General features: G+C 45.8%; 2 protein-coding genes across 2 annotated transcripts; both read left to right on the plus strand.

The window, feature by feature from the left end:
• The first annotated feature begins 2,661 nt into the window (after window positions 1–2,661).
• KNSTRN (kinetochore localized astrin (SPAG5) binding protein) lies at window positions 2,662–11,536 on the plus strand. Its single transcript, XM_034770047.1, has 8 exons — window positions 2,662–3,165; window positions 5,097–5,229; window positions 5,412–5,474; window positions 5,793–5,892; window positions 8,431–8,545; window positions 8,946–9,004; window positions 9,121–9,192; window positions 10,974–11,536. The coding sequence occupies exons 1-8, from the start codon at window positions 3,090–3,092 to the stop codon at window positions 11,103–11,105; spliced, it is 750 nt and encodes a 249-aa protein (XP_034625938.1). The 5' UTR covers window positions 2,662–3,089; the 3' UTR covers window positions 11,106–11,536.
• A 418-nt stretch (window positions 11,537–11,954) lies between these two features.
• Window positions 11,955–34,490, plus strand: IVD (isovaleryl-CoA dehydrogenase). Its single transcript, XM_034769035.1, has 12 exons — window positions 11,955–12,118; window positions 13,772–13,861; window positions 15,243–15,294; window positions 18,362–18,531; window positions 21,508–21,601; window positions 22,340–22,476; window positions 23,610–23,706; window positions 26,739–26,832; window positions 29,103–29,184; window positions 30,107–30,211; window positions 31,342–31,414; window positions 31,662–34,490. Exons 1-12 carry the CDS (start codon window positions 11,984–11,986, stop codon window positions 31,793–31,795), a joined length of 1,263 nt encoding a protein of 420 aa, XP_034624926.1. The 5' UTR covers window positions 11,955–11,983; the 3' UTR covers window positions 31,796–34,490.
• Window positions 34,491–71,141: the final 36,651 nt, after the last annotated feature.

The raw sequence follows: 71,141 nt of genomic DNA on the forward strand, positions 1-71,141 counted from the left end.
GGTGAGAAAATCAATACCTCTGTGTTTTATCTCAGGCACTGATCCTGCAAAGACTTACTGGTACATACTTGCTTAATTTTAAAAATGTAACTCATTCTAATGGTATGCCAGAGTATGTGATATCCTTGAATAGAAAAGCTTATCTATCAGATTTGGTAAAAGAAGGAAGACACAAACAAGATAAATATTTAGAAGTATGGAAATACCTTGGATTATATATTCAGAAAAATAAAAAACAGCAGCAAAAGCTAAAACTATCTACCAACCCTTCTTCAAATATTGAGGACAAGCTCTGAGTTACAAAAGGCTTGTAGGTCTCTTAAAAGGCAAATAAGCTAAAGGATGTTTGGGGGAAAAAAGATTGGCTTACTTGTTAAAAGAGAGAGAGAGAGAGAGAGAATATGAAATTTGTCTGAAAAATCTGATCAAGTTCTCATTTTTAAGTAGGGAGTTTTCAAAAATATAGTTATATGTCTGTGACCTCTAAGCACACTTTTTTAGGGGCAACCAACAGCCACAGTGCAATTTTGGGTGTGTTAAGAGTTTCCATTACAAACCATATTTTTTAGGATTTTAGAGTCCATAAAATGTGCTTCCGTCTTAATTGGTCAAATTCATGCCTGTATATTCATACCCATGACTAGTATACCATTATTTCCCACTATTTGGGGACTGTGTGTATCACTGTATCTGTTGAAATAATTTTAAAATAAATCATTAAAAAACAGATGGCTACTGTTGTCACATATTGTAAACACTTGCAGCACTGTTTCCCCCACATCAGCCCCTGTGACTAAAGCTGATCAGAAAATTTCATCAGAAGTTTTTTGCTGGGAAAAGCTGTTTTTGACGAAGCTTCTCCCCCCCCAAAAAAAATTTTATCATTTTTTTATGAAATTTCCCATAAAAATACTCAATATGAAAATTTTCATTTTGGAAAAAAATCTAAATTTTGTTTCAAATTTTATTTTCATTTGTATATTATTTGCATGTTATTTCCTAATATGTCAGCAGTAGTAGTTCACAATATATTTGTATATATACCATATATATAGTAGTGCATATACATATTGTATTATGCCATGTCAGCTGTAGTGCATAATAATTGAAATATTCTCTTATTTGTGAAATCATTAAGTTTAGTACTGATCAAAGTGTTTCCTGCTTGTGTTAGAGTGATAAGGCAGGTGAGGTAATATCTTTTATTGCAGTGATTCTCAACCTTTCCAGATCATTGTACCCTTTTCAGGAGTGTGAGTTGTCTTGTGTATCCAAAGTTTCACCAAACTTAAAAACTGTTTGCTTACAAAAATCAGGCATAAAAAGACAAAAGTGTCACCTCATACTATTACTGAAAAATTGCTTACTTTCTCATTATCATATAAATCAATTGGAATATAAATATTATACTTATATTTCAGTGTATACATTATAGAGCAGTATAAACAAGTCATTGTCTGTTTGCTAGTGATTTTTATGTAGCCTGTTGTAAAACTAGGCAAAGCTCTAGATGAATTGATGTGTGCCCTGGAAGACCTCTACACACCCCCAAGGGTACAGGTACCCCTGATTGAGAACACTGTTTTATTGGACCAACTTCTGTTGTGAAAAAGTCAAGCTTTTGAGATACACAGAGCTCTTCTTCAGGTCCTGCCTGTGGTGTAAGGAAAGGTTGACATTCAAGTTATGCACTAGTTACTATGCACACCTCAACCTCTTAACACATAATAAAATAATGTATAAATAATACAAAATAGTATACAATTGAAAACATTACAGATGAAATGTGAAACTAAAACACAACAAAGGGAACATTTTCAGAATATCCGTTGTGAAGGAAATTGTAAAAATAGCCGGTTTTCTTTCCATTTGGAATGAAAACAAATTTCAAAATGCCCATTTTCCTGTGAAATGGAAACCCCAAGTTCTCAACAGCTCTGCTCCTGCCTCCCTGCAGCTACCCTGCCTAGCGGGTGTCAGTGCTACGTCAGTGGGCGCCCTATGCATCCGAAGAAGTGGGCTGTAGCCCACGAAAGCTTATGCTCTAATAAATTTGTTAGTCTCTAAGGTGCCACAAGTACTCCTGTTCTTTCTACCAGGAATATTCCTCCCCACACCCCCTACAAGTTACTAATTGCACTTTCCCACAAACCAAAAACGGGGGGGGGGGGCCTTGTCCTGCTCTGAACAATTGCTTAGTCTGCCTATGCCTACCTCCGCCGCTGGGGCAAGACAGCCCCACGCAGCCCCAGCCCCACAGCACTGCTGGCTACTGCAAGTCTGGGCGGGTCCGCAGCGGGGCGAGGGGCCGGGCAGGGCTGAATGGGGGTGGCCACCCTGCTGCTCCCTTGGCTCCCTCGCAGCCGCCGGGCAGCACGGAGCAGGAAAGCCGCCTCCCCCCGAGCCATAACGCAGCCTCGCGGCGCCCTGGCCGCAGCGCAATCCCCTGCAGGGTAGACGGCTCCGCCCGAGGGAGAGCGGCCGCCCCCCCACCCCAAGGGGGCACGTGCCTGGTGACACGTTCCCTACGTCTCCGACTTGCCCGCCCCAGCTCAGGGCAAAATTCGTGGGGGGTGTCTCTTTCCCTACTGCGCATGTGCGCACATGTGGCGGTACCTGCGCACTATGGAGACGCCACCAGCTGGCTTTGCGCCTGCGTGCCTCTTCGCCCCGCCCTTCCCATTTTCAAACGGCAGCGGGAACGGCCCCCACCCAGAGAGGTGCCTGTCGCTGTTATCTCTCGCTGTCCCGCGAGCCGGCACCCGGTCCGGGGCCCCTTCGTTCCCGCTCTGTGCAGCGCGCGGGACGGGTCAGGCCCGGCTCTCGGGTGGGGGTGGGGAGGCGCTTTCCTAGAGCCCGACACGCCCGGGTTTCGGTTGCAAAGCCAAACGGTGGGCGCGGCCGTGCTGTTCCCGCGGGCCTGGCCGAGCCCTGCGGAACGTCCCCTGGGGCTTCCAAACGCTCGCTGGGCTGCTCGGGGACACATCTCCCGTCCTCACCCCCGGAAAAGTCTCCTGGGAGTTGATCAGCGCGTCCTTCCCGTGTCCCCCTTGGCGCGTCCAGGCTCGCGCTGCGGAGACCCGCCGGCCATGGAGAACGAAAATTCCAGGATCCCGGTCTACAGCTTCCATCACCCCACAGCGCTCTCCCGTAGCGTCCCCCCAGGTCAGTGACACAGCGGGGGTGTCTCAGCGGTGCTGCTGCTCGTCCTCCGCCTCCCTTCTTTCCTCAGAGCAAGGATGGGAGAACGGAGCCTTTTGAGCTGCAGCGAAGTATTGTTGCCTACTTCTAAATACATGTGGTCTCTTATATTGTGAAACATTAATATGTTAAATTTGCAAATGCCTCTCTTGGAATTGACACCTCCTCATCTATTATTGGGAGTGGACTACATCCACCCCCTGATTGAATTGGCCCTGTCAACACTGGTTCTCCACTTGCGCAGGTACTCCCTTCTCTACATATGTCATTAATATGTTACTTTTTCAAGACCCCTCTTTTCATTGGATGAGCACCTGTTTGTGTCTCAAAACCAGTTGGTTTTTTGTAAAACATAGGGTGGGAGAGGGTGTGCTAGAAGAGTCCATTTTTATTTTATTATTTATTATCATTATTATTGCAAAGTAGGTTGGTGGGAAAGAATACAACCCCTTCCATTTTTAGGAGTAAAATGGCCCCAGGGCATTTGACTTTCAGAAGGCTGATGAGAGATGGCATTGAGGGGCTTTTGGATTCAGAGGGTGACATAGGTCTTAACTTTCTAGAGCACTAACTTTGTTCTCTAAAGAATCAGAGAGAAATGTTTGTCAGTATCTTTTAGTAAAACCATGAGTATCCTGGGTGTTTTTAATTTGCAGAATGGTTTTAATCTTACTAATAACTATTCTAGTTCACCCAATATTAAACCCTGTAATTATGCTGCATCCTTAACTGTAACAGTGATAAATAGAAAACTCTTAGCATGCAATCCTCATGTGTTCATAATCTCTTGAAACTTGTATTTTGGGCAGAAACTCTCCATGCTTGGCCTCCTAGGTTTGTCTTCATTCCCTGTGTTTTTAACGTGTTTGTGGGATAACAAATGTGTGTTAACTATCTCTGTAAAAACATAGTGGAGCCAAGGCATGTTAGTTTTGCTACTGGATTAACTAGGTGAGATCAGTCCCAGGAGAGCATATAGTGCTGACCGCACAGCTCCGCTTTGAATTTTACAGCAAGATAGCTATCACACATTTGTTATCTCATTCTTTTTTCAAAATCAGTTTGCATCATTGCTGAGCTTTTCCAAAAATTCTCCTACTATTGGTCTAGTGCTGGTGCAACTCACCAGTGCTAGCAATACTGGTAGGGCCAGCATAAGCCAGGTAAAGTCATCTTAACCACAGTTTTGCCTAACTTTGCTCAGAGGAAGTCAAAACAATACGATGGCCAAAACCCATGTGTGGCTGCTCTACATTAATGCTCCTATTGCTAGCCTGTAGCTGAACTTCCAAAACTGCTTGGTGTGAACAAGGCTCTACATAATTAGTGGAAATATCAGATGTTAGAGTGTCCAAATCATCATGACATACAGTCTGACTGTATATTCAGAGAGCAAGCTTTCTCATGACCTTGTGTGACATTCATCTTAATGTTAGAAGTCTGGAGTTGCTTAAGCAACATCAAATTAGATCTTCTAACTCTAAAAGTGTTAAATAGATCTGTTCTTCATTTGACACTGAACAACTTTCACTATCAAAGCAGTATTCATGTACCCGCCTGATGCTGAAATGACTGTCTGTGTCATTAAACCTGGCTGTCAAGCTATCCCATCCAGTGCTGGAATGGTAAACTACATTCTAAAATTGCTTACCGTAGCCCATCCAGGGCTTAAGTAACACATTTTTCATTCTGAGCCTGTATTTTGTTCAGAATTTGGAGGGATGGGGTGTGGCATGCTACTTAGTCGTCATTACTTCACATCTTGTTAGAGTGAGATGTTAACATACAAGTGATTCCTCCAAAGTTCAAGATTTCTTTGCTAATGTGGAAGTTGGAGGACTGTTTTCTCTTGTTAGTTCCTCACAGTGTTCGGTGACGCTTGTATCTTGTTCCAGACATACAGACGCCATTTCCATCGAAGAAACAACGTATCAACAAAACAGTTGAGCCAGAATTCAGCAAAGATCCCAATTTCACTTTTAGCTCAAATGTTCCAGAGGATGGTGTCTTCAAAGCCAAAAACCAAGGGTAAATGAAAAATACATGCACTGACAAACTTCAGGTTTTTAGTAATTTTAAAATGTCTAAAAGGTACTCCAGTCAGTAGCAAAAAATATGCATAGAAAATCAGGCTTTTGTTAAAGTGATAGTTGGTTTGATGGTTTGGCAAAATGCTACATGCTTTGATAGTAATACTTCTCCCTTTTTAGTCTCTGTAGGTCTACCAAGAAAGTGGAACCTCTTTCTAAAAAGACAGCAACAACTGCACGAGGGTAAGTTGGTGCAAAAAAAAAACCCATCTCAAATAGTACTATTAGCTGTCCTGATGAGGCCCAGCCTTGTATGGCAATGAACAGTATGGCCCTATGTGCTGATGGCCAACAATAAACTCAGGCTACATGGAGCCCAAAACAATCTAGTAGTTAGTTCAGTGCGCACTCCATCTTTCAAGAGAGGAAGCTACACTACTGCAGGTGCACAACATTGTCTGAAACTTCCCTGGCTGAAGCATGTCTTAACCATATGCTTAGCTGAATACTAACCATAAACTGGCATCTGTTAAATCCTCGGTGATGTGTGACTCTTGACAGACCCCTGAGCCGATACAGATTGGAGACAGAGCTAAAGACGAAGAACCAGTTGTTGGAAATAGCCAAACAGCAACTGCACTCAAAGCTGGCAGGAGCACAGGTAAAAAGCAATACTTGGCTGATCATCTTGTTAAAAGATTATCTGGTAATACTTTTATGAGCTGTGTGCGGAATAATGCTATGGCTAATGGAGTCCAAATAAGATCTCTTCTGTTCCCATAAAAACAACGAGGAGTTCTGTTCCCGTATACCACACTCCCAATTTACTTGTTTAAAGCTGTGACTGAAGCCTGCTATTAGGTCTAGGATGTGGAATAGAAGGCAATGAGTTTGTCAAGATTCAGGGCTAGCTGCACCTCTTGATCTTTCTAGCTTTTAGGCCTTGACCCTTCACATCTCAGGCAAAATCATGTGATTCTTCCACTCTTAGACCAGGCTGTAGGCTACACTACCAAGTGGGACTATTCAGTAGATCCAACTGGATTAGGGTACCTGCAGTTCTTCCCTTCAGGAGCTGTGACCAGTGGTGAACACAGTGACACAAAACAGGCTTCTTTTAAGGTGTTCTTAAATCTGAACAGTGGGAACACAGCATAAGAATACTCCTGGGGCATTCTGTGCCAAGAAATTAAAAATTCTGTGCACACTATTTTAAAATTTTGCAAATTTTATTTGTCAAAATAACACTACATAATCACACGAGTTTCAATTACTTTGGAAATTTATTTCAAAATATCTGTCAGCAAGTATGTCTGTAACAATACCGCATGCATGTGTGCGCGCGCGGGCACACACAGAGTCCCCCAGGAGTAGAGTTAAAGAAACCCCTATGACAACCCAGTGTACTGTTTCTCTGCCCCCTTCCTCTCCCAGAGCCAGCTGGGGGGCCAGACACCCACAACCCCTCCCCACCAGAGCCCAGCTGTGTTTGACTTCTCCCCCCTGCCAATACACCCAAACTCCCTCCCCCCAGAGCCCAGTTGCAGGGCCCACCTGTCCCAGATACCTGCACCACCACCCCTCTCCCGAGCCCAGCTGCAGGCCCCGCTGCCCAAACACCCGCCCCTCTCCCCGCCAGAGCCCAGCGATCCAGTGGGAGAAACAGCCTGATGCTAGGTCCCAAGCTTGTGGAGAGTTTCCTGCGTGCCATGTCTCCTTCCCTCCGGGCATGTGGGGAACTGCAGCTGCTGGGAATCCTCTAGCTCAAGGGTAGGCAACCTATGGCACACGAGCCAAAGGCAGCACGCGAGCTGATTTTCAATGGCACTCACACTGCCTGGGTCCTGGCCACCAGTCTGGGGGGCTCTGCATATTAATTTAATTTTAAATGAAGCTTCTTAAACACTTTAAAAACCTTATTTACTTTACATACAACAATAGTTTAGTTATATATTATAGACTTATAGAAAGAGACCTTCTAAAAATGTTAAAATGTTTGACTGGCACACGAAACCATAAATTAGAGTGAATAAATGAAGACTCGGCACACCACTTCTGAAAGGTTGCCGACCTCTGCTCTAGCTCTTCCCCCTGCCCCCCAGCCATTTCTTCTGTGTGTGAATTGGGCTCTGCTGGGTCCAGCGGCCCCTTGTGGCAGCCAGCAGCACTGTAGCACATTTCTGTGGGAAGAAAGGAAATTCTGCGCACACAACATTAATTTAATTAATTTCTGTGAAATTCTGCATGATGCAGAATTCCCCCAGGAGTAAAACAAAACATTTTAATAAATTATCAGATTTATTAAAACAAAAGTCTTGTTTACCTAAAAGCTTAAGTAGGCCTATATTACCCTAGACCCACTGATCTCTTGGGGAGCAGTCTGTTGCCTACACTCAATAGTTTCTGCTTCAGTCTCTTCCTCTTACTCTGACCCTTAACATTTTAACTTCCTCCACAGCATGGCCAGGTCTACACTATAAACTCTTGTCAGCAAAGCTATGTCCGTCAGGGTTATAAAGAGCTATGCCAGCAAAAACACCTACTGTAGATGCAGTTGTACCAGCAAAACTGGGCTTTTGCTGGTATAGCTTATTTCTCTGCAGGGCAGGGGGGCAGTACTTGAGTAAGCTATACCAGCAAAACTGTGGTTTTACTGGTATAAGCTGTGTCTATACTAGGAATGCTTTGCTGATAAAATATGCTGGTATAGCTATACCAGCCAAGTGCTCCTACTGTAGACCTGGTCTTTCTGTTTCTAAACCCTTCTGAGGTTTTGCTTTCTCCTTGTGGGACTGAGACATTCCTGGATAAACCTGTTTTAGCAAGTCAGTAGGGGGTCTAGCCAGCACTCCAGAATAAATAACTCCAGGACTGTTCATCAAGTGGTTGCTGAGCCGGGCTGTTCAAGATTTACTGTCACGCCGCCTCCACCCTTCCCTTGGGATGCATTTAATTAGCAACTTGTTAGGAATTAACACAACATATGCCTACAGTAATTGAATCAAGAGATGCCTGTAATAATTTACTACTAACTCCAAATCTGTCAGTATTAAAAAGTGGTGAGCACTAAGTCTGTCCAAGAACTTATCTCCAATGTATTGGGAGCAGGTATGGCTGCTAACTGGAAAGAAGATGGGAGGGAAACAGGAAGAATCTTTTTAGGGGCTTTATTGACTTCTAACTTGTGTGGTACTGATAGGGCACTATAAAAGACTTAAGAGAAAAGAATGAAGTCCTGGAAGAAGAAGTTCAAAAGCTGAAGAAATTTCAAGATAACTGTATGGTGATTTTAGAAAGCAGAAATATTGATCCAGGTAAGGACTAACTATTTCAGTTCTGAGCATAAGATGGGGAGCTAGCCCCCCATCTCCACCCATTATGATAATTGGTACCCTGATTCTTCAGGTGCGACCTTTTTGTTGTAACCAAGGAGCTCATGTGACATTCATTCTTGATTTCAGTGTAGCAGAGATTTTGGCATAACACTAATCACTTTGGGCTGAAAGGGAGAAGTTGTTCCATCTGGCTCTCTGCTTACTACAGAAGAACCAGACTCACAACTCCCCAGAATACTTGATTTGCTCGTAATGTAAGTTTAGAGGCTGATTCTGCAGTGAAGTGACTTAATACTTTGGGTGAAGGTGAGGTCTAACAGCTAGTAGGGAAGTGTATGGGTAACTACTAAAGAAGCTTATGAAAGTATTTATAAACCAGTTACAGGCAATGAAATCTTGGAGGAAGAAGATACGAAGGAGTGTCAGAAGCAGACAATGGTGAGAACTTGTCAGAGTGGAATTGGGTTAAGCAGACTTTGTTTAAATTGATGATAGAGGCAATTGCTGTGTGATGCAGAATCTGGATAAACTAGATGCTTTGGACTTTTCTTCAGTTGCTGACGGAGAAGCTTAAAGAAGAACTGAGACTATTCAGCCAAATGGCTGAAAAACAAGAGGAGCTTCTGGTAAGACAACCCTTTCCTTCATCCCAAACCAGGCAATTGAATATCTGGGGTTAGCTGAAATTCTGAAGTTTGGTTTTCCTGGGTTCTCTTCAAGCAAACTAATGTACTGTAGCAGGCCTTTTATCTTGCCTCCTGTCTTCAATTCTAAATATGCATGTAGTAAGGACATTCTAGATGGTATTAAGTCCCCAAAGAGATGAGAAGGGATTACAGTTTAAATCAGTCACGTCACTGAAATTAACAGCCAGTTTAACTTGGAAGATCCAGTATAATCAGGATTAAGTGTAGTCAGAACTGGAATGAGAGGCCTCCAAGAGAGAATGAAGGGTGCATCAGGACGCTAATGATTCTGAAAATAGCAATGAACCAATGTTGCAGAATGGTGGGAAAGGGTGGCAGCAATGTTCTGGAAGTGCAAATTTACATATGTGCTGAGAAGTTTCTGCTACTTAGGGTCACTAAAGATCTCATGACCCTATTCACAATGGATGATGCATTAGACTTCATGGGGAAAAGAATGGTCCAGTAGTTAGGGCACTAGCCTGGAACTCAGACTTGGGTCGAACTCTCTGCTCTCACACAGACTTCTGGTGTGACCTTGGGCATGTCATCTGGTCTGTGCCCCACTTTCCAATCTGTACACAAGGAGAACAGTACTTACCTTCCTTATGGGGGTCTTAAAAATAAATTAAGTTGCCAAGTGTCAGATGCGACAATAATGCCCAAGATGCTACAATAATGCCCATATAACTACCACAGGTAGCATTCTAGCCAAATTTCAGCTATCTATGTAGCAGTGTTTCAGAAGTGGCTCTTCAGGGTGAGAACTCCTACTATGCCAGCTAGCATGGTAAGTTCAGAATACCCGAGATTCCTTAAACCATGGTCTTTACTGAATTAACTTTGATTCAGTTGGATGAAGACCAAAAAAACAATACTTAGTTGTGCTCTCACTTGATCAGCAGGCGTTTTGAAGTTACCAAGGGCTGGGCTTGAACAGGATGTCTTAGTAAGAAATTGATGCTTTGGGGTAAGGTGCTGACAAGAAATGGGGCTGAAGCAAAGTGGTCTTCCTGGTATGGCTTGACTTACAATAAGTCCGTGTGCTTTTAGCTCTGCCACCTCTGTGGAGTCATACGTATTTGTAAAAAGCAACAGAGGGTCCTGTGGCACCTTTGAGACTAACAGAAGTATTGGGAGCATAAGCTTTTGTGGGTAAGAACCTCACTTCTTCAGATGCAAGTGAAGAAGAATCTTGCATCTGAAGAAGTGAGGTTCTTACCCACAAAAGCTTATGCTCCCAATACTTCTGTTAGTCTCAAAGGTGCCACAGGACCCTCTGTTGCTTTTTACAAATACGTATGACTCCACAGAGGTGGCAGAGCTAAAAGCACACGGACTTATTGTAAGTCAAGCCATACCAGGAAGACCACTTTGCTTCAGCCTCATTTCTTGTCAGTACCTTACCCCAAAGCATCAATTTCTTACTAAGACATCCTGTTAAAGCCCAGCCCTTGGTAACTTCAAAACGCCTGCTGATCAAGTGAGAGCACAACTAAGTATTGTTTTTTTGGTCTTCATCCAACTGAATCAAAGTTAATNCTTGCATCTGAAGAAGTGAGGTTCTTACCCACAAAAGCTTATGCTCCCAATACTTCTGTTAGTCTCAAAGGTGCCACAGGACCCTCTGTTGCTTTTTACAGATTCAGACTAACACAGCTACCCCCTGATACATATTTGTAACAATCCCTACTGTACACTAACTTGCTCTTTCCATATAGACAGCAACAGCTATGTGGAAACTGGCAGAGAATGACCGAAACAATTTCCTGGAGAAGCAGGCATCCTTTCAGAGAGAAATAGAAGAGTATGCTGCCACTGTTGGTCAGGTGGAGCTCCTCTTGGACATATGAGGAGTAAGGACTAATCTTTGTCATGTTTGTGCCCTTATCAGCTTCTCATGACATATGTGTGACTCTGATCCAGGAGCATAGTTTACTGTAAACAAAGGAATTAAAGGTTACTGATGGGTCACAGAGTACACCAGAGCCCTTTTTAAGTGGACGGATAAACATAGAGATGTATTAGTCATTCCACCATAGGGGGTTCCCCTTCATAAAATAACTATAACTATATATATTTTTTTTTACTCTTTTTTTGTAAATATGATCTATTTAAAAAAAAATCCTTTCAAGCTTTGTGAATTTATATGTATTGCTTAAACATTTTAAGCTGTAAAATTGATTTGTCTTGATGGGGGAAATAACCCTCCTGTTTAGGCTTATTTTAATGCCTGCCTTTTGTTACTCAACTGTATTTTCATATTTCTAGTAAACATCTTATTACCCCTAACTCAGGTGTGGATTAAGTGGAGTGAAACTATCATCACTTTTCCCAAACAGCTGTTCTTGCTCTCCTAGCTCATTTCCAGCCCTCCCCATTCCCTTCTGAATACCTGGCTGTACCTTTTCCCCCAAGCAGCTGCAGGAAGTACAAGTTGATGTAAAGGATCGGTTAAGATTCCAGGTGGGGTCGGGGTCTGGTTGTGCACTACCTGCCCCGTCTCATCCCACAGCAAGCTGCGCTTCAACTGCAGGGGGGTGGGGCGGGGCGTGGGGCGAGACTCTCCCCCCAGGTGCTGTCTACTCTGGTAGTTGAGAGGCTGGGTTCTCCCGAGGCCCGCCCGCTCGCGCAGCTAGGCTGGGCCTGTCTGACTGCCAGGCCGGCTGATTGGCCAATGGGTGGGGGCGCGGTGGGCCACGTGGCCGCTTTTGCGTAGGCCTGGGCAGAGATGGCGGCGGTGCTGGGGAAAGCGGCGGCAGTGGGCAGAGCACGGCGCCGCCTGCTGCTGGGGCTGCTGCGACGGGGCTGCGCTGGGGTCGCGGTGGATGACACCGTCAATGGGCTAAGCGAGGAGCAGCGGCAGGTACAGCGGTGCCGTCCCCGAGAGGCTTGGGCGCGTCTGGCCAGCGGGCTGCCTGCTGCTCCGGGGCCGAGCCTTGGCGTGGGGACACCCGCTCCGCACCTGCAGCGGGGCTCGCACGGCGGTGTTGTCCCCCCGCCTGCTGCGCTGTTTGCCCTGTCCCGGCTCGGAGACGCCGCCCCCTGCTGCCTATGTGTCGCGTGCAGCTTTACTGGCCTGTCCAGCTACCCGGGGGCTTGTCCGCACCGCTTGTCCCCCGATCTGCAGAGTGTCAGTGTCCAGCGACGCTGCAGCACCACACCGCTGCGCGTCCGGCCGGGCTTTGGTAAAGGGGGACTGGAGCCGCTGGCCCGGATCCCTGCCCTCCCCTGCACGCCTAAAAAGGCTGTTTAGTGGCGACAGGGGTCCTGGTGGAGGGAGGGAGAGAGATCTAATAGAATCATAGAATATCAGCGTTGGAAGGGACCTCAGGAGGTCATCTAGTCCAACCCCCTGCTCAAAGCAGGACCAAACCCCAGCCAGATTTTTACCCCAGTTCCCTAAATGGCCTCACTCACAACCCTGGGTTTAGCAGGCCAATGCTCAAACCAGTAGAGACAGTTCTCCGCAAAGCACCTTCCACAAAGAAACCAGGTTACTTTAGGTGAGGGCTCCAGACCTTTACCCTTGAAACTGAACTAAACTGCTGGTCTTAGGCCTTCCTTGGCTTTTAGTGCTGGGGAGGAGGGAGTGTTCAAACCTTGCACTTCGATTGGTTGCTGGTGTCAGTGATAAGTGTCGTCCTCGCCTCCCCTTCTTCCCCCATAGAATTAAATTACAAAACAGATTGGTGATAAAGGTGACAAGTAAAAGCCATTACCCTTGCCAGTTTCCATCTGTCCCAAAGTCACTAGCGATCACAAGTCATTATCATTCTAATTGCCTCAGCAATGAGTTTTTTGTTCTCAACCTGTGTCTAAGTAGACAAGAAGCATTCTAGCCTAGGGCTTGAGTGACCCAGGTTCAATTCCCTGCTCTGCTACAAACTTCCTATGTGGCCCTGGGTAAGTCTTACCTTCTCTGTGCCTCGGTTCCCATCTGAAAAAATGGGGATTATAGTACTTCCTTACTTCACAGGGGTACTGTGAGGTTAAATATAGTAAAGGTTGTGAATCATTCTCCTGTGGTGTTACTACTGGCTTTATAAGAATGTAAATATCTTGTTTATATGCATGCTTATTACAGGCTTCTGTGCATTATAAAAATAAATCTAGGAGACTCTGCCTGGTGGGTGCTACTTTGCCATAGTCTCTGCCCATCAGCTGTCAAACTTTCTAGACAGAAAAGGTGGGGAAGAAACTGGTTTTGTTGGAAATAATCCAGTTACAAAAAAACCCCAAATAGTGGTCTTTTTCCATTTTGGTGTAAGATTGTCACCTGCAGGTTAATGATTCAAATCCAACCCTATTATTAACTTCTCTTTAAAAGGTCTTTGGGGTTTTCTTTCTGTCCCATCACCTGAAACTCAGAGCTGCTTGATTTCACACTGCTCTCTTGGGGGGGTGTAGGAAATATCCTGTTAGGGCATGTTGGAGATGTGGCAGGGAAGACAAGGAACAATATACTGTTATGGTTTAATGTGTATTTTTTTTTCCTCCCTCCTTACCTCATTTATAGCTTAGACAGACGATGGTCAAGTTCTGTCAGGAGCATTTGGCTCCAAAGGCCCAAGAAATCGACCAGGAGAATGAGTTTAAGGGCATGCAGGTAAGTCCTTGCTATGTGATCTGGGAGTGAGATGGCAGTCAAGGTCCCTCTCTGCCATGTGCTGTGTCTAGAAGAGAAAGTGTAATCCATGTCATATGAACATATTCACTTTACATTTATTCTCAAACCCTGAAGAAAGAGTTACGGTAGGAAATACATAGGGCTCGTAAAGTTATTAAGCTCCAACTAGCCTGAGAAATAAACCTAACCGGAGGCCATTTAAAAAAAATTGGCAGAGTCTGGTGATAAGGCCTCTTCCTTGCTTGCTGGGATTGTCATCAACATGCTGCCTCTGGGCCCTGCCCAGAGACTCCATCTTTGTACTGGCCTTGGCTATTTAGTGTCTCATAACTTTGCACCCTTCTGCCTCCTGGCTAAAAGGGGCATGGAACTTCTCTCTGCATAATGCTTTCTTTGCAGGCTCTCTGATGTTAGCATTCTCTGTGAAATTTGTTATAGAAAATACTCAGTGCAGACACTGTCCAAACAGATATTTGACTTCCAGTGTGAAACTTCACATTTCAACCGAACTTGTAAGTTCTGCGAACGAGAGCTTTTTGATTTATGGAGCATTCAGGTCCCATCATTGGAGAGCGTAAGCTCAACAAGACTAAGAAGCTTGTAATATCTGCTGAGACTTCACAAATCTCTGGTGTTTACATTTTCATAATGAAGAACTCCAAAGCTTTGCACATAGCCTTTATAAATATAGTCCATCATCAGATATCGTCCAGGGCTGTTGCGTAAAACGGAACTGCTGTGTCTAGTGCAGGCCATTTTGGGGAATCCAACTTCCATAACATGGCAACTTCTCAAAAATGAGAGATGCGGTTGTTCAATGTCCTGTATCTGAATAATGCCTTGGCCAATAATAGGGTGATCAGATAGCAAGTGTGAAAAATCGGGACGGCGATGTGGGGTAATAGGAGCCTATATAAGAAAAAGACCCAAAAATCGGGACTGTCCCTATAAAATCAGGACATCTTGTCACCCTAGCCAATAAACCTGAAACTTTTCACACAAAGATTTGGGGCAGGGGTGGAGATGGCAAATCATTTTTTGGCAAGAGACAACATTTGAAAATCTAGGCAGAAAAGCAGTTTTCAGAGGAAGTGCGGGTTATGTCAAAATTGGGTTTAAACTAGGGAATGAGTTGCAGGATCAGGGCCTGATCCTGCAATGACTTAAGCATATATATAACACGATTAGTTTCATTGAAGTCAAATGGGACTACTTGCATGTATAATGTTATGCACAGGCAGGAGTTAATCTTTATGCAGTGAATGCAAATTAATATGTTCATGGAGATTGTTGTGAGGAGTCCTGCTCTTGCTTCATGGTTGGGCAAAGCTGTATTAACTGCTTTATTTTGTGTTCATAGGAGTTCTGGAAGAGGCTCGGGGAGCTGGGAGTTCTGGGAATTACAACTCCTGGTGAGTCTGTTCTCATCTTTTATATCTACTGAATGATTCCCTCCATGAAATGCCACTTAGGCTCATCTGTCTCAGCCCTTAACAAGCTAGTCCACGTTAACATCCCTCTCAATCTTGTAAGCACACTCTGTCCCCTCAGTTTGGGATACAGTTTATTATACAGACCTTTTGTGGCAGGATCAGGTTTTTCTAATTATAATAAAGAACATCATGGATGACTCGCCACTCACCCAAAACTCCTATTTCAGTGTGATGTAAACCTCTTTTCTGAAGAGATGCAGAGAAATCCATCTTTGTGCTGAAATTTCTCAAGGTGCCTCTCTTTGTTGAAACTTTGAAAAACATCACTTTATCCCTTTTTGAGCACTTCAAAATGGCTTTTACAGTTTAAGGACCTTGTTCAGGTATTACCACTTTGCAGTTTGATAACTCTCAAATTGTCTTGTTATCCTTCATCATAAGCAATGCAGTCGTGAGCTTGAAGAAAGAAGGTTAAAAATAAAAATTTATTAGAATAAGTATCTGGCTACATTACAAAATATTAGTGTGTTCAAGCAGCATGGTGAAGAGTTGGGTTAGCTGACGCAGCGCTGACCACAACTGCAATCAGAGGGGTGACTGCAGCATGTGTAGACATATTTAGTTAACTAGATCAAAGCTAGCTCAGATAACGATGGTAAAGCTGCAGCAACAGAGGCTGGACTACCCTGCCCAGGACTCTGGTTAACTCATGACTAACCCATGCAGAGCCCTTCTGTATAGCTATACATTGAAATAATACACCTGCATTTATTTCGGTGGTCAGACCTGAGTTTGCTTGAGTGAGTCTCTCTGCCCTTGTTTCCTCTTACTCTTGTTCCCCTTGCTCTTCCCAACTTCTTATGGTTCCTTTCAGCTTTTTCTTGTGCTTGCCTTTTTGTCTTCTTTAATACTGTACCCCAGGCTGCAATAGTTTCCCACTTTGCCTGAGCTCCATCTCGGCCTTGCCTCCAAATCCCTCCTCAAAGCATGTTTCTTCCATGAATTGTTCCTATTCGGATTTCCTCAGGGATTTTCCCACAAACACCTTTCTGTGCCTGAGCTTTTGCCCTGTGATTTCTGTTGGTGTCCCAGTGGAAGGTTTCTGGGAGATGGGACCTTTTTTGTGAAGGGCACAAACTTTGGGGGCATAATGTTGATATGAGATCCTGTGGGAATGTGTGGTCATTTGAACCACATGTTCAGATACCAATGGATCATGGTTCTTCGATAGTGTATTAAATGATGATTGCGCTTTTCAATTTCTAGACCTAAAAATAAATTGTTAATGCAACATTATATCAGAGTTCGGAAATGCAAATATATGGTTCTACAGTAACCACAATGTAACCATGTGGCGTATAAAAATTCTAAAGGGATCACACTTTTGTCTGAAAGATTGACTTACTGTTACAAATAACACTTTTCTAACAACTCTGATGGATATTAGGGGGGAAATATTTGTTGTATTTTCCTTTCATTTGTTTTCTCTGTGCATTTGATAGCACTTAAGAGTGAAATCCTGGCTGCACTGAAGGCAGTATTTTTAAATGGCGGTCTTATTTCACCTGGTAACTTTTGAAATTCAAAAATGTCTATGTAACTGTAATGTTTAACATGGTGGTTTCTTCTCCGTAGCATTGCGAATGTCCAACCCAGCATTCTTACTGTTCCTACAAATCTGCTTCATATTTTCCTCATCGGTTAGCATGCTGGGAGTAAGAATACAGGCTCTGATGTGGGGTGAGGAGGATGAGAATCCAGAGCACAAATTGATCAGCTGCCACCAAAAATGAGTATTGGTCTGGAAGGGGCTGCACTTGGAATCAGAGGCCACCCCTTTTAGTTTTAGGAGTTACAGGCAGTATGACACACCTCCAGGCCATGCACTCCCTCTACTCTTCATTCACTTTCCTCAGCATGACAAGCAGCCTCTACTCTCTTCTTGGCTGCTGCTCCCATAGGGCAACATTCAGTGTTATTGACCATCCAGACCTCCTGGATTCCCTCCCTAGCTAGGCAGGTGTGTCTGCCTCCCTCCTGTTGTAGTTCTGTTGCTACCTATAAAATCACTCTCTGCCTGCAAGCCAATATATATACACACACCTGGGTGTGTATATATTCCTCAGTCTTTGCTCTTTTTATCTCCATCTTCTCTCTCTGTTTCTGTTGTTTCCTCTCCAGCTTTAATCTTCCACCACTTCAGTTTGAGGCTGTTCTGTTTGTATCTTTAGTTACCTTTAGTTAAATAAAAATATTTGTAATCCATCAATTTTTCTCCATCCTGCTTCTGAAAAGTTTGACCATATCACCCCTCCCACCCTTAAGCAATTCCACTGGTTCCCCATTCATTTCAGGATCCTGTTGAAAGCTTGTTTTGAAAACCATCCATGGAATTTGCCCCAGTTGACTTCACCCACTTTGTTTCTCTTTAGTCTACTAAACCCTCCTCTATTCTACTATGTCCTCATCTGTCATTGGCTTCTTCTTCTCGAGTTGGCCATATGTGAAAGTCTTCTCTTTTGCAGCTCCTGCTATTAGTCAGGAGAAGCCTTTTTATTCCCCTCTGCCCTACTGATTCTCCATCTTATATCAATTATCCTCTGGAAAAGTCTTTTCTCATTTTTCTGTACCTTTTTTGCTTTTTCTCTATTTAATTTTTGTGGTAATACTAAATTAATGCTAAGTTTTGGGATACAGTTAGTATGAGAGATGCAGAATCGTGCAGTTGTCTGTGATGCTTGGATGTTAGGTCAATGTTTTATTCATATATAAAGTGTATATGTGGTAACTATGCTTTATATGCACAAAGTGTTACTAATTGTTCTGAATAAGTAATAGGAGAGTTGGGATTCAGGAAGGATGGGGAACCCAGAAGTAATCAGCTCATTGAGAGTCAGTCTAAAGCGGGAGTCCAAATGTAAAAGTTTCTGAGACATCCAGTGAAGTTTAAGTCCAGTATTGGGCTCAATTTGCAGGAGACTGTATAAGTTTTATTTACCATGGGGTTATTAATCTAAGCTGATGATGAATTTTTTTCTCCTGCTAGTGGAATATGGTGGATCTGGAATGGGGTATCTGGACCATGTGTTAGTGATGGAGGAAATCTCTCGAGTTTCAGCAGCTGTTGGACTCAGTTATGGTGCCCATTCAAACCTTTGTATTAACCAGTTAGTACGGAATGGCAATGAAGCACAGAAAGAGAAATACCTACCCAAGGTATGTAGTTGGTGGAGGCAGAAGACCTGAGAGAATATCTGTTTACGTGGTGCCTGTGGTATCTGGTGCGCAGTAAGAAGAAACGTGAAGTAATAGATCTAGTTATAGCATAAAACTATGTTTTATGACATTTTAAAGTAGCAACGGAGTTCACAACATTTCACAGATGTTCCATGGCTGAACTGAGCTCTGGCACAGGGGTCGGCGAGATCTGGCACGCGGCTCGCCAGGGTAAGCACCATGGCGGGCCGGGCCAGTTTGTTTACTTGCTGCGTCCACAGGTTCAGCCAATCGCAGCTCCCACTGACCACGGTTTGCCGCTCCAGGCCAATGGGGGCTGCGGGAAGTAGCGCGGGCCGAGGGATGTGCTGGCCGTGGCTTCCCACCACCCCCATTGGCCTGGAGCAGCGAACCACGGCCAGTGGGAGCCGCCATCGGCCGAACCTGCAGATGTGGCAGGTAAATAAACTGGCCCGGCCCGCCAGGGTGCTTACCCTGGCGAGCTGCGCGCCAGAGGTTGCCAACCTCTGCTCTAGCACTTTGTCTCCCCTTGTGTGCCTAACAGCTGCATACATTGAATGGAACAGTACTGAACTTCTAGCATTAGTATCTCTTCCCAGTGGGTGTTTGGTTCAGTCCATTTCAGTCTTACATCCAAGACAGAAAGTACCACAGCTAGCTGCTCTTACTGCAGGGATCCCTATATTCTTTAAAGCAAATAAGGAAGCCAGTGGACACAGGATCAGGCCCTTTAGTAAGAAAAAAATTTAAAGGTTAAAAAGACATTTTGAAAAAGGGTTTTAAGCCAGCAAACACATCTGTTTTTTTTCTAATAAATGTGTGTTACTTACACACATTTTGCCGGAGTAACTGCTGACCCTTTTAAAATGACTGGTCGCAGTGTGGGATATGCACTTCTCAGGTGCCAAAAGCATTTTGCCCTGCATGGCTCATGAGGCACCAGAGGCATGTATTACAACTGCATGTCTGGACATGTTTGTCTTTCACAGAGCTTAATCTTCCAATACAAAAGGTGAGCTTACTGCAGCAAGCTTTGAAAAGGATTGTACCTTTCAAATTTGCCCTGCTCCAGCTTGTTAATGATCCTGTTTTGTCCTAACTAATCCATCTTGATGAAGGTTCCTGCAGAACTTAAAACTGGTACAGATGTCTTGTTTTGAGCCTTTTTCAGGGTCATTTCTGGAGGCAGCATGGTCCAGTGGATAGAACAGTAAACTAAGGGTATGTCTACACTTGAAGCTGGAGGTGTAAATTCCAGTTGGAGGAGAATTACCCACTTTAGCTCTGATCGAGCTAGCACACTCGAAATAGAGTGTAGCTGTGGTGATGTGAACAGTAGGAGTATGTGCCTAGCATGTCAGATGGGTACGTATTTGGACTGCTAGCCCCTCCTGATGTTTGCACAACCACAGTTACTCTGTTTGTAATATGCTACCTCAATCAGAACGAACGTGGGTATGTCTCCTCAAGCTGAGTATTACACACCAGCTCAAAGTGTAGACGTACCATGAGAGGTAGGAACCTTGCTCTTGTATATCTGCCTTTACCACTGACTTGCTGGGTGACCTTTGGCAAGTCACTTAATCTCTCTGTACCTCAGTTCCTGTGTGTGCCTATGGAGTAACTTTTTGTTTTTTTGTTTTTTTTTGTTTGTTTGTTGTTTTCCCCCAAAAAGATTTTTGAAGAGAATCTTGTTCTACTTTCATAAAGCACTTTGATGTTTCTGGATGAAAAGCACTGCATGCGTACTAAGTATCACTCATTGCTTCCTTATTCCGTTGTCTGGTTGTTTAGTTTGTTTGTTAATCAGTTGATTGTAAGTCTTCTCTGGCACTCAAGTGACCTCCGTGTTTTAAACCCCAGCCTCTGTTAAACAGATTTCAATATCTAAACATATTGGATGTATTTCTTCATAAGCTGAATCACAGCTATCTGAAATAGTCAACATGAGGGACTTAAATTCAGCAGCAAGCAAAGTGTTCAATTACTTAACAAAAGAAATCTTGTTCAGTCTGTCAGTACATAAACTCCATGTATCCCTGTCATTTCTCAGTGTATTTTAACATTGTTGTCATTCACTGATATGCAATATGACAAACCACCTTATTTTTCATTATTCCTGAATTTTAACTGAATCTTTAGTGATGTGCTGAAAACTACGTCGGTCATTTTATTTAATTTATAAAACCAAACTAGTTTCTGGTACATCATTAAGAATACAGTTGAAATATACAGCTTTAATATGTCATATATATTTTTGTATATTAAATCTCTTTCCACAAAACAAGGGAACAAAAGAGGGGGGGGAAAAAACATACAAAAAATACCCAGAAAAGGTAAAGGGCAAGAAGGAGAAAAGGACAGGAGAACATGGACTGAGAAGAGACAGCAGCAGCTGTGTCAGAACATGGCATGAGGGGACACAGAAGGAGGGTGTCCATCTGCCATGCCATCACAAGCATGTGGCAAATCATAGTATTAGTCTAGTGCTGAACACTGCAATCTCTCTCTCCCCCTTGTTGATCTTTTTGTTTTCTACAATTCTAGTTTTAAACAAGCTGAGCTTTCTTTTGTATATGCATAAAATATTTGCCTCTGCCAATCAGCCATTTTAAAAGGCAATCAGGAAACATGGAGTTTGGAAAAGGCATATGGCTGTCAGCATGGTTCTGTTGGCACCTTCTTGGAGATAGATGGATAAAACTGTTTTTAAAACAGTAACTGACATGTGCATTGACTCATCTTGTGGTTTGATTCTGTTCTATGCCCTCAGCACAATAGCACAAGTGAGCTTGTTGCTGGAATTCTTCCAGGGACAAAGTTTCCTACTTATAGTTTATATGGAACACAATGAACTTTGAGATTCAGTGCAACCCCTTCCCTCCCCACCCAAAAATGCAACAAAAACATTTCCTCCTCCTCCTCCTTCCATTTTTTTGTCTTGTTTTTTCCCAGCTAATCAACGGGGAGCACATTGGAGCCCTGGCAATGAGCGAATCAAACGCTGGTTCTGACGTTGTCTCTATGAAGCTCAAGGCAGACAGAAAAGGTAAAATATTTCACGTGCCAGTTGGGGAAATTGCCCATGTGCTTCTCCTGGCCAGCCTAAGCATCTTTCCTTTAAAATCTAAATTTAACCTTCTCGACACATTCAGCTGTGCTCAGTCCAGTGCACAGCAAGCTGGGCAGAATCAGCTTTCATAGAATCTTAGAAGATTAGGGTTGGAAGAGACCTCAGGAGGTCATCTAGTCCAATCCCCTGCTCAAAGCAGGACGAACACCAACTTGCCACTCCCTAGTAGGCAAGCAGAAGGTTCACTCGAGGGTTTGACAGAAAAGTTGTAGAGAGGGATGGGCCAGGTCCATTATTGATGATGATGATGATGGAAGAGACTGAGTGATTCCAGACCCAGAAAATGTAAATATGGAATTTTGGCTGGGAGGAGGGTTAAAAAATGAACTATCACTTTGGCATACTTGTGACACCTCTAGTCTGTTGTTTCACAGAGAGTTGGTATGGTGGAAAGAATAGCTTGTGTGAGAGGGCTGTATAAAGGCCTTATTAAGAGGCCTGGGGTGGGCTCTACAGTGGCTTATTCATCTTATCCTTTGGACCCCAGAGTCTGGGGAGGTATTTTACTCAAGGCTGCTTTGTGGACTTCTGAGAGTGCCTTAGGGGGAGCCTGGCTTATAGTTTATTGGGTCATGAGGCAGAGGAGAGGTATTGTTTCTGAATCCCTGACTGAGTCTGTTGTGAACTAACAGAGTCCACCTCTTATGTTTCTAGGGGATTACTTTGTTTTGAATGGGAACAAGTTTTGGATCACTAACGGACCAGACGCTGATGTTCTAATAGTTTATGCTAAAACCGATCTCAGTGCTGTTCCAGCCTCCCGGGGTATAACAGCATTCATCGTGGAGAAGGTAGGCCGTACGTCACTGGAGAGTAAGTCACCCTACCTTATTTTATCCTATTTTGAGGCTACAGTCCTTTCCCAAATAGAACTACTTGGCCTTCTAAAGTAGTCAGTCTTGACAATTAGCAGCCCCTTGCTCAGAGGAACATTGTGATATGGGAGTGATAACTGGACAAGTAATGCTTTCACCCCACTTGTCCACATGCACAGAGGGTCTGGAATGCCCTCTCTAAGCCTGTGCACTATGCTGCCTCACTTCCTCTGCTGACCTGCACTGCTACCTTCGTGCCTGTTTTTGTTCCCTCAAATTTTTCAGTATATCACCATGAAAACAATCTTCATTATTAACCCTCCCCTACCCACTATCCTCCCCCCACACACACACACTCTGTCTTCAGAACCTACAAAACATGTACATAAAACATATATTGTGATCTGCTGTAATCTCCGTGCTCCCCATCTTCTGTTTGTCATACCTTGCAGACCTTGGTCCAAAAGCCCAATCCTGTTCCATTGACTTCAGTGGGAGCAGAATCAGGCTGCTAGCTTGCGAGCCACTTGGGGTCAGGAACCTGTCTCTCTCCTTTTAATTTGACTGTAGAGAGCCATGTACAACTATCAGACTGTAGAAAATATAACAAGACATCTTCATGAAGGCAGGAAGCTATGATAAAGGGCTAAACATAATGGTCATTTGATAAGAATGGTTCAGACCAGTTAACCTTTTGATGGAGTTTCCAATGTCAGTGGCTGGAACCACACAACCGCTGGGCCCACACAACTATCCGTACTATGTATTGATTTAAATATTTAACATCTGGTTCTGTGTTCTGACTAAGTCATTGTTACTCATTCCAGATTCATGTGCGTTAGAAAACAAATTCCACTCCCACGGTTCATGTTGTCGTCTCAGGCACTGCTTGCTGGTACACATGTTTGCTTCCCCCGCACTAATACTCACACTTGTTTGCTCCAACAGCAGACATTTGACACTGGCAGTCCTCCAGCACACCTTACTTGTTGCAATTCCCCCTGCTTGTTTATTAGGTTGGGGAGGTTTTGCTTTAATTTCTCTGTCATGGTCTGTTTCAACTTCCAGAAGAGAGAAGCTTTTAACCTGCTTCTCTTTTTGATTTGCAGGGTATGCCTGGTTTCAGCACTGCTCAGAAGCTTGATAAGCTGGGAATGAGGGGGTCCAATACCTGTGAATTGATCTTTGAGGACTGTAAGATTCCTGGTGAGTGACTTCTGAGAAACGAGCAGAACCCCTTACCATATCCACATAGTGGCTTCCACTCTCCTCACTCATACAGACTGAAACATCACTTATGTATGCATTCAAATTCTGAGTAGAATGTTTTCCAGATACTTCTCTCCTTGGTGACTATCTTGCAGGTGAGATATTGAGGCTAGGAGAGGTTGCTATCTTGTGCATTAAAGTGATTCAGTCTGCTAGTGTTGGGTCACTTCTGTTCCACCCTCTGAGTTGAGCTGCATTGGACATGACACTTAGCCACTGGCTTTGCAAAGCTTGGATGAAGCTTTAGGAGAGACTGCTGATTACGCTGTTTCTTGGAGCCTCCAATCTGGATACTGGGAATAGGGTTTTAGAGAAACTCTTAATGAGTCCCTGAGCGCCGCTTTTCCAGAACCCCTGGTAGTAGGTTGTGGTCACTGGCCAACATGCGTTATTTGGTTCAATTCCTGTGACCATTTTTTCACGGAAGGAAATTAAAAACCGGTGTACAGTACATGGAAGAGATCCATTTTCTTGACTCCTAAAATCTCATCTATGAGGGCAACTTCAGAGGAGTTTCAGGGGCTGATTCAGACCCCTAACTGCCAACATTTCTAATTTTACCAGATCCCCAACCTGGGGTCAGAAAGGTCAATGAACCTAGATTGGGTCTTTCAGCTATTCCATGTATGCTCTGATCCATACAGAACAGTGTTCTCATGGTAACAGGATTCCTGTTTTCTGATCACTCACTGAAGTAGATCAGGATAGTGCTTAAACTGTACACTCCTTGCATGTGAGCCACAACTGCTGCTTCTGATCTCCAGACTGAGATCTGTCAGACTGAGCCAATTCAATATCTTCCCATATGTCTTCAGGACATCTTTCTCTTAGGGTATGTCTACATGGGGATAAAAGCCCTCTGGCTTGGCTAGAACTGGCCTGGGTCAGCTGACTCAGGCTCGTGGGGCTTGGTCTGTAGGGCTAAAGATAGCTGTGTAGATGTTTGGGCTCAGGCTCCAGTCCAATCTCTGAGACCCTCCACCCTTGCAGGGTCCCAGAGCTCGGGCTCCAGCCTGAGCCCAAATGTCTACACTGCAGTTTTTCAGCCTTGGAGCCTGAGCCCAAGTCAGCTGACCCGGGTGAGCCATGGTTTTTTTTTTGTTTGTTTGTTTTTTTTTATTCCTTATAGATCAAGGGGTCCTCTAGCTCTACAATCCCATCCACTCCAAGGTACATGGTTTCACTGTCAGCAGTGCTTCACTGAGTGGATTTTGTGTTTTTTGCCATAGTAGATACCTTCTGTGGATCCACATTCTTGGGACGTGTGGTATGAGTGAGAAGCCAATTCAGAGCACTTTCAGGTTTTTGCCCTGAGACCCAATCATTAGCCTGCACCCCTTGTGCATTGAGTGCATATATATTTCAACTTGTTGCATAATCATCAGTTCCTTTTCTTCATTTGCAAAGGGGGCATTTGTGTCTGTTCAGTCTCCCCTTTAGCAGTGACACTCCATTATTTGTGAGTAGTTTTCTCGTTAGCTTCTTGCGACTGATGAGGATATTTCTCTTCTGACAAAATGTTTAAGATGTTTGCTATTAGTATTTTTCCTTTCTCTTCTCCTGCATTTTTTTCAGCTCATTCCCAAAGTCCCATGCCATGACGACTGACCTTCTGGTGGAGGAGGATTGGTTGCAGTTCCCCATAGAGCCCATCAACACAATTCCTGAATGAGCTAGACATCTGGCAGGCCTTCAGTTTCTATCCACAATGAACAGAAGTCGCATGGGGTATGTCTACCTGACAATTTAAACACCTACAGTTGACCTGTCATCTGATTCAGACTCAGGCTGCAGGGCTGTAAAAATGTGGTATAGATGCTCAGGCTGGGGCCCAAACTCTGGGACCCCGTGAGTGAGGAGGAGCCCCGGTTGCAGCCCGAGACTAAATGTCTACACTGCAGTTTTACAGCCCCACAGCCTGAGCTCTGCAAGCCCGAGTCAGATGACATGGGCCAGCCACTGGTGTTTAATTGCTGTGTAGACATACCTTAAAGTCCAGAGTCTTAGCTTCAGGTGATCCTAACCAATCTGCCTGTGTCCAAAAATTCCATTCATTGCAGTGCTTGTGCAAATTGCTGGATTGACAGCCCTGCACAGAGCACATGGATAATGGCAGTGTAAATTTTTCATCACCATCTTGCCAGTGTGTCCCAAGGCTGACCTGCTGGGTCAGAGGAGAGTTCTGGTTCACTGTACATTTAATCCTAGGTGTCAGTGTTAGAGATGCCCATTGTGATATGGAGACATACATATATCAGACAGCAGGAATCTCACTGCTTTCATAGAGGTCACCTAATAGCCATCTGACAGTAACACATTTCAGTCACTATCAATTTGAGCTAGCAACTAAGGCCTTGTCTTCATTGCTAAAAAAGGGTGTGTGTTTTACCTCAGGGTAACACATGCGCATGAGCTGGCCTGAGGTAAAAACACAGTGAAGACCAGGTACTTCAGTTCTACTGCAAGGTAGACTTGCCAAGCCTCACCAGTGAGGTGGGAGAGACTCAGAGCCTAGGCTCCAGGCTGAGCCTGAATGTCTACACCACTATAGCTAGCCCTGTGCAGCCCCTGCCTCACAAGCCCAGGGCAGTTGACCCGGGCTGTGAGACGTGCTGTTGTGGGTTTTATTATTGCTGTGTAGACATACTCTCACTTCCCCATTGTTGTAATTATTTTAATCTTTAGCCTTGTGGCTTTATAGACAATACTTCTCTGTTCCCCATTTTCTAAAAGGTAACACTGGCTGTAAAGGCCCCTTAGATCACACTGCTGCTTTGTTTATAGCTTTGGTTGGAAAGAAAAATTGTTGTGGGGGCAGGGACTGTCTCTCGCCTTAATGGTTGTGTCCCAAGTTAAAAGGAGAATACTGCTAGAGGTTTGAATCTTTGCCCCATAAAATGTAGATCCATAGGCAACAACTTGCCTTCTGAGAGTTCTACTTACAAGTAACTTTTCTTTGCTGATTGCAGCTGAGAATGTCTTGGGGCAGCTGAGTAAAGGAGTCTACGTTCTGATGAGTGGCTTGGATCTGGAGAGACTCGTGCTGTCTGGTGGACCACTGGGGTAAATGGTCTTTTAATTTTCTACTAATCACATATCGCTTCTGATTATATCACTTCACCTGGTTTAACCAGTGGTCCCAATTTGTGGCATTGATTTCTTTACAGCATAACAACTTAAATCCCCCTCACAAGAGAGGTGCTTCTGCTTGAGAAAGGGATATATTCTTCTTATTCATTCCGTTCTTAGGTTCCATACTGATCCCTCAACTTAAATCTTTGTTTCCCCATCTAGTGGGCTCAATGGTAACCTTTATTTAGAAAGACTACCCTCTTCCAATAGGAAGATGGAGTTCCTCCTCTCTCACTCAGTTCGGGGCTTCTTTATGCTGCTCAATTAATGAACGAGATGCAAGCAGTGCAGAGTAATCCTAGCTAAGATTGTAAAGGAGCTGTTGAATCCTCTAGTTCAGGGGTTCTCAAACTTCATTGCACCGCAACCCCCTTCTGACAACTTCGGATTCTCTTCATGCTCTCATTCTCTTTGCTACATGTTCTAAATTTAACAGCTTCTATTACTGTATTCTCTTCCCCCAATAACACCTGCTTTTTAAATCCCCCCATTTTATAATATGCTCTTAATAAATAAGATAATCACAAACATCAGAAACTAACAGCATCTTAGAAAAGGCAAATTTAAATAAAGAGACATCTCTCTGTGCCAGGGACCAGAATATGGGCTTTTTCTAAATTTTAAACAAGTGACACAGTGTGGGGGACTTGTCTTCAGTTGTCCTACGCAGGCTCCCTAGTGGCAGTTCAGCATTGAAGTGCAGGAGAAAACTGCCCAATAAGGATGCCTCCTTTAGGTTGGAGGCTTGGCCCAACCTGAAGGGCCTTTCCCTGAACTCTGTTCAGAGAAGGAGCAGTTCAGCCCCTTGCATCAAACAAGACACTAGGATATGTCCCTGACAGGCAGTGTTGTCTAGTGTGTAAAGCATATGAGAGGGAGCCAGGACTCTCCTGAGTTTTATTCCTGGCTCTGTTCTGTTTTAGGTGTAACTTTGGGAAGGATGCTTAAGTTCTCAATGCCCCTTTTTACCTATCTGTAAACTAGAATTCTCACTGCACCTCTGTGGAGATACTGACTCTGCGATGCCCTGGAAGGAGCTAGAGAAGAGTAGAGCACTTATTAATCCAGCCATAAACTTAATGTAACAATGTCTTGAATGCCCCTAATGATGGTGCCATAAATATCTCACTAAACCAAGCCTGATCTTTAACAGGTGTTTCTCTCTGTCATTAAAGCATCCTTTTTTCTGAACACTGAAGTGTTCTCCAAGGAACAGCTCAGCACACACTGATGTGAAATGTTATTTAAAACCAAGCCCTTGTTTTCTCTGTAACATATTAGCCTTAAAGTGTGTGGCAAGGACCCTTGAACTGGCACTTTCTCCCCAACTCTTTTACATCCCACCAATACAGTACAAATAACTCTAGGTGATGCATTGACTTTCATATCAAAATAAGTAATGAATCTTATCCTGTCCCAAGATTTTAAGTTTTCAACATGCTGCAGACTTCTGAGTTCAAAATCCAAAACTGCAGTATAGAAGTTGTTGGGGAGTGGGATGGGGATCTTAACATCTGCGGAGGGGACAATGGGCGCTTCAGGCACCAGGAAGTAGTGGAAGTTGGTTTAGGTTTTTGGAAATCCAGAAGACAATTGAGGCTTTTGGACAAGGGAGGAAATGCAGCTTCCCTTTTGGGCAAGGTAAGAGGTGACTAGAAATTTGGAGGAGAGGGAGTTGAACGCTTCATTTCGTCCCCCAGCAAACGTTTACTGTCTCATTGTACACTGCACACTTTGTCAATATCAGCTACTACAGCCAGTCTCATAGATGCTGATTAAAGTACGGTAGTGTCTTTGCTCAAATAATCAGCAGCTAACAATGTGACAATTTAACATGTCCCCATTAGGCTTCAGAGTAAATGGGCCATTGGGATGGATGGGGAAGTGCATGCCTCTCAGAACTGTTGTTTCAGGCTATCTGCAGACTCAGCCAGACACTGTTGCATTGGTTACACTCCATGTTTGGAAGGTTTTCTTTGTGACTATAAGGGTTGAAACTTTTTTTAACAAGAGCTTAGATTCTAGAATACAATTGTACAGTAAATTCATGAAGGGTAATTTCATGACAGCATAATTGCATTGTATGCCAGGCACTGCCTTAGACTGAGATACAGAATTTGGATTATTGTTTGTTTGTTACTCTGTCTTCCTCCTTTTTCTGTTTCCTTCCACTCCCTCACCCATGTCTGTGTTTCTCTCAGAATCATGCAGGCTGTTCTTGACCATGCTTTTCCATACTTACACGTGAGAGAAGCATTTGGACAGAAAATCGGCCACTTCCAGGTGAGAGTGAAGGGAAGGAGCTGTCAGTGATACCCTTGGAACAGGCTGCTTTCATCTCTGGTCAGATCCTGAACTCTTATCTCAGTGTACCTGACCGAAAGGATTTTGAGACTGTCCTTCCAGTTCTAGGAGATAAGATAAGATAATTTATTATAGGGTGGGGTTGTCCCATTATGATGATGATCACACTACATATTTCTGTATGCGAAATTGTAGCCTGGAATTACCCAAAATCTGGTGAGAATATTTAACTCTGAAGAAGTTTTTATCTGCTGGTTTGTTATAAGAAATTGGAGAACATGGTCTCATGCTGATGGAACCTCAGATTTTTGTAGTTTAGGGTGATGAAATCAATCCTGGATTTTTCCTGAAGTTGCACTTCTTAGTCAGGGCTGGATTTACTCCTTATGCACCCCTAGGCACAGCATCCTCAGCCTTATTTGGTCTTCTCAGCCCCCCTCTTCCCTGCCTCCAGCTGACTTTTGTGTTGCACACTGTTTTAGAGAGGCAAGGCGTGCCTAGAATGCCGATGCCCCTAGGCACGTGCCTACTGTGCCTAATTGGATATCTGGTCCAGTTCTTCGTGACACTGCTGCTCGTACTGAATGTGAAAGGCACTGGCTTAATCAGCATGGTAACCCAAGGCTGGTGTTGCGGTGAGCTAGGATTTGAAGTCCCAGGTGTCTCTATTCTAACTTTTATGAACTTATGATCCAACAGTAACCCAGGCTCAGTCATGTGACTTGTGAATCCAGCTTCACTGGTTTATCCAGTCTTCAGTAGGTAGCATAAGAAGACCAAATAAAACATCATTTCCATGGCTTTATACCCAGAGTGTTGTCATTTCTGCCCTCTTCCCCTTTATTTCATGTTAAGTGTTAAGATTTTGTTGAATTTAAGAATATTGTTTTGTCTTGTGTAGCTCATGCAGGGTAAAATGGCAGATATGTACACACGGCTGATGGCGTGTCGGCAGTATGTGTACAATGTGGCAAAGGCCTGTGACCAAGGACACTTCAATGCAAAGGTGAGCTCAGTTCCTGATGGGCTGCTCAGGCCACTGCATGTATCTTTTACCCTTGTTCATGTGAGAGAGCGGAGGTTCTAGATCATAGGTGTCCATGAATCAGTTACAGAAAATCTTATACCTTGTACCTTTGAATCCCTCAAGTAAAAGAGAACTTAATTGTGCATGTCAGCAGATTTACCAGTATTCAGAGCTGTATCATAGTAAGTCCAAACAAAATGTTCAGGCTACTGAAAGTAGCTATCGCAGTCATGATAGGGTGTTATCACTTCCACCACTGATACCATAAGCATGCTTGGTTCAAAGAAGGCAACTAAAAGAGACTAACTGTTGGAGAAAAGTTTTACATCCTAAGTCAAATTGCATATAACCTCCATGGGCATGATGTAAATTCATGAAGGAGGGTGTACTTTCCCTGCTGCATTCTTTTTTTGTCCATACATGGTCCTTATGGAACGGATATGGTGAGATCTGATGGAAAGCTTGTGTCTCTGCATGACAGACAAACTTTTCTGTTTTTCTGCTGTGACTCCTGTTTGGCTCAGTGTGTCAGAGCTGTAATTAGGCATTTTTAGCACCCAGGCTGAGCAAGCATATTTGTGCCCCCTACCAGAGGTGATGTCGGGAGAGTGGCATGTGGGGTCACATTCCTCCCCTCCCCCTGATTTTTTGGTTACGCCCCCCCAACCCAGACAGGCTGGGTGGCCCACTGAGATGAGTCAGAGGATGGAAGTGACACTCCCTCCCCAGCCCCATTGCATGGGGTAGGCTCCACTGAGCCGTCTGGCGTTGCTGCTCACCCCCAAACATTCCTCTGCACCCCCCTCAGTTTGAAATCCTCTGAGGGGCAGTCATGTGCCTGCCCCACTGTCACCAGTTACATGCTACCTTTGCACCCTACCGTATTTTTTCCATAGTTTCTCTGCTCCCTGGCTTTGTTCCCTCGGCAGCTACCCCACTTGTCCCGCCCTGGTTATAGCCCTGCAAAATCTTGTGTGCTTGAGAGGGACCAGCTTAGGCCTGTTTGCAGGTATACAAACTTGGTGAAGAGTAGGCATGATTGGAACAGTGCAGATGAAACTTTGCTGATTCTGTTGCTGTAAATATAAATTATCTTGTCCCTCCATTAGGATTGTGCAGGAGTGATCCTGTATTCGGCAGAATGTGCTACACAAGTAGCTCTGGATGGAATTCAGTGTCTAGGTAAGAATGTTGCTTCCTCCACCATGAGAAAGGGTGACCTGTGATGGATTGAAACATGCAGGAATACAGGCTCTCTGTGGTCCCTCTCCTAGTCATTGAGTTCAGTAGGCAAGAAATGTCTTCTGCAGTATGACTTAACTATTTACCTCTGTTCTTCAACTGGGAAGCTTTTTGTGAATGTGTCTGTACAGAATCAGCCCATACCCTGTTCTTTCTTGGTTTTCATCTCTTCTCTTTGTGATTGTAGGTGGAAATGGTTACATCAATGATTATCCTATGGGTCGCTTCCTGCGTGATGCCAAGTTATATGAGATAGGGGCAGGAACCAGTGAGGTGCGGAGACTTGTCATTGGCCGGGCATTTAATGCCGCTTTTAAATAACACCCACCATTCAACAAGAAACAGTCTCAACACCAAGAAGCCTTTGATCATAGCGGTGGTCCGCAAAACTTTTTTCTCATATCACGGTCACCTCTGGTTGATGATTATCCATTTGATGAACAAATGTTGCTAGGTTTAACTGGGCTCTGCTGACCGAATGAATTGGGCAGGAGAACAGAAGTAAACATGTTCATGTGATCAGCCTGAATTGTTCCTTCATCATACTCAGCAGCCATTTTGATTCTAAAATCTAAGGAGTTGAGGATGAAGTTTTTGCCAGGGGTATATGACGGTCAAAGCAGGATGTTTCTTGCATGGTGAACTGTTGAATAGGAAAAAAACAGTTACTGAGCATTATAGATCAATCGAGAGGGAATGGACATTGGATCAATCCAGAAAGAATGGACAATGGGAATGGAATTTTATCATCTTTAAAAATTTAGAGTGCCATGAACAAGTAGCATTTTTAACATGCTGCTGCTGGAAGATGGTAATTTCCCAATGCGACATTCCACCAGTACGTTAACCTCCTGGTGCCATCCAGTTAACAATTTCAGCTTTGGGAATCCAAATGCCAGCTAACTTTGTGGTAGATACTGTCTGCTGTTAACATCAAAGGAGTTAAGCTACACAAGCAATACTGTAAAAAAATGTTGCCTAAAACCCTGTCAAGATGTTATGTATTTTTCTTTGCCCATTGCCTTTCCTATCCCTGCTGCTTACCAAGATATTTGAATGTAATCTGAAGTCTTCACTCTTCTGATTGGCTGCCTCCTGCTGTCTGATTCATTTGTTGATGTCACTATCCGTCATTCTGGAAGCTTTTAAAATGTCAAACCCTGTATTGTGGCATCCATCAATGAATCAGGCAAGAGGAGGTTGACTTATTTTAAAGGGTTCTCTGTTGGCGAGCGTGTGCACTTACACTCCTAAATTTAATTGGCCGTAAGGAGAAAGAAAGTCTAATGAGAAAATTTGGGGCAGTTTTAAGGGGGGGTTAGGGAAACATTATGTGGAGTAGTTTAAATCTTGTGTGGTCTATTTTTAATAAGGAATACAGCAGTGTGTAATACAACTTCAAAGAATGAATTACAGGAAGAAAGTAAATCTCTTGAATATAATAGACCAATGAATTAAACAGCTGCCATCTTGACCATTTCATGTAGGTTAAATACTGTATTGTGTGCTGGCTTAGAATCACCATCTAGACAAACACCAAATATATAGAGAAAAATAAATAAAACTACAAGCTATATTGTTTTTAAAGCATCCATTTAATAATCTAAACCAACAATATAAAAAGACATGATAAGAAACGCCCAGACCCAACTAAAATCTACCTTACTCGGTTTCCTCTGGGAAAAAAAACACCTGATAGCTACATAGGTCATGCGGTATGCACAGAAGGTCTTCTGGCCCAAGGGGAGAGGCAGCTCCCAGAGCCATGGGTCTGCCCCTAGAATGCCCAATCCTCAGACTGGGGATTGTCATCTCGAGCATCCCAACGGAGCTTTACTGCTCGGGAAAAGCCCATAGAAAGGTGATCTCTGAGATACCCTGGGCCCAAAGCACAAATGGTTTTGATCAAGGCTGACACCTTGGCTTGCACCTGAATATAATTTGGAATCCAGGGCAGACTTTGAAGCACAGGTGAAATATGCTTCACTTGTGAAACACCAAGTACATTTATGTACTGAATATATGAGAATGGAAATCTAATATGTTCTCATTTATTTAGATGAGAGAACGACTAGCTTTACCTCAGAATAATTATGAATGTCATCCCCTCTCCTACATTCAAACTGCATTCACTGCTTCGTGACCAGTACCTCAAGAAAGATCTAAGGTGGGATTTTTCAACACTGCCTAAAATATTTGGATGTCCATTTCCCATTATAGTTTGTGGGAATTGGGTATCTAACTCCTGTAGCCATCTTTGAAAATCTCAACCCCGAGTCCCATAATTTATCAATAAAATGGCAGCTCCTTGGAGAGAGCCAGTAGCAGCACTGATGACAATGAAGGGGCCGAGACCGTGCATACTTTTTTAAAACAATTGAAAATTCATTTTTTACTGATCTGTTCTTTAGCTCTTTGATATGAGAATGAATTTCCTTCTTTTTCTTGAAGACTTGTTTAAAAGACAAAAACAAAACCCCACATTGACACTGAATCATAGCTTTGTAATCTGTCTTGGTCCAAAGGAAACCCACTGAAATGAATGAATGTCAAAACAACCTCAGGATCTTTCAAGTGACTAGAATTGTTAAGAATCCATGTTCTGAGTCAGAATGGAACCTATATACCATGGCTTTTAAACCTGCCTCTAGCCTTGACATTGCTTGTTTTAATACAAATAATAAATAACATCCCACTTTCTGGGCTGATCAGCACCTCAAAGTCAAGGCAAAATGAATCTGTCTAATTCACCATCGGCTAGAATGGGAGGAGAGAGCCATAAATCTTAGGAAAGGTTACATTAATCAAATTGCATATACTTCCATACATCACTGTGGTGAATATCGAGTGATCTGTCTTGCAAAAAGCATTGATCAAGGGGCTCTTTCCACATACTGAGCTGTTCTCACTGTGGTGAATGACAGGGAATCTCCTGGCTAAGTGGAGGAGGGTCTGTGATTAGGGCTTTGTTTTATAATGTGTACAATGCCAATAAAGATATCGACTCTTAAACACATTCCAGCTGAGCTGCTTGGATTTTGCCCAGCAGGGGGCAGATATAGACTTTGTTTAGTTCTTAACTACAACTCAAGTAGAGAACTGGACTCCTCCCAAAGTGCACATCCTGTGTGATTCGAGCTTGTGGTGTGCATGGGAACGGATGTTGCCTTTTATTCTCCTCCCTCCCTCCCTCTTCTCCACCAACCACTTTTTTCCTCTAATTGTTTTTTTAAAAGCTTGTGGTAGATCTGGCAGGTGCGGAAGCCTCTGGCCGCCTCCGGAGAGCACAGCTAATAGGAGAAATTCTAGAAGGGCACTGTGCCCCTGTATATGTTGTTTCTGGTATCTGTTGCATTTAATAGAAATCATTCTAGCCCAATAAGGGACATTCAGCTGATTACAGAGCTGGATTAGTCAAATATCCTGTCATAGAAAATGTAGCTCTGCAATAAAGATTAAGAGTTGGTGAGACAACAGTGAAACAGCACCTGCAATCTAGATGGTTTTTAGGACACTTCAGTAATTATTAGTGTCTGTGTCTATCTAAGGCATCCCTGATTGTTCCTCCTTTGTTCTGAGAGCCCTTGCCTCTCCACTGGGTCCTCCATGGACTTACCCTATGGAACAGAAGCTGGTTATGTTAATAGCCATATGTGCAGGGTTTAAATAGCTGTAGTTAGGAGACTGTGGCACAGCTCCGTGTCTTCACCCTGTTGTGATTGCTTTTTTTCTACAATACCTCTAGAAGAGAACATGCAGCGACATATTAGGTGCAGAAGACCTTGATGGAGGGGAAGTGGAAGGGTGTGAGAGAATAAGCCTCCAGTTAGTGGGAGGGAGAGTAAGAAGGTGAATGAGATGTAAGTGGATCAGACAGGGTGCCAGAGCTCCCTGCTGTAGTTACCATGATAAGCTGCCTCATGCCACTCCTGATAGAGGGAGAATTTAAGAGGACCTCAGCCCCTCCCATGTTCCTCAGACAAAACTGAAACTTTAAACAAAATCAAGCACTCTGTTTTAGGAAATGGCCGGTGGAAGGTAATGTTTCTTTTGCAAACATCAAAAAGGATGTTTGGTTTAGATCTCGTCTATGGGATAAAGCTAGTGTTGAGGGATGTGACTACAACACAGATCAATTGTTCCCTGCCACTCTGCAGGGAGGAGACAGGCTCCTGACCACCTCAGGCTTTAGACAGCGCTCCCTTCCCCACCCAGGTCCCCCTTCCATCAAAGTCAAGAACTAGTATGCTCTGCTGGCAACAAGAGGTGAGGAGCAGCCCCCCGTGGTTGGCGAAGAGGATCCACCTGCCCCCAAGGCTGGGAGACTTTCAGCTACCATACCCAAGAGGAGGAAACAGGGTAGTAAAGGTTGAGGACTCCCATCCCCCACGGGATGGATGCATTTATCTGCCAACCTGACATGACGTCCCAGGAGCTGTGCTGCCTGCCTGAAGCCTGTATCTGAGACCTTACGGAAAGGAGACCACTCTTATCTGCTACCCCATGCTGCTCATCCCCATGGGCACTAATGATACTGCCAGATATGACCCTGAGCAGATAGCAGTGACTACAGGCCTTTACGGCCCAGGTGAAGGAGTCAGGAATTGGTAGTGAATATGAAAATGGAAAGCAATGTGAGTGAAAGTGATTATGAAAGGATAGATCTCATGAATCTAAGGGAAAGGAGTGAAAGCAGCAGAATAAGGACAATGGACTTGAAAAAGCAGCTTTTGACAGACTCGAACAGGTACCTAAAGTCCCAGGGGGAGAAACCTAAGGGAAAAAGGAGTTCAGGAGAGCTGGCAGTTTCTCAGAGACAATATTAAAGGCACAACAGCAAACAATCCTAATATGAAAGATAGAAAAATTAATAAAAGGGCAATATGGCTCCATCAGGAGCTCTTTAATGACCTGAAAATCAAAAGCGAGTCCTACAAAAAGTGGAAATGGACAAATTGCTATGGATGAATATAAAAGACTAGTACAAACGTAGGGACAAAATCAAAATAGCTAAGGCACAAGAAGAGTTACACCCAGTAAGGAAATAAAATGCAAAAAGAAGAAGTTCTATAAATACTTCAGGATCAAAAGACAGACAAAGGAAAGTATAGGTCCACTACTTAGCTGGGAAAGAGAGCTACTAGCAGATGACATCAAGAAAGCTGAGGTGTTTAATGCCTATTTTGCTTCAGTCTTCACTAAAAAGGTTAATGGTGACCAGATGCTTAACACAATATTAACAACAATCGTGAAGAAATAGGTAAAGCCAAAATAGGGAAAGAACGGGTTAAAGACTATTTAGGTAAGTTAAGTGTATTCAGGTCAGAAGTGCTGATGAAATTCATCCTATGGTATTTAAGGAACTAACTGAAGCAATCTCTGAACCATTAACAATTATCTTTAAGAACTTCTGGAGAACAGGTCAGGTCCCAGAGGACTGGAGAAGGGCAAACGTGGTACTTATCTTGAAAAGGGGGAATTAAAAGGACTCCAAGAATTATAGACCAGTCAGCTGAACTTTGGTACCTGGAAAGATACTGGAATAATTTATTAAGCAATCAGTTTGTAAGGCCCTAGAGGATAATAGGATTATAAGGAATAGCCAGTATGGATTTGTCAAGAACAAATCATGCCGAATCAACCTGTTCTCCTTCTTTGACAGGGTTACTGGCCTACTGGATGTGGGGGGAAGCAGTAAACTTGCTATATCTTGATTTTGATACATGACATTCTCATAAGCAAACTAGAGAAATGTGGTCTAGATTAAATTATTATAAGGTTGGATCCATAACTGGTTGAAAGACCATATGCAAAGAGTAAATATCGATGCCTGCTGTCAAACTGGGAGGTCATATCTAGTGGGAACCTACAGGAGTAAGTACCTGGCTCTGGTACTATTCAGTACTTTCATTAATGACTTGAAATTGAGAATATGCTTATAAAATTTGCAGATGACACCAAGCTGGGAGGGGTCTCAAGCACTTTGGAGGACAGGGTTAGAATTCAAAAGGACTTTTCCAAATTGGAGAATTGGTCTGAAATCAGCAAGATGAAATTCAATAAAGACAAGTGTAAAGTACTACACTTAGGACAGAAAAATCAAATGCACAACTACAAAATGGGGAATAACTGGTAGACAATAATACTACCGAAAAGGATGAGGGGGTTATAGTGGATCACAAACGAATATGAGCCAACAATATGATGCAGTTGTGGAAAAGGCTAATATCATTCGGGGGGTGTATTTACAGGAGTGTTGTATATAAGAGACAGCAGCTAGTTGTCCTCCTGTCCTCAACACTGGTGAGGCTTCAGCAGGAGTATTGTGTTCAGTTTTGGGCACCACACTTTAAGAAAGATGTGGACAAATTGTAGAGAGTCCAGGGGAGAGCAACAAAAATGGTGACAGGTTTAGAAAACCTGACCTCTGAAAAAAGGTTAAAAAAACTGGATATGGTTAGTCTTGAGAAAAGAAGACTTGTGGGGAGGGGGCTGATAAGTCATCCATATGTGAAGGGCTGTTATAGAGAGGGCCATGATCAATTGTTTTCTGTGTCCGCTGAAAGTAGAACAAGAAGTAATGGGCTTAATCTGCAGCAAGGGAGATTTAGATTAGATATTAGGAAAAACTGTCTAACTAACGATGGTTATGTGCTGGAACAGGCTTCGAGGAGAGGTTGTGGAATTCCCGTCACTGGAGGTTTTTAAGAACAGGTTGGACAAACACTTGTCAGAGATAGTCTAGATTTACTTGGTCCTGCCTCAGTGCAGGGGCCTGGACTAGATGACCTATTGAGGTCCCTTCCAGCCCTACATTTCTATGGTTTCTGTGCTTTACAGGCACACTTGCATTTACAAACTCTGCACCAGCTATGGTGTGGTTTGGGGCTGTGGTTAAGAACAAGTTCAGTCTACATTGACATGATCACACTAGAGCATTCCAACCTGATCCAAACCTGACAGGACCCGACTATATGTGTTGAGTCCGGGTTGGGTGGGAAAACAACTGGACCTTCTTGAGCTCAGGGCAGGTCAGCGCTCCTCCCCCTGCCCATAGGGTCAGCACCACAGCAGCTGTGAGTCCCACCCCTGCCAGGTGCTGCCTCCTGAGAGTGTGTCAAGCAAGGCTTTGTAGCACCTCTCACTCCACAGCAGGAGATGGCAGCAGGGTACACAGCCACCATGCCAACCCCATGGGCAGGAGGTGACAGCAAAGCTGATTCTGGTTGTAACTCAAACCATACACCTGCAGGGGGCCTATCATATTGTAAATGGGTCCCTCAAAAGGATAGTCAAGACCCCATCACTATGGGATTGTTTGGCCAGAGAGCTCCCTGCATAACTCTCCCCTTTACAAAGTTGCCACAGAGACCCCTTTTTGTATCCTGTAAATGGCATCTTCTTCACGTTGGGCTCCTAAGATGGACAAGAGAGATGATCCTGGATGTGCACTGTAGGAGCTCTGCCACCAGGGAGCCTGGGCAGACGTGCGGGCTGGCTCCTCTCCTGTGCACCCTCAGAGCTCCCCAGCTGGTGTTCTGCCTGCCCTGTGGAACTCCTGAACTGCAGAGTTCCTGCAAGCCTTGCCCCTGCTCACTGTTAAGAGCTCTCCGGCTGCAGCTGTGCCAGGACTCATAGACTCATAGACTTTAAGGTCAGAAGGGACCATTATGATCATCTGGTCTGACCCCCTGCATGCTGCAGGCCGCAAGACCCTTCCCTGGACTCTGCCGTTGAAGTCCCCAATCCTGTGTTTTAGTGACTTCAATCGGCTGAGACCCTCCTGCTAGTGATCCCTGCCCCATGCTGCGGAGGAAGGCGAAAAACCTCCAGAGGCTGAGCCAATCTACCCTGGAGGAAAATTCCTTCCCGACCCCAAATATGGTGATCAGTAATACCCCGAGCATATAGGCAAGAGTCTCTAGCCTGACCCTTGTTGGCCATTATGCTATTCATGTACCATTGCTTGGTTTTCCTTGGCTACTATGTTTTACCATTAAACCATTCCCTCCATAAACTTATCCAACTTAATCTTAAAACCAGACAGGTCCGTCGCCCCCACCGTTTCCCTCGGAAGGCCGTTCCAATATTTCACCCCTCTGAGGGTCAGAAACCTTCGTCTAATTTCAAGCCTGAACTTCCCCCCGGCCAGTTTATATCCATTCGTTCTCGTGTCCACATTAGTACTAAGCTGGAATAATTCCTCTCCCTCCCTTGTATTAACCCCTCTGATATATTTGAAGATAGCAATCATATCCCCCCTCAGCCTTCGCTTTGTCAGACTAAACAACCCAAGCTCCTCTAATCTCTTTTCATACGACAGGTTTTCCATTCCTCTGATCATCTTAGTCGCCCTTCTCTGCACCCGTTCCAGTTTGAGTTCATCTTTTTTAAACATGGGAGACCAGAACTGCACACAGTACTCCAAATGAGGTCTCACCAGCGCCTTATACAACGGAAGCAGGACCTCCCTATCCCTACTAGATATACCTTGCCTAATACATCCCAAGACCGCATTGGCTTTTTTCACCGCCACGTCACATTGTCGACTCATAGTCATCCTGCGGTCCACAAGGACCCCTAGGTCCTTCTCCTCTTCCGTTACTTCTAACCCATGCGTCCCCATCTTGTAACTAAAATTGTTATTATTCATCCCCAAGTGCATCACCTTACACTTTTCACTATTAAATTTCATCCTATTTCTGATACTCCAATTCACAAGCTCATTCAAGTCTCCCTGCAGAATATCCCTATCCTCCTCCGAGTTTGCAACTCCTCCCACCTTCGTATCATCCGCAAACTTTATCAGCCCACTCTTGCAATCGGTCCCGAGGTCAATTATAAATAGATTAAATAAAAGATCCCAGCTCCCTTTTGGTCCCTGCTGCATGCTTCCCAGGGACGGAGGATTGCTTAGAGCTGACTTGTGGCGGTAGGCTGTGTGTGTGGTGAGAGATGTGGTTTCTAGGCTGAGGTATGAATGAAGGGGAGGGAGGCTTGTGGTAGTGGGTGAGGAGCTTCACTGCATAATTCAAAAGTAATGTGATGCATAATAAAAGGCTCATCAATGCTAGTTTTCACAGGGTAGATGGGACCTTGGGGGGAAGGAGTCTTGTTTAGGGCTTGATCCTGCCATCATTAGCAAGCATAGTACATATTTGCACGAATAACTCCATCGTACTCAATGGGATTATCTCATGCTAGCAAGTAATGTACCTACTACTGTTTATAGGCTTGGGCCCTTACTCTGTGTATCCAGCCTGTTTCTGGTCTCCTGGGCCTTTGGCTTTAGCTTCCAAATCAGGCCGTACTGGTGTTGATGGAAGGATCTGGCATAGAGTGAAATATTGGCAGCAGAAAGCCGTTGCTTATTTTTAAACTTCTTACATGTCATGCAGCCTACGTATTGAGGGGGAGGGAGAGGAGCGGAGAACCACTGCAGCTGTTTTGCAAACGCCATCCAGCTGCATGCACTAGCTGCCCCTGGAGTGATGGGCGCAGGGAAAGAGAGGAGCAGGCGACATTTAAGGCAAAACTTTCCCGCTGCTTCTCTCTATTATGTCAATCCTCATAATCCAGGGAAGCCAGTTGGACTATGTGGCAGCTGACACGCAGGCAGCAGCTCCTATCCCTGGCCCAGGAGGCAGACTGTGCTTGGCACAGCTGTGCCGGCTGTGCTCCCGTGGCCTGGTTACAATGACAGGGCCTGCTCTTCCCGAGGAATCGCTGGGCAGAAAGATTAGAAGGCGATTTCTTTTCAATATAAAAGAATTCACAACGGTGAAGGGGAGACAAAAACATTCTTGAGCAAAGCGGACAATCTTGTGGGGGGTGAAAGGGAGAGCAGGGATTACTGTAGCAGTGCCAGGGGCTCGCCACTTGCACCTGCTGTTTGCTGAAAAGGCTGATGCTGAGCAGTAAGCAGCTGATGCTGAGGCCCAGTTGTCAGCCAGAATGAAAAAAAAAAAAAAGCCTCTGATCAGTGCACTTGCCAAAGGCCCCGGCCGGCATCCCCGCCACACCAGCAAGAGGAGGAGAGGAGCATGTGTGTGGGGGTTAGACATAACTCAGACACCCACACGCAACAGGCTAGGCGTGCGGGTGAGTGAATCGCCCAGACACATGGCTGCGATAGCAAAGAGCTCCGCGGGGCTATATTCTCCCACCTCCCGCACAGAGGACCTTGAGGAGTGGCTAACCCAGCAGGACAGGCGCTGTGAGTGGGATGGCCTGCCTTGGTGTGGAGCTGTGAATGCTGAGTTTCAAACAGATCTAGGGGAAGTGGGGAGAAGCCTGAACACTCTCTCACCCTTTCAACTCAAATTTAAAACATCCCCCGTTCTCTCAGCTATTGGAGTCCTCACGTAGACAAGTGGATTTCTCTGTGAAACCACCAGGACTCTGTATTCTTATTTGTGCTGGTGAAAGTGCTAGCATGACCCACCCAGAGATGAAGGAGGAACAAGTATACAAGACAGCAACACCACAAACTTTCCCTCCCCCCCGCACTCTGGCTTGTTCCTGAGCTGCAGGAACCTCCCGAAGGTGCAGGAGTTCACGTCGGATCCCTGGCCTCTGCTGAGATAGCTGAAGTGGGGGCCAGTTAGTGCAGTACAAGAATGATTGACCGCTACTGCATTGGGATCTAAGGGGGAGACTTTCATAAGAGCTCAGCATTACTCCCCTGAGAATCTGGCCATAGAAGTTGCAGAGGGAGCTGCTGGGTGCTGAACACTTTTGAACAGCTGATTCTTATTTAGGGGCCTATGTGGGCGCTGAGCACTTAAAAAGCTGGCCTGCATGTCCCCAGTCAGTCGATCAGTCAGGCTGCATGTTTAATGCCGTATGAGGAAATAAAGTGGAACTCTCAAGGAAGGGGGGAGAATGTTGAGTTGCTTCAGCAGATTTCAATGGACTCTTAGGCTGTTTCTACACTGTGGATTTCCCACACTTTGCCCACCATTTGCCTACCTTGTGCTTCTGTACTGGTGGCAGCAACAGGGCTGCCCAGAGGATTCAGGGGACCTGGGCAAATTGGGGGAGCTGCGGCCCTTGTACTCACCCTGCGGCGGTCCAGGATTTCGGTGGCGGGGGGCCCTTCAGTCACTCCGCATCTTTGGCAGCACTGAAGGACCCCCCGCCGTCAAAATGCCTCCGAAGACCCCAGACCGCTACCGGGCCAGGGCTCGCGGGGGCCCTGTGGCAAATTGCCCTACTTGCCCCCTCCCTGGGCAGCCCTGGACAGCAATTGTGGCAGTGCTAATATAGACTGGGCAGGTGTTTACTACAGTGTCTCCTGTCCCTACCCAGAGCTTGCTGCAGGGCAGCTGTCTTGATAGGCAGTGAAGAAGAGCTAAGCTTTACTTGCTACAGCTGTTCCCCACTGGGGAAATGAAGAAAATGCCATCCAGGGACCTATCAGAGGGTGTTAATGCCTCTTATGTTGGCAGGGGTGCTGAAGGGAGGCCCTGACACCTCTTCTGTGCTGAAGACAAGGGGGTATTTTACTGGGTAGGTCTTCTGCTACAGTGAACCAACCTTCATAGCAACTATATTGGTACAGGATAGGAAACCATTCTTAGTAGATCCTACTGTATCTCATCTTTAAGTGAAACTCATCCTTGGATTTGGGATGAAACAAGCAGCATACCCAATTTTTTTGTGAGGGTGAACTTTCTTGTATGTTTTATGTGTATTTATCATTGTTGCCCTATGTCTTCATGTTCTGATATGAGGCCAACTTGCTATGGAGTACACAGGGCCTTGCCTTTATTTGGATCAAACTTCCAGGTATTTGTTGAACAATGGCCTTTTCGTAGAACTGGGAATCTTAAAAAGCCCTGAGGAGGTTTCCAATTGCTGATATTGGAACTGTGTGAGCGTAATCCTTTCTTGCTTTACCAGCTTGCCCCTCTGATCCAGGGCTGTTTGTTGCAGATGGCAACTGGAAACATTTCCTTTTGCAGAAGCATGTGAGCTTAGAGTCATTGCATCACACTGCTCTTCAGAGGAGCTAAAGGGATTAGGTAAGTGGCCTCTTCTTACCAAACACATGAGCCGTCTTTTCACCAGATTTCAGTCTGGCCTGGTTCAGTGGTGATGAAAAGTCATTGCTATGGGAAATGAGCTGAGGGGCCTCGTCCCAATTCTAAGGGAAGGTTTCTGTCACCCAGTTGGCATGTTGCTCCACTATCAGGCTTGCTGCTCTTCTTGGTGGGCCCTTTTTCCTGGCTGAGGCATGGAAACTGAATCTCCCCACTTCCTCCTAGGGCAGGTCTTTCCCAGTGTATATTGAGACATCTAGATGCTCAGTTACTACAGACATGAGCATGTTGTAAAACACTACTACAATATGGCTGCGCCAATGAACTTGCTGTGTATTGTTTATGGATAAGGCTGCACATCTGTCATGGAAGTCACGGATTCCGTGACCTCTGTGACTTCTGCACAGCCCCGGGGCGAGCAGCAGCAGTTTGGGTGTGCAGGAGGGGGCTCAGGGCTGGGGCAGGGGGTCAGGATGCAGGGCAGCGCTAACCTCAGGAGTGGGCACTCCCCAGCTCCCACTGGCATGGCTCCTGCAGCTCCTAGACAGAAGGACCAGGGGGCTCTGCACACTGCCTGTGCCCACAGGCGCCGCCCCCGCAGCTCCCATTGGCTGTGGTTCCCAGCCAATGGGAGCTGCAGAGCCAGCGCTTGTGGTGGGAGCAGCATGCGGAGACCCCCTGGCCACCCTCCCCAGGAGCTGCAGGAACACGCTAGTCCAGGGTCGCCCAGAGGATTCAGTGGGCCTGGGGCAAAGCAATTTTGGGGGCCCCTTCCATAAAAATAGTTGCAATACTATAGAATACTATATTCTCGTGGGGCCCCTGCAGGGCCCAGGGCCTGGGGCAAATTGCCCCACTTACCCTACCCCCCCGGGGCAGCCCTGCACTAGTCGGAGTCAGGTAGGGAGCCTGCCAGCCCCGCCAACCCTCCCCTGCCCCTCCCCAGCACCAGCAGGGGTCCCAGGTCGTGTGCTGCCGCCACCACCACCTGCCCTCCCCCAGCAACAGCAGGGGTCCCAGGCCAACACCATCCTCCCAGAGCACCCGCAGAGCCCCCGGCCCAAGTTTTAGCTAGGGGTATATAGTAAAAGTCATGGACAAGTCACAGGCCATGAATTTTTGTTTACTGCCCATGACTTTTACTAAAAATACCCGTGACTAAAACATAGCCTTAATTATGGACAAATAGAACCTAAGAATGGCTGTACTGGATCAGACCAATAGTCTAGCCCAGTATCCTTGCTTCCGACAGTGGCCAGTGCCAGACGCTTCAAAGGGAACCAACAGGGTAATTTAGAGTGGTCCTTCTCCTGTCGTCCAGACCCAGCTTCTAGCACTTGGAGCTTAAGAGATACCCGGAGCATTAGTTTGCATCCCTGACCATCTTAGCCATTGATGGACCTATTAGCCATCTTCCATTAACTTATCTAATTCTATTTTGAACCCAATTATGCGTTTGGCCTTCACAGCATCCCTTGGCAACAAGTTCCACAGGTTGACTGTGTGCATGTGAAGAAGTACTTCCTTCTGCTTGTTTTAAACCTGATGTCTGTTAATTTTGAGTGACCCCTGGTTCTTATGTTATGTGAAGGGGTAAATAACATTTCCCTGTTCACTTTCTCCACATCATTCATGGTTTTGTAGACCTCTATCATATCCCTCTTAGTCATCTCTTTTCTAAGCCGAACCTTAGTCTTTTTAATGTCTCCTAATATGGAAGCTGTTCCATGCCCCTAATAATTTTTGTTGCCCTTCTCTGTACCTTTCCTAATTCTAATATATCTTTTTTGAGATCTCTGGATGCTCCGTTACTACAGAAATGAGCATGTTATAAAACCCTACCTACAATATGGGTGTTTAGGCAGTCAATACAGCCAACGACTTCGCTGTGTATTTTTTGTGGACAAACAGAAGATGCCGGCTTCTAATTTGGCACCTTTTCCCATGCACAAAATCTGTAGAATTAAGAAAAATAAAAACCACCTGAGGCAAACTGACACCCAGATAAAATAAACACAGTTCCACCCTCGCCTGCTACTCAGAGCTGACGAACCTGATCTGCTGACATGGCTAGGCAGATCTAGCCGAGGTTGTTTTTAACGCCAGCTGTCTGGCCAGCCAAGTCAGTAATAGTTCTGTCCTTAACGGCTGCAAAGACGATGACACAACCCTTTTTTAAAATTGAACCAACAAACCTTTAAATGCAAAATTGTGTTCTCCTTTCTGTTACTCCTGCACCAGGCTGCTGTTTGCATAGCTGAGGTACTTATATAATATGCTGTGGGCCGAATTCAGCAGTCATAGAATCACAGGACTGGAAGGGACCTTGAGAGGTCATCTTATCCAGTCCCCTGCACTCATGGCAGGACTAAGTATTATCTAGACCATTCCTGACAGGTGTTTGTCTAACCGGCTCTTAAAAATCTCCAATGATGGAGCTTCCACAACCTCCCTAGGCAATTTATTCCAGTGCTTAACTACCCTGACAGGAAGTTTTTCCTAATGTCCAACCTAAACTACCCTTGCTGCAATTTAAGCCCATTGCTTGTTGTCCTATCCTCAGAGGTTAAGAAGAACAATTATTCTCCCTCCTCCTTGTAACAACCTTTTATGTAGTTGAAAACTGTTATCATGTCCCATCTCAGTCTTCTCTTTTCCAGACTAAACAAACCCAGTTTTTTCAATCTTCTCTCATAGGTCATGTTTTCTAGACCCTTGATCATTTTTGTTGCTCTTCTCTGGACTTTCTCCAGTTTGTCCACATCTTTCCTGAAATGTGATGCCCAGCACTGGACACTCTACTCCAGTTGAGGCTGTATCAGTGTGGGGTAGTTACGCTCACTTATCAGTGGCTAAGGGAGTCTAAGCTGCTGTAATGTATATGCTGTAAGGCCTAATCCATGGATAAACAGGGAACTTCAGACTCTCATGATCTAAGTCCAGTACCTTTTTACCAGCACTAAATTCAGTGTGTAAGAATCCTGTTAGGCAGGTGACTGTCTCTCTTAACGTAGCCAGCATATAGCATGGGCAAGTTAGGAAAAACCCTTTGGGCCTGGTTTTCAGACACAACTTTGCACCCACTATTACATGAGGTGCCAAGCTGAAGGCACAGTTATTTATGAATGCAAAACTGAAGGCTGGATTGAGGCTCTCTTAGAAATCCAGCCCTCCCAGGCCAGATCCTGGTTTGCTCTGTAAACCCTTTCCATTGCTCCAACAGCACAAGTGGGTTGTAAACCAGCCCTGAAAGGGGCAGTTGGGGATTTCACTGACTGACGTAGAGCAGATATAGCCAGTACTATCCTCTCCCCACCTCCTGCAGGGTAGGTGTTGAGGCAGAACACCTGTACTCCAGCAATTCCCAGCTAGAAAAACATCCTCTAAGGGGCTGTTACAAACAGGTGTAAATTGCAGGCCTGAGGTTGCTCTAATTTATGCCAAGTGGCCACCATCTGCTACAGGGATCAGGGAGGTGCAAAGATTGTGTGGAGCCACCTTTGCTTTGCTTCTCCTCAGCTGTGCTGGGCAGAGCCCTGGCACCGCTGGGGGCCCTAGAAACGAGAGCTCCCTCCAAAAAGTGACTGGAGAGTGCAATTAAGGATGCTGGGAAGGAATCCCTCCTGTACCTACCCCCAGGTACTCCATTCTAATGGCACTTGACAGGGCTATGAGTCCAGCAGCTTACGGACTTTCACCTCCAGGCATGGCGGGGGATCGCCCTCACTACTGTCGTGAAAACAGGTGATCAACAAGCTTGTCTCCGCAAATTGCAGAGGCCCCTGGCCTGCCTCCTCTGCCCACCAGACTCTGACTGGAGGGGTGCACAGAGGGAATAGGAGCAGGAAGTAATAGCCCTTTCCTGAATCCTGTTGCCACCAGCGACCAGCCACAGGGGGGGCCAAGAGGAGATGAATGGAAATGATCCTTGCTGCAGGTGAGCAGATCTCAAACACACTCTCCTTGTCTACTGCTGCTGCTATGTGAGTGGGAGGGGGCTGTGTGGGTTAAACATTCCTGCAATCATTGCAGCTTTCACTCGGCCCAGAGCTTTCAAAGGTGGCTGCCTTTGCTCCGCTGTGCTGAGTAAGGGGGAAGGAACAGCACCAGCAAAGCAAAACCAGCAGCAGCAAGGATGACACAGCCTGCCCTGTAGTCTCAGTAGGTGCAGCGGTGGGCAGAGGACTCCAAAGTGAGCTGCATGAGTAACTGTGGAGGTGGCATTGTCCTGTCAATTCCCCCCGCAGCTTGCTGGCCCTGCGTTTGCTAGAGCTAAGCGCTGGTGACTGAAGTGGCAAGATGCTGAGCCAGGCTTGCTGCCCCACCAGGCCGTGAGCTCGGGGCTGCAGCCCTGCAGGAGAGCTGCGTGGCGCGAGCAGCTGGCAAGCAGCCCATCTCCGTAGGAAGTCACTTTACTGCTGTCGAAATCTGTGCGTCCTGCTGGGCTGGAGCGACAGGAACCGCATAGGGCCTTTCAGGAGCAGCGGGAGGGAGAGGCCTTCGCCTCCCTCGCTCTGCTCTGACTAATCTACCTGACAGGGGAGAGATTACAGGCACAAATAATCCACAGGAGCCTCTAGCAGTGGGTAGAGAACCACCCTTCCCCTCCCCCCCCCCCCCCCCCGCCCTAGCTGTGCCTTCAGGCTGGACAGCCCCTCAAGGGCAGGGACCAGCAGCTGAGCCTTTGCAATCAAACAGCCTTCTCCGGTCATGCGTTAGCTGAGCCGAGCCTTTGCCATGGGGCAGCACGGCATCCCCAGGGGCTGAGACTAGTATTCGTTGAAGCTTCAGCCTCAGGCAGTGCTCTCTGGGGCTCAGGTTAATGACAATTGAGCCTTGGGGCTCAGGTAGCCTTAGCAATGGCAAAGGGTCACTCGAGGCAGGACCGGAGGGTGCATTAGTGGCCCTTGCTCATTTCATGCACTTTCCCGCTCACGCTGTGGCTATCTTGTCTTGCACAATTCTAGCCCCCTACAATTTTGCTTCATGCACATTTAGGGTGCAGTGGCTCCCGTCGCACTGAAAACACAAATGGTTGCTGCTGATGACTATCATTGGGAAATGGTTCCATTTCCCTCAGTGACCTTTCTACCCTGTATTATACAGCAGGTCAGATTGAATGCTCCACTCCTGCGTCCACAGTTTCTTTTGTGGAAATGCTGCCATGTCTTCGTTCAAAACGCAGTGTGAACATGCTGCAGAGTGGCTCTCTGAGTGCTTCCCCCATCACCTAGTTTGGATTCTGAGCATTGAACCCAAGCTGGCACTAATCCTGCTTCTTTGTCCAGAATGTGCATGGCCTGATACTGCCGTATCTTTATTTACAAACCCCATTACCTAGTGGAAATCAGACACTCAGTGCAGTGCGCTTCTTGGGTGGTTAAGGCCATTTAGCCTGGAGCGGCCTACGGGATGCAATAAAACTGCCTGAGGCCTGCAACAATCCTCTGGAAACGCGTTGCCTGTCATGTCTTATTGTTCATTCAGCTGAGTCTTTGTCCTGAGGAGCACCCGCCAGGACTATGGCTCAGCCCAGGAAGGTCTCTGTGCCAGAGAGTACAGCCTGATGGCAAAGGCTGAGGTAATGCAATGCTCTGCTCTGGAGGATATTGCCAAGGCAAGCCTATCAGACTGAATTCTCTAATATAAGCCCAGTTGGAGGGATCTTGGGGCAGATCCTCACCCGCTACCTTTCTTTGCACTTGTCTCCTTGCAAGGTGTCTAATGTAGTGAGATCCCATCCCTGTGTCGGTGGGTTAGATCTCTGGCTCATTTTGTCCTGCTGTAAATGCTCCTTGCAGACTGCCCCAGCATTCATCCTGCCTACGAGCTCCTCCTCCTGTCTGCTTCTCCCTGAAGCAGAGCTGTGCCAGTGCAGGTTCGCTCCTGTGCCAGCAAAGAAATGGCTTCTCCCGCTCTGATAGAAGCAGCACAGCCAGCGGTTCCCAGCTTAAAATAAGTTATGCTTCCAGTCAATGCCTTTCCGTCCCTCTTCTCCCAGAGAACAAGTGTTGAGAACTGTGCCTGGCTGGATCCACCAACATCTACTGGGGTCCCTACTTCAGAATGACACACTTTGGGGTCATGTCAGGCCCCTGCTTTTGCCATCCGTAGTCTGCTCTGTGGACATGTTACTGCCTGCAGAGAGTTTCTTCTCCTAGCAGTGACCGCAGAGGAACTCTGGAAATATGCAGAAGCTTTTTTTATTAAGTGAGGGCTCACCATCCCTTCTGTGTGACTGTCACAGAGACGTCGCTCCTTTTACCTCCTGTTGATGTTTTCAACAGAGGAAGACACATTCTGCCATCCTTACTCACGCTGACTAGTGCCTTGCTCTGCAAACGGACCCAGGCAGCCTCGTTCTGATCTCCCTGATGCTGGCGGAATGTCACTGAAGTCAAGATAGTTATACCCATTTTACATAGGTGTAACTAAGTGAAATCTGATCAAACGCCACAGACTCCAATGGCACTACTGGTGGAGTAAGGGATTGCTCCACCCATAGTGGATGATTGAATCTGGCATTATGTATATAAAAGAAAAAAATGAGCAGATCAGGCTATATGAGAAGAGTTATTCACATTTGGCAAGTGACAGGCTTGATCTAAACGCTCTCCAAACCCACGAATGAAAATCCATCTCTAAATCCAAGCACTTCCCCAAATCAGGGGGTTGAGGTTTTTGGTCTGGTTTTGGCGGGGTGGGAGCAGCATTCTACAGAGAGAGGCTTAAGAGGTCAATTCTGATGTGAACGTGGATTTGGATTTCAGGCCTGCTTCTAATAATAAAGTATTTATCTAAAGTTGGCAACAGCATCCCAGATCAGAAGCCACTGTGGGCATATATCACTGATCGAGCATGTAGCACACAATAACATCCACAAAGTGGCAACGACTTCTTTGTATCTAGCAGGACTGTAATAATTTTATTTATTAAGCACTTGCCAAGGCATTTGGGCTGCAGTGCAAGAATTTATAATTAAAAGATTACAATTTTGGTTTGATTGTCTTTTTAGAGGTCACCCACCACAGTCAAATGGGCTAGAGCTGACCAGTGGTAGGGGGAAAGGAACAGTCAGGCTGTGGGGGAAAAGTGCAAATGTTCAACACAAGCAGCCTACAACCTAATGAAAATCTGCTACCTAGACAAACCAAAGACCGGAGGAGGCCTCTGCACTGCCTTTTGTGAGAGAGCAGCGTGGTCGCGCCACTGAAAGACCAGTGCTTTCCCCACCTCCACTCAGCCACAAATGAGAGATACAAGGGCCAGCCCAAGTCACAGCAGCTTTTGGGGTGATCCACAGCGAGAGGTTAAAGGCAGGACTCCTCAACTCTCACACTAATCTCTGTTGCAAAGCCTGCCAGTCAGAAAGCAGACTCAGCCCTCTCTCTCTTAGGTGGCTAGCGTACTCTTTCGAAACCAGGAACCTGGGGATGCAAAGTACTACGGAGCCGAGCTGGTGAACTGCTAAAGACCTTTCTGGCTCCTGAAGAGGAGCAGCCATTCTTTGGAAAACCTTCACGTTGGAGAGAGGCCCAAACTGAGGCATGGAATCCAAATGCACCTGAGCTTTGGGGAAGTCTGCTCCAGAGCCGTCTCCAAACGTCTGGATTCAGCCCCAGTTCTATTTAAAACCTCTTTTTCCAAACATGGATCTTCTTTTTTTTTTTTTTTTTTTTTTTAAGAACTTCCTTTTTCCTAGGTAAGAACATTTATTTGTGGCTGAAAAGGTAGGTTTGCTGCCTCCCCAGCCAGTCTCTGTTTCTCATAGTTGAGCAGGCAGTGGGATCATTCTGGTGAACGTGACATTATGGCTGTTCCCTTGGCAACAAGTTATGGAGTCATAAACCCAAGATTATACTTCCAGAGAAGGGACCAGCAACAGGAGAAGCGGAGCACTGAAGGGAAACATTTAACCACACAGAATTGCAGGAATGAGAGGTGAAAAGCAATGTGACTAGCAGCAGCAACGGTTCTCTTTTCAGCAGCAGTGTTAAAGCCTCTTTATAGCGGAGATGGACCTGAACTGGAACACAGGCTCTGAAGAACCCTGAACTTTGTAGAAGTTTGGATTAGGATCCAGTTCCAAAGCTAAGCTTCATATCTTGTATTTGATATGTACAGGGCTAAGCCCTCCCAATGCCTGACCAGGACGTTGGCGCAACCAAAGGGAACTGCCCCAAATTTTACTTTGAAAGCAGTGTATCCAGGGAGAGGGAGCTTTGTGGGCATTGTGTGGATACCCATGAACTGCTGGCCAGTTATGGTCAATACAAATCATAATTATATACCTCACTTTCAAGTCTCAATGCAGTGATTAAAAGGAGCTCCTAGTAAATCAGAGGTGCATCAGGGACCATCTCTGCTTTGAAGGCAGATGTCTGCTCATAAACTGTGTATAGCTCAGGTGCCCAACTCTGTGTTTTCCTGATGAGAGTAAACCATCAGTTCCCCAATGCTGCTGCCAACCACAGATACCAAAAGCACAGCAGAAAGGCATGAACGTGGGCATACTTCCAAGGAACTGCACCTCTGCAGATACCACATGAAAGCAAAGAATTGTTCCCCAAAGAGAACAGAGTTGAAAGAGCACCAAGTAATGATGGCACCCAAAACATGCATCCCTCAGTTCCCAGCCACGCCTGGCCTGTGAGCCAAGCAAGAGAAAAGACACCTAGCTAACATTATTGGAACAGAATCCACTGCCACCGCCTAGCCCCCAAATTCTCTGCCTTACCCAAGAACACATTCACTGATAAATGAGCTATTGGGAGTTTATTATGAAGGGGGGAAGTTTGTAGCCAGGAAATGTCTATTGTTCTCCACAGAAAATATGGGTTATTACAAAATAAGTCTTTGTATCCGAACCTGTGCATTTAACACTAAATCTCCATCTGTTCTGCCAGCTGTCTGATGATCTGTCATAGTCATTATCTAATGACCCCGCTCCAGATCTGTAGTGGCTACAATGTCTATATAAAAGCCAGCAGTCAGTTGTGAGCAACCCGGAACTGATAAACACAACCCTGACAGTACTGAGTTTCAACACAATTACAAAAAAAAAAAAAGATACTGCAATCCACATGCTTGTATAATTATTTAAAATTAGATTCCCTACCCCAACCCCATCTCCTGGAGAGAACATCCAAAGGATTTCCATTGATACACAGCCCAAAGGTCAAGCTAATTGGGGTTCTGAGATCAGAATTCTTCCCAAGCCCACTGAAACAAGAACAGTCACAAAGAAAAGCTACCTGTTGGTGAAATTAGAAACCCTCCCAAGCTAAGCCCTGGAGATGATCAGCATGCTGGCTATCAGAGAGACGGAAAGGAACGCCCAGTAAGTGATCCCAACACAAGTCATGTGGGCAGTTAGTTACCTGAGAGAAGAGATTAGGTGTATCCATAGCCCAGAACACTAAGCCAAGGAAATGGCTGAATTTATTAAAAAGGAAACAAACAAATGGAAACCTGCCCGTCTCAGGCCATTGTCTGAAAATGACATTCTTGCCAAGTGCAGCCAGTGCTCCTCGTTCAGATCTATGCCGACCTTCTCTGCCTTCTTTCCTCTCTCCCAGTGCAGGCCAAGAGATGATCTCTATTAAAGGGATTAATTAGCTAATGTTTGTACAGCACTAGGGAAATATGAAGCATTTTGTAAGTAAATCTATAAGCCTCCAACAGAGTCCTTATCTTCTATCCACTGGAGTTCTACAAGCAGAGGCAGTTCTCAGGCATGTCCAGCTTTTCCCTGGGCATAGCTGCTTAATAGGCCCAAAATCTTGGCTCTTTCCCAGCACTGCTGCACAAGCATCTAGCTGGCTTGGTCTAGCTCAGGCCTTGACTTCTGGGCTGGCGGGAGTCACTCTGTAATGCCCGGCTCCGCACTCAGAAGTGCCACTGAAAGCAGGATAGGGTGCACTGAGGACTTGGCACTTTGAGGGCTTCCTAAAGACCTTTGACCTCCTACATTTCAGCAGGAGTAGATTTGTGCATAGCCAGATTCTTATTTGCCCTTGACTTCCCCTTCAGCTCAGAGGCTCAGCTGATTTCACTTCTTCACCTGCGGCTGTTTCCTCTCTCCAGGTTTATATTTATCTCTGAGCTTTCCTGTAGCCTGAAATCCTCAGCAGCAGTTGAACCATGTGGTATTCACAGGGAATTCAGTGCCAGACTTCTGCACACCACCAGTGGACCCCACCTGAGGGGACCAGTCCTTTGAGAAGGAATGGAACTCCTTCCTGAAATGGTACTAGTATACAGTTGGCTGTAGCAATTCTGTTCTCCCTATGGTAATAGCAACTTATTGGTGGCATGAAGAATCAAGTCCTGTCTTTCTTATACCTGAGATCTACCAAAGAAAAGTGCTATAAAAGAGCTAGGTGTTATTATTTATTCATTCTGTGTGTATCCCACTTCCCAGTGGAGACAATGAGTCATAAGACCTTTCCTCAACACAGTGTATGTCCCACTTCCCAATAAGACCACTCTTGCTTTTTCACCAGGTTCCCACAGATGAGAACGTATTTCTTGTGTTTCTCTAAATATTGCTTTTGCCAAACCTGCCCCTGACTTTCTCCTGGCCTCTGCCATTCCTGTTCCATACTGTTTTTTCAGTATGCATCCGAAGAAGTGGGCAGTAGCCCACGAAAGCTTATGCTCTAATAAATTTGTTAGTCTCTAAGGTGCCACAAGTACTCCTGTTCTTTTTGCGGATACAGACTAACACGGCTGCTACTCTGAAACCTGTTTTTTCAGAGGAGTTGAGGGAGAGGGTCAGAATTACTCATGTCCATGGAGGAATTGCTAGACTGGGGGTCCACATAAGTCCAGTACCCTGTCAGCAACAGTGATCAGCAACACCAGATGCTAAGAGGAAAGTGCAAGAACCCTGCAGCAGGCAGAGGTATCTTTCTTCACACTGATTCAGTATAATTCAGGAAATCGGGCATCTCTGGGCAGCAGCAAAGTCTTGCTGCAGCTTTCCATAAAGCTGCTTTCATTATAACGGAGCACCTTTCATCTCTAAGCACGTCACACCCCTTACATTCATTGCCGTTATTACAGTACCACCCAGAGGCCCCAATCAGGATTGAGGCCCCTCTGAGCTGGGCACTGTACACACACACACACTAAAGTCCCATCAACTGCTTAAACCTGGAGCTGGGAAAGATTTAACTCCAGTCTGCCTCCCTGCCCCTTATATCCCTATCCCAGGGAGGGGGGAGTTTGTCTCAGTCTCAATATCTTCCTCAGGCTGCAGTGCTAGTACACCCTGTCCCTTCCCTTCTGATCGCATTCTGCCTGCCTTCCCTTTGTGCAGCCCTCCTGCTCACTATGTAAACATGCTGTGCTTGCAGACAGGTGGCAAAGGTTTTCCTGGGCTCTGGATCTGTGCTCTGAGGCCTGAAAGGGCATTTTAATGGCTGGATAAGCCCATCCCCTTTGGCTGTTGTGGTGTGTTCTCTTCTGGGCTGTATGAATCATTCTTCTGTGCTCTGCATTATTTGAGCTCATTGCCTCTGAGACAGAAGGAGAGAGATCTGGAGGAGGTGTTCTTACTGGTATGACTGTCCTCATTACCAGCAGGCTGTAAGCAGCTGGAGGGAGGACACTGATTCAAAGGCTGAGCTGTAATGTCTAAGGCAGTGCTAGCACTAGAGTTTTAACTATTTATGAGATGCAAACCAAGTCCCTACCAGCCCATCCATTGTTAGAGCAGCAAGCTGGGAGTGAGGATAGCTGCTCCTGGTTCCAGCTCTAGATCAGATTCCCTGTGGGAATGAGTCATTTAACTGCTCTGTGCCTCAGTTTCCCCTATGTAAAATGGAAATAACACTTGCCCATTTCACAGGAGTCCACTAGCATCAGATTCTAATCTCATGGGCCTGGTGGAAAGCCAGAATAACCGTGCTGACATCAAGGTTTACACCAGCATGGCTGAGGCAGGAATCAAGCAATTAACAGCTGTGAAATACTTTGAGCTTCTCCGATGGCAGGCATCTGAGAAGCGCAAAGAATATCATTAACGCTGAGATTTTCATTGTGAGGAAACTGGGCAGGGACCTGTGCCAATGATAAGCCCCAGGCATGAGGTGTGAATATACAGGTGAGAAGCTGGACACTGGGAATCTGTTTGTTTTCCCAGCTAAACACAAACTATTTGCCAAGTGGCAGTTCCTCCCACTTTGGTTATGCAAACTATTAGATTCATTTCCAGCAAATGCCCTTATTTTGTACCTGGAAAAAATATCCATAATGTGTTGAGGTCCTCAGCTTGTGTACTTCTGGAAATGGGGCACTGATCTTAATAGTTTTAGCAGGCCGAGGGTGGGGCCTCTCTCGAGTCACTAACACCAAGTACAAAGTTTGTATGATCAGCTGATGAAAGTCCTGTGACATGCAAGGAGGCAGAGCGCAGGGCCTGCTTCTGATCTCACTTTCGCCATCTTTACACTGGTGTAATTCCACTGGCTTCCACGCTTCCTGGTCTGTAGTGGAGTAAATGAGATCACAACCAGGTCCAACGTTTCTGTGAAAACGTTAACTCTGATGACCAGATACTCGGCTCCAATCTGACCCCTTGGCACTGCTCTGGTGGTATAAAAGGCTTGTGCAGCTGCACTAAGACAGCTGGCGCTCTCCTTAACATGGAGGAATACCTGGCTGGCGTAGAGTTATCATAACCCATGCCGCCCCATTCCCTCCTAGCCGCCTCCTGTGTAGGGGGTATGCTGGCAGTGTGTCTCTGGGAGGGGTCATGAGTAGAATGCTGCTGCAGGTTCCTGGCCGGTGTAACAGGACTGTAGTGGTGCTGGAGCACTCCACAGCATTGCTCTGGCCCCTGAAATCCAGGACAGAGCAGTGCTCCAGCACTTCCCTGGCATATGATGTTGCAATGCCACTCAAATTTGGCCCGGCTGCCCCTCCATCATGATTGAGGGGGAGGGCATCTGGACCAAATTTGACTGAGCAGCTTTGCGACTTGGTGCATGAGGTTGCAACAGTGCTCAGATTTGGCCCAGCTGCCCACTGTCATGATAGGGGGTGGCCAACCAGGCCAAACCTGAGTGGCAGTGCAAGCCTGGGTGCCAGGTTGCAACACCACTCATCACGCAAATTTCGCCTGCGCTATGTGAGTGCGGGGCGGGCAATGGGAGCGAGCAGAGCTGCAGGGTGGCCAGGATTGGGAGCAACTCCCCTAACCCAGGATGGGAGCAGAGTGCTGAGCTGGGGGCACCACAGAGAGTGGCCAGGGAGGTCCCAAAGGTGGTGGGTGGAGGTCTGGGGGAGAGTTGTTGGTGAGCTATTGGAGTATGGGGATGTTGGGGGCTGTGGCCGGTGGGGCTGAGGTGTTGGGGGCTGCAGTTAGCGGGATGTCTTTTCAGGGCTGCTGGGGGTGGGGTAGCTGTCAGGCTGAGCAGGGACTGGTGGAAAACAATTGTCAACCTGGTCTGATCAGCAGTTTAATTGTGGTTATGGAGTGGCCCAAAAGCAGCTGAAGAACACCAATGAGTCTTTCCCTTATTTGAAGCTTGCAGAGAATATTAATATTGGACAAACAGTGTTTTACATGTGCTGCCAATGGGCTTTTTGACATGTGCTTTGGCTGTGCCTTGCTCCTTAGTTTACAGTGGGGTGTATAACAGCTGATACGTTTCATGCTGATACAGTATGTGTATTTAATACTAATGTGTGAAGTCTCATAACTGCTGTTGAGCAGATTTTCAATTCGATACAATTTACTGGTAAAACGTACGTTAGGTGTTGAATGTGGGTGTTTTAGCTTATGGTGACATCACACAAAAGATGGTCTCCAAAATTTAGCTCACGTGTGACAGAATTACCAACTTGAGATCACTTCTGCAGGGCTCCTGCACTATAAAATGTAGCTCTAGATCACTAGATGAATTGTCCCCTTTGAGGCCATTATCAACCAAAGGAAGTTAGAGCACCTAAGACACTGCTCTGCCTTACACTGGAGGTGAACTGGCCCTGGGAGGCTGTAACTTGGGAGAGCGCGAGTGCAAGGGGAGCATAGTGTCCCATTTCCCTCTCCCCTTTTGTCCTGGGACAAACAGCGTAGTCAGGCCCAAGCACCGGGCCCTGCCTTTCCTGACTTCTGTGCATCCAAAATCTTAACCTTAATGTCACACTAATGAGAAATTTCAGTCCCCAAAATAATGACATTAATAGTTAGGCAGACCAGAAGATGCTGAACTGATCTGAAATAGGTTTAGGCAACAGCACCAAAATCACCTGTGCAGTTATTCAAGATTTCAGCTGATCTCACAAAAAGATTGCCACTACTTACTCTCTTCCAAGCAAGGACTGTGCTTCTGTGAAGTGCCTAGCATACAACTGGGCATGTGCCTAGTAATAATCTTTGGGCTGCATCTCTACCAGGACCAGAAAATACACCTCTTCCAGCTTTGAATCCCACCCACTACCAAAAACATAGGGGTGGATTTGGATCTGGGGATTTAAATCTGAGATTTCCGCCCACACCCGCCAAAGTGGGGGCCGGAGGTCAGACTTGAAGTTCTTGTGAGGCTCCAGCTTAATAATGTTTGCTCCTGTGGGACTCCTACCCAATCACCTCTTGTTTCATAAAGTTCTGGGCTGCTGCAAATAGGGACTTAGAGTGAATGTGCCATCATACTGGAAAGGGCTGGTGAAGAAGACAGTTCTGCCTAGACTAAATATAACCTGCAAACCTGATGTGGACATTGCAGAATGGTATCAAAGAGAGTGAACAACAAATTGAGAATCACCCTTACTGTCTTTTGCATTTCAGAAGGCCCGAGAACGCTGCCAGAGCTGCTGTGAACATATTATGGCTAAAGAATCTGTTTCAGCAAATAATAGCATCCAGGAGTTCTGCATCTAAAGGCAGCAGGGGGCTGCCTGTAAAGCTCAGCCATTTTAAGGCCAAAGAGACTATTGGATCCATCCAAGATAGTTGTATGGCCCTCATTATCATAGTATCTGAGTACCTCACAAGCTGTAATGTATTTATCCTCACCACAGCCCTGTGAAGTAGGGAAGTGCAATGATCCCAGTTTTACTGAGGGGGAAGTTGCATCCCAATTCCAAATATGGAGGTCTTAGTTTCAATGGGAATTAGGGCCCTACATGCCTTTGAAGATCCAGGCTTAAGTAATTTTTCCAAGGTCATACAGGAAGCCTGTGGCAGAACAGGGAATTGAGCCTGGGTCTCCTGAATCCCAGGCTACTGCTGTAACCACAGGACTGTCCTTCCTTTCTAGAGCCACTTGTCTGACCTACTGTAAAATTCAGGCCATAGAATTTCACCCAGCTAGCCATGAGCTGAGCCCAATAACTTGTGTTTGGCTAAACCGTATCTTCGAGAAAGGCGTCCCGTCTTGAGCCAAGGACAGCAAGCGATGGAGATCCACCGCTTTCCTTGGTAGTTTGGTCCACTGGCTAATCACCCTCACTACTAAAAGTTTGTGTTTTATTTCTAATTTTGATTTGTCTGGTTTCAGCTTCCAGCCATTGGTTCTTGTTCTGACTTTAGTACCCAATATTTTCTCCCCATAATGGTACTGTAATCAAGTCACCTCAGTCTTCTTTTGGAAAAATCTAAACAAGTTGAGCTCTTTAGTCTCTCACTAGAAGATATTTTCTCCAGCCCTCAAATAATTTTTGTGTCTTTTTTTTCTGCACACTCTTCTGTTTTTAAAACATGAACCCCAGAACTGTAAGCATGTTCCAGTATCTGTCTCACTAATACCGTACCCAGAGGTAAAATCAACCCCCTACTCACTACTCTTCTGATTATACATCCAAGGATCATTTTAGCTCTTATTGCCACAGCATCGAACTGGGAGCTCATGTTGAGTTGCCTGTCTACTAGGATCCTGGGATGCTTTTCAGCATCACTACTTTCCAGGATACAGCCCTCCCTCCCCCCCCTTCCCACCCACCGGTCTGGCCTGCATTCCTTGTTCCTACTCGTATGATCTGGAAAGCTAGGGGAGAATTTACTTTATATATGTACATTACTTCCCATTTGAGGCCTGCAAGTAGCAACTTGAGTCACAAGAATCTGCATGGTTCTTGGCCTGAGATTCATACTCCACCAGTATAAACCAGGAGAAACTCCCCTGGAGGTTAATGGAGTTGAATGGGTACGTTGGGTCTTTTTCTCTCTACACAGCAAACATTACAGGAAGGAACCACATGGGCACAGTGATTGTTATTGTCCTGTTCCATGATAATCATATCAAGCTTTGGAAGCACCTCTAGCCACATACTTTCCTGCTTAGCATTTAAAAGCAGATGGGATCAGATAGGTCCCGATGACCACCACTCTGCTCTTTTTAACAAATACAATAAAAATATTATTCAAAACAGAAAGTAAGAGAGCACAGGGGATTGGCATCCTTGATACTGTACTTCAGATACACAATTTCACAGGCACAAATCCAAGGCCTAAATAGAAATAAAAATAAGTGATGGGTTTAAGCAACAAAATTCACATTTAAACCTGGATTTCATCCCTCCAGCTGACATTCAGGGCTGTTTGTATCTGGGAGCTTTGGTTTGTCTTATAGAGATGGAGCTGCCAGATTCAGATTGGGGATCAAATTCCAAATCTTCCACATTTTGCAGGCATCTAGGTTCAGGTTTTAGTTTGGGGCCCATCACTAATAGAAATATAGTAGGGGAAAGCAGGAATAATTGCAGACAGACTTTCTAGTACAAGTTGTTTGCACTCACATCACTGCTATTATTATCACAATATCATTGAATGCTGCAGCTCACATTTTGACCAGACCCCAAAAGACAATCCCAGATGATTGCTCTGGACACTATAAATTTAAATCAATTATATCTGCTCTCAAAAACATCCACCTATTGCCTCCTCAGTAGCAACATCTGTGGACACCCATAATTTATTCATCTGAGTACGCACTTAAACATCTGCTGGAGTGCTAGTTGAGTTTGTTAGAGCATTACTTTAAAATTTTATAAACCACTGTGCAGGTGGCAAGTTTTAAAGTTAAGGAGGATAATTACTGCAGGGAAAGGGTGTTAAACAGGACTCAACCTAACTAAAAAGGCCAAGCTCTGCAGAGGGTGCATTTATTGACAAAGGAGACACATGAGGAAAGCTCTTTAGGGTTTACTGACTGCCAGGTGCAAACCAATCCTTACTCCCCACTGCCTCAGTTTTAAATGGAGTTGAATCACAGGTGAGGATGATACCAAATTTCCTCTCTGCACCTGGAAACACTGCACTTTGGTGCATACTTGAACAAGTGAGGAAAGTGTACTGGGCATGCTCAGTTTCAAATATTAATAGCTTTGTTACTGCTAATGCACATTTCTTCCAATAAGGGGAATTCCTCATTCAGGACTGTGTGTGCGCCAAGTCTGCAGTTTGGAAACAGCCATCAGCAGGGACAAAAAAGTGCATGTGTGCAGGGGCGGACCCACCTTTCCACTGATGACAACCACTTCTGTAATACTCAAAAAAAACCAAAACAAAACAAAAAAAAACAAAACGGGGGAGGGGGTAAGGAATAACAACATTTTATTAAATTTTCCATCCAATATAGTTTTTGCTTTCGGGGATGAGACCAAAGTTGAGAAATTTTATTCCTAAAAATAAGGTTTGTGAATGTTCTAAGCATTGACAAGGGAAGCTCATAATGGATGAGCACTACAGAAACCCCTAAGAGAGAGAAAATTTTATCTCAGCAGTAACTAGTAGCTATAACCGTGCTCCCACCTTCTCTAATACCCTTCACTAACCCTTCCTTTCCACCCTGGAGTTTCTTTGCCTCTTCAAGTAAAATTCAGATTACATATAACTATATGCAGACCTTGCCTTATTCCCCTGAAATGGTATCTTTTCAGTTTACATGAGTTCAGATCTCAAAGGAACAACACCCTTCCTCTCCTATCTATTCTTTTCTATCCATGCCCTGCCCCCTTTTCTAATGCGTCCATAACCATATTATGTAGGTACCATATACAAAATGTAGAGTGACATTCTGTGTTTCCTAAAGATGGACCCAGCTTTCGTCTCTGTTTTAAACAGTGTTCTTGAGTCGCCTGGGATAACTCTTGGTGTCCAAGAGGCAACATTGCTGAGCCATCATGTAAACTCCACTGTGGAGAAGACCTGGCTGAAGAGAAGACTCTTGCACTGGGCCTTACAGATGGTAAGTCTTGTCTCAGTCTACTTTCTAGATGTAGTGGGTAGGGTTCCATCTCTGAAGATGTGAGAAGCCTTTCCTCGCTTTATCTCTTTTTCAGTGAAGGAGTGGGGAGGATCTGGCTACATGAACCTATTCACATCCACCCCAACTCTATGCTCTAGAGTGGGGAGAAAGGGCTGTGAAATATCACCTTCCCTAAAAGAGAAGAGGCCAGGAGAGGACACCAAAGGATTGAACTTGGAGATGCTGCCGTCTCTTGGTTTTCCTCTTTGTGAAAGAGGGAGCACGGAGTGGAGGTTGGGCCAGGAGAGGCTATCCTTTCCTTTTCTTGTGTGCGCGCAATTCTGTGACATCACCCAGCAGGGAAAAAATAGCTATCCCACCCCTGAAGCATGGCAGGGAGGGAAACCTGCATAGGCAGAGGCTGACCTGCGTAAAGAACAAATGTGTCAGGGATGCACATGATGGGGAGGGCAGGTGTATCACTGCCCATATAATAACTCAGCATTTACATATCATTGTGTTTTTCCCCAGCACAGTACAGTAACTCCTCACTTAATATTGTAGTTATGTTCCTGAAAAATGCGACTTTATGAGAAACGATGTTAAGCTAATCCAATTTCCCCATAAGAATTAATGTAAATAGGGGGCGTTAGGTTCCAGGGGAAATTTTTTTGCCAGACAAAAGACATTATGTACACATACAATATAAGTTTTTTAAACAATTTTAAACAAACAGTTTAATATTGTACACAGCAATGAATGATTGTGAAGCTTGGTTGAGATGGTGGATATTTCCCAGGGAATGCCTTACTGCTAAATGATGAACTAGCACTCGGCTGAGCCCTCCAGGGTTAATACGCTGTTGTTAATGTGGCCTCACACTCTACAAGGCAGCATGGACTGAGGTAGGAGGGAGGAAACACAATAGATGCAGGCCGGTAGCTGCAAACACTTTCCTGCAAAAACTGAACATGATGATGAGCCCACGCTATCCAGCTGGAGCGCACCACTCCCTCCTCCTGACAGCACATGCACGTCTGCACAGGTGCTGACTTTCCAAAGTGCTGGGGGGTGCCTGCATGAGTGAGAGAGAGAGAGAGATGTGCATTGCCCCTTTAAGTACATGGACCCACTTCAAGTATGTTGCCCTTTTAAGCAGAGCAGACAGGAAGCAACCGCTTCCAGCAAGCTCCCTCCTTTCTATCCCTGAGCCCTGTCCCCCTTCTCCGCTTTGTGGAGAGGGGTTTCAGAACGTGGTGCGGGGGGCAGGAGGACATCCTGATATCGGCACCCCTTTCCTCCCCCCAAGCAACCAGGAAGCTCCCAGGAGCAGCTGGAGGGCAGGGTAGGAGCAGCGCGGCAGTGGGGGGAGGGCCACCTGAACTGCTGCTGGGCAGCTGCCGAGCCACATACCTTACAGGGAATTTAGGGGAGCTGATGGGAGGGGGTGTCTGCTGGACCCCCCTGTGTCTAATCCCCACAAGGAGGGGCTGCTCTTCCAGAGAATCCTGTGAGCAGTGGACAAAGCAGGCAGCTGCCAAACGACATTATAAGGGAACATTGCACAACTTTAAGCAAGCTTGTTCCCTAATAGATCAGCAACGTAACAATGAAACATCGTTAACCGGGACAACGTTAAGTGAGGAGTTACTGTACAGACATTTACTAAATAATCCGCACAGCACCAATGTGATACGCAGTGATGTTGTAGTTGTGGCGGTCCCAGGATATTAGCGAGACAAGGTGGGTGAGGTAATATCTTTCATTGGGCCAACTTCTGTTGGTGAGAGAGACAAGCTTTCCAGCTTACACAGAGCTCTTCTTCAGGTCTGGGAAAGGTACTCAGAGTGTCACAGCTAAATACAAGATGGCACAGATTGTTTAGCATAAGTAAATACATATTTCAAGGGACCATTCAAAGTGAAGTGGCCTGTTAACACCCCTCTAGTCATAGGGAAGAAAGGAAGGCGGGAAGGGAGAAGCTGGAGGGGGTTGTTAGTGGGTTATAGATTGTTGTAATAATCCATATATCCAGTGTGTCTGTTCAGTCCATGATTTTTAGTGTCTAGCAAAGTTATGAATTTAAGCTCCCAGTCTCGTCTTTTGAAAAGTGCTGTGCAGGTTGCCTATGAGGACGATGACTGAGAGGTCAGATATGGAGTGGTCGCTTTGTGAAAGCCGATAGGGCGTTTTTGTCTTTTATCATTTTCCTATGTGAGTTCTTTGGAGAGCACAGTGATTGTCTAGTTGCGCCCACATAGTTGTTATTGGTTAGCACCTATGTATGGCATTCACCTGTGACAGATGGGGAAATGGAAACACAGGGGCCTTGTCTACAATAGCCTATTTCTTTCTGAAAAATGTCCTGCCATTGCTAATACCTGCACAGCTCCCCCAGTGGCAGCTCTAGTGTAGACAAAGCGCTAGTAGCCACCAACCATTGGGTCGACCTGCTCTAAACAAAATGCGATAACATAGTGGTTCTAACACCACGGCAGTGTCTATGCTAGTGCTCTTACCATTGCTAGAGCTGCACTAGGTTCAGCAATGGAGGAGTCTTTCAGAAAAGAGGCTGGTAGAGACTCAGCTAGAGACATTAAGTATATGCTGAAGGCCACAGAATGAGTCAGTGGCGGAGATGGGATTAGTTCTCCACAGGATGTGAGATTAGTGCTTGGCTTTTATACATGGGCTGATTTAGTCACAATACCTCTTGCATGGGTGAGAAGCAGATGTCTCACAGAGGAAGGAGAGTATGCATGGGATGTCTCTTGGGGGGAGCGATCAGATCTCTCGGGAGTGTACACACTGTGGCTGTCTTGGGCAGGAGCACACGTGAGGGGACAGGTATGTCCCAAACATGTTGGGAGCAACACAAGGAAGAAGGAGAGTGGCCCTCCAACCACCTCCACCAAAACCCAGCTGTCTCCAGAGTGGGAGAGGGAATCAAACCTACAGCAGAGGCTGGTAGCACAATTCCCCCAGGTGTAGTTTGTTCCTCTCTGCGTACTCCACCCATAACAAGTATGGCTAACCATGTGTCTCCCCAGTGGGCTGAGCCAGAGCCCATCTGCACAAACAAACTGACCATAGCAGGAGCTCATGGTATGGTCAGTTTGCCTGGTTAACAGGCCCTAAGGGCTTAGCTAAGAGATGGGTCTGAGCTCTCAATTTCTAATCCAGACCTCCCGCAGTTTCAGAGGGGTTTGGTTCAGGCCTATCCCTAGTTCAGACTGAGGAGATATTTGGCCTGATTCTCAGTTCTGCCCAAACTCCTGTCAGCTTGGGAAATGGGGGGGGGGGGAAGGGGCGGAAGCATATTCTGGGGCCAGCGTCTGGGCTGTTATGTCTTGAACTCAGCTCCCCCAACCTCATGGAGCACAGCTGCGCTCTGGCCATGCCCTCTGGCTTTTGATCATACTCCCTATACCACAATTACACTATACAGGATACAAACCCTCTTGCTTCAGTGCCTAAATACCTGGGGATTTCAAGAACCTTCCTCTTGCAGGCAGGTTATTCCATAATTATCCATTACAGGCTTCTTGCACCTTCTTGAAGCATCTGGTACTGGTCACTGATGAAGAAAGGATGCTGGACTAACTGAGCCACCGGCCTGATGGGCTATGGGAACTTTTTTGATCCAATGTTGAGGCTTCCTCTGGGCTTCCAACTTCAACCCATAGTCTCTGTTTGTCTACTAGAAAGTAAAGTCTTTAGGGAAGGGCTCGTCTTCAGTAAGTGCTTTGTACAACAATAACCTCGTTCAGTGATTAACAAATGAATTACAGTTTATCTGGTCATGGGGCACTTGAAAGTTATATGCAGCTTTGTACTGTGAATTCTCACTCCAGCATAGATCAGCTGGCTGGCTGGTGAGACTCCTGCAGCCTGGAATTGTTGCACTGCGAAATGTAAATGACTGACTTTGAAAGTCCTTGCCGAGCTGACGAGGAAAAGGCCTGACACAATGCGTGGATAATTATTTTCTTTTAAAATAACAGAGAAGCACAGCTCCTGCAGCTCCTTTTGACACCCACCAGCTCTCACTTCTGCTGTAGAGTAACAATCACATTTAGAATGTGTCTATTACAAGCAAAGTTTCCATGTGTTTAAATCTAATGAATAGTACATTGAAAGGAAAATATTTAGTTTAGAAATTCCTTTTTAATTTCCTATAACCACTTTTTTCCATACTAAGCCTGTCCCGTGCCAGTGAAGTCCAGTGTATTGCGGTTTTCAAGGAGCTGAATGTGGTGAGGGAGAGGGTTGCCCGGACAAGTGCAACCAGATCACTTGAAAGTTTCTTCTAGTTACTATTCCCCTCTATGTCCCCCACAGCTCTTGCTTCACAGCTAAGGGACTAACCTTAGGTTTTGATGTTATCAAATGAGAGTGAGGAACTGAGATCTGATCTACACTATGGCGTTAGGTCAACATATGCCGCATTAGGTCAAATTTATAATGTGTGTCTCTACACTGCTGAGCCCTTTCTGCTGACCTAAAGGACTTGTAAAGTCGATGCCTGTATTTGGCGAGAGGCATAGCATTAGAGTCGACCTTCCCGGGTCAAATTAGGTGTAGTGTAGACACAAAGCTGTGTAATTTGTTGGGATTGGCTTCCGGGAGGTGTCCCAGAGTGCTCCAATGTGACCACTCTGGACAGCACTTTCAACTCCACTGCACTTCAGCCATGTACACAGAAAAGCCCCGGGAACTTTTGAATTTCATTTCCTGTTTGATCAGCATGGAAAGCTCACCAGCACAGCTGACCATGCCTGCCCAGGGCTGCAGACGTGCTCCAGCATGGAGCATAAAGGAGACACTGGATCTGATTGCAGTGGGGAGAAGAGTCTGTGCCAGCAGAGCTCCAAACCAACAAAAGAAATGATGACATCTCTGCCAAAATTGCGCAGGGAACGGTGGACCAGGGCCGGCTCTAGGCACCAGCAAAACAAGCTGGTGCTTGGGGCAGCACATTTTTAGGGGCGGCATGGCCGGCGCCAGAATGCCGCCCCTGCCGCCCCTAAAAATGTGCCCCGGCCACCCTAGCTCACCTCCGCTTCTGCTGCCACTCGCTACTCGCCCTCCCTCCCAGGCTCTCAAACCTGGGAGGGAGGGGGAGATCCCAAGTGGCCGCAGTGCGCGAAACATCTGATTCGCGCGCTGCTGCTCCCCCCTCCCTCCCAGGCTTGAGAGCCTGGGAGGGAGGGGAAGACTCCGAGTGGCCGCGGCGCGGGCGCCGCTTCTCCCCTTCCCTCCTTCCCTCCCTCCTAGGCTTGAGAGCCTGGGGGGAGGAGGCAGGGCTGGGGATTTGGGGAAGGGGCGGAGTTGAGGCGGGGCTGGGGGTGGGGTAATTAAAAAATCAGGAGGGCGGCCAAAATTGTGTTTGATTGGGGCGGCAAAAATCCTAGAGCCGGCCCTGGGGGGACAAAGGCTACACCAGGGACACACAGCAGTGCTGCATGAAAATAAAGGAGTTCAGGCTAGCGAACCAGAAGACAAGGGAGGCGAACAGTCGCCCTGGTTCTGAGCCCACAGACATGCTGCTTCTATGAGCAGCTGCATGCGATTCTAGGTGGGGACCCCACCAATACCCCAACACTCTCTGTGGATACCTCCCAGGGGCCACAGGCAGCCCCGGGCAACAATGAGGAGGACATTGTTGATGAGGAAGAGGAGGAGAATGTGCAGCAGGCAAGCAGAGGATCCATTCTCCCTGACAGCCAGGACCTTTTCCTAACTCTGGAGCCAATCCCCTCCCAGGGCCTATTGTTGCGGGACTATGATGGCGGGGAAGGCACCTCTGGTGAGTGCACACTTGTAATCACACTACAGGGGTTAAATGCAATTGTATTTAATGTTTAATCTGAGGTAAACAATTGGGATACAGTGGTGGCCAGTGCAGCCATGCAAAGGGTGTTCCCCAGAAAAGCCTGTTTATGTGCCAAGAGTTCCCCACTAAAAAGTGTCCCCGGGTGTGCCCTGACACCTCCTTCCCTTTCTTGTGTGCTTACCATGCCTGCCTGCAAACCGAAAGTCTGCCATGTGTTGTACCTTACTGGTAGGCGCTTCTTTTAAAAGACAAAATGTGGCCGTGTACCTCAGGGAATGCATTTACTGCTGTGAAGTGTTTCATTCATTGCAAGAGTTAACCTTCTGTTTTCAACAATGTATGTTCTGTAAGGCTACCCTTGTGGGTTTTTTTTCCCTTGCAGCTACAACCTTGTGTGAGGGTGCTTCCTCCACACCAGCACAAAGGCTGTCCCAGATTAGAAGGTGAAAAAAGAGGACAAGGGAAGACATGTTCTGTGATTTGATGCGTTTCTCCGAGACTGACAGAGCCCAGCTGAATGCATGGAGGCTCACACAGTTGGAGAGCATGCGCACTGACCTAGAGGGCAGGAAAGCATGCAGGGAAGAAGAGCATAACACACAAGAGGAGATATTGCGACTTATGGGGGAGCAAACAGACATGTTGAGGCATCTGGTTGAGGTGCAGGAAAGGCAGCTACACCTTAAAGTCCCGCTGCACCTAATGATGAACCAGCTGCCCTCCTCACCAAGTTCCACATCTTCCTCTCCCAGATGTCTTAAAATGCGGGGTTGGGGGGGGAGGTTCCGTTATCCCTTGAACTCAACTCCAGGTTATGGTTCATGGAGCAGAAGGCTCTCATTCCCACAGCTTGGATTGCTAGACAGTGCAGTTGTAATAAGCTATGTGTCCTTGCCCCTCCCGTCCTGTGTTATCAGGACCTTAGACCCGGGTTATCTTTGCTATTCATTGCTGTCTTTGTTCAGTGTTTGTTAGCATAATAAATATGCACGGATTGAGGACAAGAGGCTCTTTATTCATTGTGCACACAGTGGTTGGTGGGCGTTTAGTTTACAGGGCAGTACATGCAAAAAAGGGGGCAGCTTGGTAAGGAACAACACACAACTGTCACACCAGTGTTGGGTCATTCGTGAAACTGGTTTTCAAAGCCTCTCGGAGATGCAGTGCACCTCGATGTGCTCTTATTTCCCTGGTGTCTGGCTGTTCATAATTGGCAGCTAGGCGATCTGTCTCAATCCCCCACCCCCCCCAGAAACTTTCCCCCCTTACTTTCACAGATATTATGTAGCATACAGCAAGCAGCAACAACAATAGGAATATTGCTTTCGCTGAGGTCTAACCTAGTGAGTAAACTGCGCCAGCACCCCTTTACATGTCCAAAGACACATTCTACCACCATTCTGCACTTGCTCAGCCTATGGTTGAACTGCTCCTTAGTACTGTCCAGGCTGCCTGTGTATGGCTTCATGAGCCAGCAGGAGCAAGGGGTAGGCTGGGTCTCCAAGGATAACTATTACCATTTCAACATCACCAATGGTTATTTTCCGATCTGGGAAGAAAGTTCCTTCTTGCAGCTTTCTGAAGAGACCGGAATTCCTAAAGATGCGCGCATCATGTACCTTTCCACATTGATGTCGGTGAAACAGCCCTTGTGATCCACTAGCGCTTGCAACACCATTCAGAAGTACCCCTTGCAGTTCATGTACTCTTTGGCAAGGTGGTCTGGTGCCAAGATGGGGATGTGCATTCTATCTATCACCCCACCACAGTTAGGGAACCCCATCGCGGCAAAGCCATCCACTATGCCCTGCACATTTCCCAGAGTCACTACCCTTCTTAGCAGAAGTGAATTGATTGCCCTGGCTACTTGGATCCCAGCAGCCCCCACGGTAGATTTGCCCACTCCAAACTGATTCCCGACTGACTGGCAGCAGTCTGGCATTGCAAGCTTCTATAGAGCTATCACCACTCGCTTCTCAACTGTCAGAGCAGGTCTCATTTTGGTATTTCTGTGCGTCAGTGCTGGGGAAAGCAATTTGCAAAGTTCCGTGAAAGTGGCCTTACGCATTCGTAAGTTATGCAGCCACTGCTCCTCATCCCATACCTGCATAACTATGTGGTCCCACCAATCAGTGCTTGTTTCCTGGGCCCAGAAGCTTGTTTCCTGGGCTCCCCCTGTCAACAAGCCTGGTTGCTGCCGCCAGTATGTGCGAATTGCTCCATTCCATGGCTTCCAGCACGGCTATTTGGTGACATCACATTCTTCCACACGGCAGCTCCTGGCTAGGCTCTGCAAATACCGCAGGACAACACGCAAGGTATTTGTGATGCTCACAACAACAGTGTATAGCTGAGTGGGGTCCATGCTTGCCGTGCTATGGCGTCTGCATGAGAACCCAGGCTTAGGTGCGAAAATGATTGTTTGCCATTGCTTTTAGGGAGGGAGGAAGGGAGGAGGGAAGAGCATCATGGGAGGCTGATGACGTGTATCCAAAACAACCCGCGAAAATGTTTTTGTCCCATCAGGCACTGGGAGCCTAACCCAGAATTCCAATTGGCAGCAGGAACTGTGGGATAGCTGCCCACAGTGCATCGCTCCATGTGTCGATGCTAGCCATGGTAGTGAGGATGTGCTCCACCGACGGAATGTCAATAGTGGGGACATGTAGCATCGACTTTGTAAAATCAGAAGCTAAATGTCGACTTAAATAAATTCGACCTAATTTCGTAGTGTAGACATATCATCAGACTCTGCTTTGGTTTCTGCCACCTAAAAGATTGCAGTGAGAGAGTAAATTCCTGCCCCTTTAATGAAAAGGCATTCTATTTTTATCCTCACTAAGAGCCAGTCACTGCCCACCCCTAAAATAATAGCCAGTGGAGGGGTCAATGGAGTCTGACGCCTGCTGTGTGACAGGGGGATAGGCCAGGATTTTCAAAGGAGTCTGAGTGAGTTAGGCACCCAATTTCCTGTTGAAATTCAATGGGAATTGGGCATCCTGTGAAAATCACAGCCAGTAACCTTGCGTTACCCTGACTGATGTTAAGTTACGCGGGCCCAGAAAATAAAGACCAGTCGCTTAGCTGAGTGTCACATCTTTATTACACCCTCACCCTCTTCTGCGTGTGTGCAGAGCCCCTGATACAGTGGGATTATTATGGTTCTAGAGTTCAAGGGTGGGACAACATGCCAGGAGCCCACACAGAGAGGCCTTGAAGATTAGTTCCACGTGGCTTCCAGGCATAGCTGTGCATGCTGGTATGAGGCAGGGCCAGCAGAACCGCACCTGGCAAAAATGTGCCCAGATGCAACGTTACAGTTATGAACGTAAACACTGAAATATCAGGGGATGAAAAGTCAAGGCTTCATTGCAATGTGAATTCCCCCATGCACACTGAGTTATCATCCAAAATGCTGCATACATGGAAAGTGGGCAGCTTAGTGTTGCTCGTGTCAGAAAATTTCAAATGTTTCAAAACTTAAAAGAAAAGTGGAAAAAATGTGACCAAATATTTTGCTTCTCCGCCTCCCTTAATTTTTTTGTCCAATTCTCATTGTTAAACCCGAGAGTATGTCTGCACTGAAGCTG

The sequence above is a fragment of the Trachemys scripta genome, chromosome 4 (genome assembly GCF_013100865.1).
Source record: "Trachemys scripta elegans isolate TJP31775 chromosome 4, CAS_Tse_1.0, whole genome shotgun sequence".
In the NCBI taxonomy this organism is placed as follows: domain Eukaryota; kingdom Metazoa; phylum Chordata; order Testudines; family Emydidae; genus Trachemys; species Trachemys scripta.

What these genes read in the sequence shown, in the direction of transcription:
- KNSTRN (XM_034770047.1), top strand. Translation starts at nt 3,090, where the DNA reads ATGGAGAACGAAAATTCCAGGATCCCGGTCTACAGCTTCCATCACCCC. An exon ending in CTCCCGTAGCGTCCCCCCAG is followed by an intron (nt 3,166 to 5,096) that starts GTCAGTGACACA and finishes ATCTTGTTCCAG; the next exon opens with ACATACAGACGCCATTTCCA. An exon ending in AAGCAGAAATATTGATCCAG is followed by an intron (nt 8,546 to 8,945) that starts GTAAGGACTAAC and finishes TTTATAAACCAG; the next exon opens with TTACAGGCAATGAAATCTTG.
- IVD (XM_034769035.1), top strand. Translation starts at nt 11,984, where the DNA reads ATGGCGGCGGTGCTGGGGAAAGCGGCGGCAGTGGGCAGAGCACGGCGC. An exon ending in GCTCAAGGCAGACAGAAAAG is followed by an intron (nt 21,602 to 22,339) that starts GTAAAATATTTC and finishes TTATGTTTCTAG; the next exon opens with GGGATTACTTTGTTTTGAAT. An exon ending in AAGGACACTTCAATGCAAAG is followed by an intron (nt 30,212 to 31,341) that starts GTGAGCTCAGTT and finishes TCCCTCCATTAG; the next exon opens with GATTGTGCAGGAGTGATCCT.